This window comes from Mytilus californianus, unplaced genomic scaffold (genome assembly GCF_021869535.1).
Source record: "Mytilus californianus isolate M0D057914Y unplaced genomic scaffold, xbMytCali1.0.p SCAF_9, whole genome shotgun sequence".
In the NCBI taxonomy this organism is placed as follows: domain Eukaryota; kingdom Metazoa; phylum Mollusca; class Bivalvia; order Mytilida; family Mytilidae; genus Mytilus; species Mytilus californianus.
In genome coordinates, this window is record NW_026262745.1 from 78117015 (window position 1) to 78189103 (window position 72089).

A 72089-nucleotide genomic window follows, 5' to 3' on the forward strand; every position below is an offset into this window, starting at 1 on the left:
ACAGCGCGACATGTGAAAAACCCCTCCCCCTTTTTTTACAAAATACTCAATAACTCAAAAATAAAATTTTGAATCATCACAAGAAAGTATACAGATCTTAAGGTTAATATAACTAAGAAGTATGTAAAGTTTTAAGCAATAATCATAAACTGTTTTTGAGATACGGCGCGACATGTGAAAAACCCCTCCCCCTTTTTTAACAAAATACTCAATATCTCTAAAATAAAATTTTGAATCATCACCAAAAAGTATACAGATCTTAAGATTAATATAACTAAGAAGTGTGTAAAGTTTTAAGCAATAATCATAAATTGTTTTTGAGATACGGCGCGACATGTGAAAAAAACACACACCTGTTTTAGTTACTAAGTCCCGTAACTCAAAAAGTTTTAATCTTATTTTCACCAAAAAGTATACAGATCGTTTGACCATCATAAGAAACAACTATGTTAAGTTTCATGAAATTTGGATAGGTCATTCTCAAGTTACGGTGCGACATGTTTACGCCGGACAGACAGACAGCCAGACGGACAGACAGACGGACGGACACCGGACATTTGTATACCATAATACGTCCCGTCAAAAATTGACGGGCGTATAAAAATTATAAAATATGATTTTTTTTGTTCAATCATTAATGAAAGTGGAATAGTGAAATAATAATTCCCTTTTAGCAGCCAGTATTGTCTAATTTTGTCAAAATCAGCAAATAAATATTGATGATGAATTATTCACTTGCAAGTGAATAATTCAACCTCATTGAATCCGTATTCATGTGAACTTCAATTTAACCCCTTAGATAGAGTTGGATAACGCATGAATTGTGTGCATGTTTGATTATTCAAAGGAAAAGAATGTCAACATTGAAAGTAAACAAAGGTAATTCATTTAATTGACTGATTCGATCCTCAAAAAAAATCATTCTTATACAGGTAAAAATGATGATTAACATATATTTTTAATCTATAAATGAAATTAATTAGACCTAGAAGAATCCAATTGCACGAGTTGTGCTATCTATTTATATCTTTATTTATGTTTATATCCCTTATATATGCATCGGTGGTTTTCGGGAGGTCAACTCGACAGTTAATTAGATGGCGTCTAGACTAAAATACACACAAAACGAAGCTACATATTATCGACCCTATGCCCTATAAATTGTTTATTTTAGATTTTTTTATAATTTGGATAAACGTTTTACATTGTTATATAACAAAAATGAGAATTTGAGTCAAATCGGTGAACATGAATTTGACAGCTAGTGCCCCTTTAAATGCTTTCATCCTGATGCAATCAACCATTTAATTTTTTTTCAAGCTTTGCTATACAATAAAAGGGTTATTGCACAAACATTGGTGAATATTATCTTTCATAAAATATATATTGCACTTGCAAGAAAATTCACAATATCCATGCATAAAAATTTCATGAAGTCTGATGTCACAGGATTTTAAGATCTGATAGCACTTTCTATAAATTTTATAGACAAATTAAAATTTCATTTTAAAAAATATAAAATATTACATTAATGACATCAATATTAAAATATATTACATACTCTTCATGAAAATGTAAAAATTCCTACGAAACTGTTAAGTTTCTCTCAGCTACAAATGTCAACATGTTACACCTACAGGGTTGAGATCGGACAAAAACTGATATTGAGGATTCATTTATTTTTTGTGGATACCAATTTTTTTGTGGATATTTGATATGGTGATATTGCCAAAGTGTGCATATCTTCCTATAGAAAATTTGTAATTGGTTAAACATCTGAATTTGTGGTTCCTCTGTAACCATGACCTCCACAATCACTACAAACCAGTAAAAGTCTGAAATGGCCTATATTTGTACTCGACTGTACTGATTTTTACACGACCAGTCTGAATTGGTCTGAAATTTACTTGATAATACTCGACTGTAGTCTGAACCATACTTAACAGTCTGAACTTGTACTCGACCAGTACTTAACCATTTTATTTTCGTCTGAACCATGCTCGACCTAGTCTGAACCATACTCGACCTAGTCTGAACCATACTCGACCTAGTCTGAACCATACTCGACTAAGTCTTAACCAACCTAGACCTAATTTTTGTATCAATCTATTGTATTTCATCAATTTAGGAACTGTTTTGAACAGCTATTTCCCCTGGCTAGAAATTTGAACAACAATTTGAAATTCAAAATGTATTCAATATGGCATATTGAAACCAAAATTTCACAATAAACATAATATAAATTCAACACCATATTTATCAACACTTACATATATATATCACCTTTAAAATAAAAATAAAACAAACTGATCAAATAATCTCAAACCGAATTGGGACTAACATTTTCAATGTTATTCAAATTTTTTTGAATGTTTCAGATATATTTTATGGTTACTGGACAATTTTCACCATTTACTTAAGCCTTGTATAGATTTATGGTGTCAGTTGAGTTTAGTTAATAATGCAGTGAACATTTTTTTTATTAAAATATATTTAAAATAGTATATAAAGCAACTTAATAAATTTTAAAAATAACACCTTTGTTTTGTAAAACCAAGAATTTAAGATAATCATGATAATAGAACTTCCATAGCAATCCTTGATAACCATTTAAAAAAGGAAATGTGTTCCAAAGCTGCAGAAAAAATTTATTTCAATTAAATTTAAATAACTTTTGTCAAAATTAAAGACATGGCATACATGAAGCACTTTAATAAGGTTTATTTATCTCAGTACATGTGTGTTTTACAGGTAAAAAGAAAGCCCTTTTTTTCTTAAACTCGTGTATTACTTATCTAGTGAATTCAAAAGGCCTTGCGATTTAAGTTTTACAGGATGTTGCAATTTTTAATGAATGTTAATTAGAAATTAATACTCTCTGACCAGGTGTGATCTTTTAATGAGTTTGCCCCAAGCAGGAGGTATTACTTTATAAATCAGAAGAAAAAATTTATCTATTTCTTTAATTTTTTTATCCCCTTTTGATATATATTATATATAATATATCCCAAATTATAACAAAAATGGATATATTTCTAATATAAGGTTAAACAATTTCAGTGATTTTTTGGCTGTTGTTACCTCATTAAAAAGATAATTATATAACTATTGTATATAAAACCATGAAACCTATATAGTTTTTCTTTAGGAATTTAGGAAAATTAAGTTTAAAAAAAAAAAAAAACACATGCCAAACAAGAAGCACCTTATTAAGGTTTTATTACTCTCAGTAAAGGTGTGGTTTTTAGTTAAAAGAAATTTTTTTTTTTAACAAAACTCTAAAACTTTAAAATTAATATAATTAAATTATTATATAAGATAATTTAATTTAACTATCTCTATTTGATAAATCTGAGAATCATGTAAGGATGTAAAAATATATTTTTATATATATCTTTATTTTATTGTGGCTGTTTTCATTGTCAGAAAAAAAGAAATTAATTTTAACAGCTAACATTTAAAAAAAATATAGGTTTTTTGGTCAAGTATGGTTCAGACTGGTCTAGTATTGTTCAGACCTTTGGTCGAGTATGGTTTAGACTGAAAAAATTGGTGGAGTACAGGTCGAGAATGGGTTAAGACTGTTTCAGACTGGTCGAGTAATAGTTCAGACTATTTTCAATGGCAAAGATAAGGGTCAAGTACAAATCAGTACGGTCGAGTATGGTTAAGACTGGGGTCGAGTAATGTCGAGTAAAATTCAGACCAATTCAGACTGGTCGAGTAAAAATCAGTACAGTCGAGTACAGATATAGGCCATTTCAGACTTTACTGGTTTGTAGTGAATAAAGAGCTGCGCCATGAGCACATGATATGCCTGTTGCTTTTTCAACCAATAAAGTTCCATAATCCTCAATGTCATAACAGAATTTTGTTTAAAACTAAAGGGAGCTTATCTAGATAGAAATATACCAGTCAACAAAGTTTCATGAAAACTGCTAAAAGGATTTTTGAGTTATCGTCCCAAACTTTAAAATCCCCCCTATTGTATGAAAATTATCCCATAACTCAGAAAGTTAAACAAAGCTAAACATTTATAAAAAAAAATAAAAAAGAGTTTACATCAACAGATATACACTGATATAAACAATTCACTAAAGTTGTATGAAAAATGGTTAAAGCTTTTTGTAGCTATTGTCCAACATGTTGACTAGGACTGACGAATGGACAACTGTTTACTATAATACATCTAGTAAACGGACTGATAAAAATTTGTATCCAATGAATACTAAAAAAATAACAGAACTGTAAATTCAGAAATTATTGTGAAAAGTAAAATCACAAAATACTGAATTCCAAGGAAAATTCAAAACTGAAAGTCCCTAATCAAATGGCAAAATCAAAAGCTCAAACACATCAAATGAATGGATAATGAATGTGATGTTCTTATTAATGCAAAATATGTGATAGTATCAGGTTTCGCAATAATAAATTAAAAATTCATAATTCAGAAGTGATTTTCCTTCATCATGTTCATAACATTTTTCAATTGCATTAAATAAATTTCACATTTTTTCCATTGGTCAAGAAATTGCAATAACAAATGAACACATTAATTTCTGAATTAACAGTACTACTACAATATTCAAACTAACAGTTATACTACTTCTTTTAAATATAATATGAATTTATATTTTTTCTGAGATTTCTACAAAACTTCTGTTTAAACATATTACAATGTATTAAATTAAAAGGTAATATATTTGTATTAGGAAAGTTTGAAAATTTATCAATGAAATATATGAAGATCTAACTATGTAATTGACTGGCACATGTTAAAAGAAACAACAAGGAGTGTTTATTACTGCTATTGAAAATATACTTGAATCATTTCTCTTTAAACTAAAATCCAGTTTAAATTAAACATGTTAAATGACAGTATAAATATAGCTGAATGATGACATTCTTACAAGTAACAACTAAAAATCATTAACTTCCTTCGTGGTGAGAAGCACTCACTTTTCTAACATCCTCCGTAGAATTTGAAATGTCCCTTCTGTGTGGGACTGTCAGGTATAATGCATTACACACAGAACAGTCTTTGTGATGTTTTTTGAAGTACTGTATTACATCCAGTCTTAAAGAAAGTGGCTGAACAAAATACTGGACAATGTCACTGAGATGTTTCTCTTCTGCAACATAATACTCTAAAGTAGCTAGAAAGTGGCCAATCTCTGGATTTCCTTTAGTATGGTGACTACAAAAAACAACATTTGAATATACTTTAAATACTGTATTTTTTGTAAATGTATTTTTTGACAATGTTTTCTGGATGTTAAGAAATATTTAATGATATTTTAAAGTCAATCATGTCAATCATGATAAAAACTGAACATTGAAATAAATTTTCCTTGTACATGTTGTACAATAGGTGTTGCATAATTTCATACTATCCAAAAACAGGAAGTGGCTGCATAGCAGATGTAAAACATTTTTACATCCCACAATTCATCATTATCAAGCTGCAGAGCAAATTTGTTCATTTTTATAGATATATTTACCTTATGCTTTTGACCTTTTCTTCTGGTAATCTTAAAACAGCCAATGTTAACCCATACCATGACCTTTCATTACCATAATTACTATGTGGGTCCAGAAAGTAACCAAGATTCTTGAAAAAATCTGGTCCTATAGCTAGATAGTCCATTGCTCGACTTACTGACATTGTGCATAAATTTAAAACTGAAATAAAAAGTATGTAGTATCAGTAGTGTGAGTAAACCTTTAAACCCTTAACATGCTTAAGCTTATTATATAAAAATATGAAGATGTGGTATGATTGCAAATGAGACAACTATCCTCCAGAGACCAAATGGAGTAGATGATTCAATTATGAATTATGGCATTGCAAAATGAAGATTTCAAACTTTCTTCTAGAATTATAAAATACCATGTCCAAGAAGAACTTCAAAAATTACTACAAATAAATTGAACATATGTTTCAATTTAAATGATTTTCTTTTTATAAATTTTCAGGAAAAAGTTTTAATAATTTTAACACATCTGATTCAATTATAGATTATTGATGGTTTTTAAAAACAAAAGGGTGTTTCTTAGTACTCATCTCTTTGAACAGCAACAAGCCCTAAGATGTAGCCAAGAAATATCCTTGAGTTTAAAAGACCATTAATAATCTGTCTATTGCTGTTTTCCTAGGCAGTTTCAATGAAATAGGCTCATGACGTCATACATTCACTTTTTACTTGACTGAGAAAAACCCATGTCACTTGAGTAGCATGATACGAAAAATTATCACGTAAAAAGATGAAAGGAAAATTTAAGAAAAATGCAAAAAATTACCTTTTTCTGCATTATTAGTTGTAATAGAACTTATTTGGCAGGTATAAAGCAATCCTGTAGGTAATGAATTAACTCTTTTTGACCTGTCAGTGAAAATGTCTTCATTGTCCCTATTTGAAGTACTTGAATGGCCAGTCTCATTTTCATCCACTATATGCTGAGTATTTGAAAGTGTAAATGTTGGTTCAAAAAGTCTATGATCAATGGTTTCATTATGAATTCTGTTCCTCACATGATCGTCTTCTGTGGTTTTGTATTGGGAATTTTCATGTCTGTTTATTTGTGCTGCTGGTATCAAAGGGGCAGAAGATACAACAGGGACTGTTGGTTCAAAAACCTGATTGTTCATTGCATCGATGTCACATGATGAAACTCCACTATTGGCAGAAGAAATTTTGTGGTTCAAATTAACATGACCTACAGTAGATATTTTATGTTCACTACTGCATGTCCTGTGAGGCTTTTTCAATGAATGTAATGTTTCATTTGGCTGTAATGATTCAGACTCGTTAAAATCATAAGAATCTGGTTTTGGTGTAAATGGAAAATTTTCATTTACTGCAGGGGGCTGAAATCGTGTATCAGCATATGGGTGTGCAGATCGTGGTTCCAATGGTGGGTCCAATGCATGCAAATGATATTCATCAGAGTCATCCATATTCAGATCTTTGTGGTGGCTTATTTTGTGAGCATCATTTCTATTCATGTTAAAATTATAAGGTGACTCTGATGACAGAGCTGTTTTTTGGGTTGACATATTTGAAAAGTCATCTAGCGAAGGCGCATCAAATAGTTCAACACGTTTAAATAAAAAAGATGAACATCCTATTTTGTTGTCTGCACATTCCAAACTTTCATCCTTTAAAACTTGATCTGAAATGTTATTGTCTGTGTGACCCCCTTTCAACAAAGCTACTTTTTCTCCAGCTCCGTTAAATGAAACTTGCACTTCTTCCACAGTGTTAACGGTTGAATTTTCAGATGATCCCATACTCATATGCAGTTCACCAGCTGATGAATTACTGTGATTATCAAAGTCTGTATGAATTTCATTACTTTCACCACATTTCAACTCCTGTTCAAGTCTAATTTGTTCTGAAACTGCTTTCTGTTCATATATTTGATTGTCATTTTTTGTTACACTACTTTCTTTGGACTTCAAATTTTCTAGACAATTGTCTTGCCTTTTTTGAGGACTATTATTGTTATCTTGTTTCTCATCTTGTGCGATAAACTTTTCTTCAGACTCACCAATTTTGGTACTATCCTTTGGTTTACCTTTTTTTAAACCATCTGGACTGTCAGTTAAATTTGAAGAAACTGTGTCACTTGTTGATGAATAACTATTCTCAGAAAATGATGTTTCTGTACATTTCACAAATAAATTTACAGGGCTGAAATTATTCCCTTTTTCAGATGTAGAACTTTTCTTCGAGTTTTCTGTTAAAAAGGAATGTAAAACAAACAGTAAACTAAATATCACAACAGGGATTTAAATTACATAAAAGCATATATAACTAAGACGTAATTTATCAATTTAAATTAATGATATCATTACATCATAATATCTTTTTACAAATGAAAGTCAAATTAAATCGAATCATATTAAAGATGATATTCCTTTTTAAAATTGACCCCAAATGGCCTAATTGTATTTAGTCTTTGCATCCACTGTGCTAACTCTGTAATGGTACTTCTGATTAAAGTATGAAAAATTCGTAAGGGTTCCGCGGAACCCAGTGTCTCGCCTACTTTTTGCTGTTAATCACAGGCTCAGCAAAAATGAGGAAAAAAATTAATAAAAATATTCCTCTCTATACTATCTTTTGATTGTAAGTAGCTTCTGTCCAAGTTTGGTAAAAATCCAGGATAGTTTATGAATCTAATAAATGTTTTAAAAACTTAAACTGCAGACTGTATGTAATGTTAACTGGAAGAAAAACTAAGTCCATTTATAAGTAAAATACGGAAAAAATGGAACAAAATTTCCTTCTAGATACTAGCTTTTAATCATAAACAAGCTTCTGTCTAAGTTTGGTACAAATCCAGGATAGTTTAAGAAAGTTGTTAAAATTTTAAAATCTTTAACCACAGAGTGAATGTAATGTTAACTGGCAGAAAAACTAAGTCCATTTATAAGTAAAATACGGAAAAAATGGAATTTTTTTTTACAAAATTTACTTCTGGATACTATCTTATGATCATAAACAAGCTTCTTTCCAAGTTTGGTAGAAATCCAGGATAGTTTAAGAAAGTTATTAAAATTTCAAAAACTTTAACCACAGAGTGAATGTAATGTTTCCTGGCAGAAAAACTAAGTCCATTTATAAGTAAAATACGGAAAAAATGGAATTTTTTTTTTACAAAATTTACTTTTGAATATTATCTTATGATCATAAACAAGCTTCTGTCCAAGTTTGGTAGAAATCCAGGATAGTTTAAGAAAGTTATTAAAATTTCAAAAACTTTAACCACAGAGTGAATATTTGTGGACGCCGCCGACGACGACGACGACGCCGACGGAATGTAGGATCGCTATGTCTCGCTTTTTCGACAAAAGTCGAAGGCTCGACAAAAATCTGCCAATTACAGAAGATAATTATTGAAGCACAGTGATGAAAAGACTAAATACAATTAGGTCATTTGGGGTCAACATTGAAAAAGAATAATGCTTTGTTGGAAGATAGAATACTTTCCTTCCATAAATATGGGTTGTTTTTTGACAATGCAATGCACATGTATCAGGTAATAGCATCATTAGTTCATGCAAAATAAGTGAAATCTTCACAAATATAGCATTTGTGCTAATCTAACACCGTCTTGACTAAAATGGAAGTGGTTGCATTTGTGTTAAATCTTAATATTTGAATAAATCTTTTATTTGATGATATTACATAGCATATATAAAGGTTGAGCCAAGTTATGTAATTTTAGAACTTAATATTCAGATAGGAACAAATAGTGATAAGGAGTATTGCAATTTCTGCTATTTTCTTATAAAATGACCTACATGACCTAAATAAATAATAAAATATAATAACTTCTCTAAGTATTGCCCTTGATGGGTTTAGTGACTGCATAATACCAACACTGTTTTATTAATTCTGCATATAAAAATACCATGTACCTCGACCAACTAGTGAATACTGGTCACTGCTTGAACTGGAAGATGGTGAATATCTTTGCTTTTTACACATACAAATTATAATTACAGCAAAAAATACCAATAAAACTCCACATCCAGCAACAATCCCTACAAAAAAAATAAATCTTTAACACTAGAGAAACCTCATTACATGCTCTTATCATTATTTATTACAATAAATTAAAATACAGTGTGATATATTTAGGAGAAAAGGCTTTGAAGAGATGTAGAGAAGCTGTAATAACACCCTTTAGTTTTTACAGACATATTTTTTCTGTAATGACATGGGTGTGTTATGCATGATTGGCAAACTATGGGCTGTTATATCTTTCTAAAGTTTAATATACATAAAGACAATTATAATATCAATAGAACTAGTACACAATTTAACAAAATAAAGGATGTATAATGCCCCTTTGAAACATGTAACATACATATGTTATCACAGATTTTTGATTTTTTAGCCCTCAATAACAAATGTATGTTATTTTTCTCTAATAACTTATTTAAGTTAGACCCTTGACTGGTATATTAAACAGCTGAGAAAAAATGTTTGGAATGTAAACTTAAGGAATGATGACAAAAATGGAGATAACAAGTATTGTCATTAAGCTGAAGTGCACAATAATTCCATGCATATCAATAATGTCGAAGTAAAAGAAGAAAGTTAAACCAGGTCTAACTCAAGATCTGTAAATGACTCACTGCCCAAATTCAAACTCTGTCTACATTTTGTGGTTCTTAGCATTGCGAAAAAGTAAAATCACAAAAATACTAAACTCCCATTGGCAATCATACCACATCTTCTTTTTTATATCCGAGTAAAATTCAAAACAGAAAGTCCCTAAATCAAATGGCAAAATCAAATGACAAAACACATCAAACAAATGGACAACAACTGTCATATTCTTGACTTGGTACAGGCATTTTCTAAAGTAGAAAATGGTGGATTGAACCTGGTTTTATAGCACTAAACCTCTCACTTGTATGACAGTCTTATCAAATTCCATTATATTTACAACGATGCGTGAACAAAACAGACATAATAGGTAAAATTGTCAAAACAGGGGGTAAAGCAGTCATCACCGCATCACAATCTCAATTAGAACAAAAACGAACAAATATTTAACAAAGAAGCACAAAGAAGCATCTATCAAATTTAACAACCACATTCGTTGCTTACTTATATAGATATAAGAAGATGTGGTATGAGTGCCAATGAGACAACTCTCCATCCAAGTCAAAATTTATAAAAGTAAACCATTATAGGTCACAGTACGGTCTTCAACACGGAGCCTTGGCTCACACCGAAAAGTAAGCTATAAAGGGCCCCAAAAAATTACTAGTGTAAAACCATTCAAACGGGAAAACCAACGGCCTAATCTATATAAAAAACGAGAAACGAGAAACACTTATGAACCACATCAACAAACGACAACTACCGAACATCAGATTCCTGACTTAGGACAGGTGCAAACAAATGCAGCGGGTTTAAACGTTTTAATGGTACCAAACCTTCACCCTTTTTCTGAAACAATAGTGTAACATCACAACATAGAAAGACACACTATAAAATATCAACTGAAATAGCTTAACTCAATCAAAGGACATATTAACACCATTGAACATACACTGAACAAATAAATTTGACCTATGACACAACGTAAATACAAAATAAATAAACTAAGGGTAGAATAATAAAAGTAACATGTTATATCGGTAAGAAATGTTAAACAATTAAAGAAAAACAATATGCTCGAACAATAATATCAGCCATTTGTAATAACTTTAAACACAGGTAAATGAAAATAATTTTGTTGTTAGGTATACGTGTACAGTACCAATAGAGAAAGGAAATATTTTTACAAAATAAATAATTTTGATGTTCATAGTACGAAGTGAAAATTTATAGTTATACCAAACACTTATCAAAGATGGTATATAGACCAGATATAAACCTGAATAACATTACACCATAATATATAATTGACAATTAAGAACAAAGATATAAACATGTGAAAGCTCTCTCACAGGCAAACAACCCATAATCAAAAAATATAAGGGCATACACCACAAGCACGGGGACACATTCTACTGCATCCACACAGCACGAGCAACAAACCCTGTATATATATATATATGTACTTTAAATCAACCCATAAAAGATTGAAATGTTTGACGTCCTGTGACTGAATAGAAAGGTTCACATCAATTCTAGTGCAGAGTGGCGTTTTTGACGTCAGAATGTAAACGTCACACAGGAAGAGATATAAAATAATTTTGTCGTTCAAAGTTTTTTCAAAATCATAATAGAACAATAACAAAATGGCATTATAATAGAACAATAACATAATGGCAGGATGTTTAAAAGTACAGAGCCATGTCATATGTACCAAAGAAACACAAAAAGTCACACGTACAAAACACACCAGCAAAAATGAAAGATAATACAAACAACACATTGACTGGATGTATAAGTACCGAGCCACGTCAAATGGATTTCAACGAAAACAGACCAAACAGTAAAAGTAATATTAATAAAAGAACAAAGACAAATAAAAGAACAATATAACACGTTATTAAGATGATAAACAATGTCAGTACACAGAATCTATACACCAAGACCATCATGTATTATTTGTGAAGTTGATACAGAATATTTATCAACAAGGTCTTGGTACCTTCCGATGAACTTTTTTAGAAATAGGACGAGATGTTCTTTGACATCCCTCTGGTTCATCAACTTTCTGCTCAGACACTGGTGATGTTTAACAAAGTCTGAGTAGGAGCTGCAAGCTCTTGTATATCGAATAAGTTGGGAAATGTACATCCCATATGCAGGTGAAGTTGGTATATTGCTACTAAGGTGGGGGAAATTGATAATTTCAAAATTAAAATCGTCTCGTTTGTCATAGATTCTGGTACTGAGATGACTGTGTATGTCAAGCTTGAGGTATAAGTCTAAAAATGAAGTTGAGGAAGCCGTGTTTGTTGTTTCTTTAATTTCTAGTTCTGGGATATATATTATTAATGGAAGCCAATCAGAAAAGTTTGGATTGTTAATGGAAAGAACATCATCAATATATCTGAAAGTGAAATTAAATAGTCTGGCTTCTTTGATCTTCTTGTTTTTGACAAGTGTCTGAAGGAACTCCGATTCATATGAAAATAAGAAGAGATCGGCAAGGAGAGGCACACAGTTCGTTCCCATAGGAATGCCGACAATTTGTTGAAAAAGTCTACCTCAAATTCAACAAATATGTTGTCAATAAGAAACTCCAGCATACTGATCACTTGCTCCTCTGTGTAGCATGTTTTACCCGTTTGTTCACTATTAACAAAATATGCCTTATGATATCCCAAAGTAATAAATTTATAGCGTATGTTCCATTTTTATGTTGAAAGGCATTGTGGATTATTTCTTTCAGGCGATTTTTAAATTTCACATGGGGAATGGTGGTAATTACAGGGTTGAAAAATCAAAACTTTTGATAGAACTAATTTCAGAAAAAGACCGAGATTTAAAATTATCCAGGAGTTCTTTAGAATTTTTAAGAATCCACATATGGTTAATACCACTACGCGAGTAAACAGTTTCACAGTATTTCTGAAGACCCTCTTTCACTGCGGACCAAATTTTAGTCAATCTAATGGACGATTCTTTAGTGGAACATGCAGATGAGCCGGCAATAAACCGTTGTTTGTACAGAATTTTGTGAAGCTTAGGTATCCAATACAAACAAGATAAGTCCTCTGATTTGTTGTTCAATGTAATGTTCATTGAAGCCATGAACAATGATGAAGGACTTATGATTTGCCAAAATCTCATCCTTGTCAAATGATATGTCTTTGAACGAGTTTCACATGCAGTAAATTTGGATGAGGAAAACTTGACTTAGAGAGCGAAAAAGAAAATGGGAAAGATTGATAGATAGACAGATGGACAGATAGACAGACAGAATGACGAACGGTCAAGGGTAACACTTAATGCTCGGTAGACCATAAAAAAAAAATATACTGACAGACTTATCTATCTTAAACATAAACTAGAGGCTCTCAAGAGCCTGTGTCGCTCACCTGTATTTACTGATGCTTTGGAAATCATGTAAAATAAGGTTAAAATCATAATTAATAGTATTAGATATAATAATGATATCTAAGATAATAACAAAAAACTGCAAAATGTTTGTAAAATTACTAACGTAGGGGCAGCAACCCAACAACGGGTTGTCGGATTTGTCTGAAAATTTCAAGGCAGATAAATCTAAATCTGAGGAACAGTTGCCACCTGTCAGATTTGCTCTAAATGCTTTAGTTTCAGAGATATAAACCAAAAACTGCATTTTACCCCATTGTTCTATTTTTAACCAAGTCGGCCATGATGGTTGGAAGGCGGGGTCATCGGACAAATTTTTTAAACTAGATACCCTAATAATGATTATGACCAAGTATGGTTACATTTGTCTCAGTAGTTTCAGAGAAGAAGATTTTTGTAAAAGATTACAAAAATTTACAAAAAATTGTTAAAAATTGACTATTAAGGGCCATAACTCCTAAAGGGGTCGACTGACAATTTTGGTCATGACAACTTATTTGTAGATCTTACTTTGCTGAACATTATTGCTGTTTACAGATTATCTCTATCTATAATAATATTCAAGATAATAACCAAAAACTGCAAAATTTCCTTAAAATTACCAATTCAGGGGCAGCAACCCAACAACAGGTTGTCAGATTTGTCTGAAAATTTCAGGGCAGATAGATCTTGACCTGATAATCAGTTTTACCCTATGTCAGATTTACTCTAAATGCTTTGGTTTCAGAGATATAAGCCAAAATCTACATTTTACCCCTATGTTCTATTTTTAGCCATGGCGGCCATCTTGGTTGGTTGGCGGGGTCATCGGACACATTTTTTAAACTAGATACCCTAATGATGATTGTGGCCAAGTTTGGTTAAATTTGGCCCAGTGGTTTCAGAGGAGAAGATTTTTGTAAAAAGCTAACGACGATGGACGATGACGCCGACGACGACGGACGCCAAGTGATGAGAAAAGCTCACTTGGCCCTTTGGGCCAGGTGAGCTAAAAATTCATAAACCAAAAAGTTAACAAATTAAAAAACCATGGACTAAGTATTATTTATTACCTTGATTGCATTAAATATACTAGAATTTGGTTGAATCTTGTTTTTTTTCTTGGAACCTTTTTTGGTGGAATTTGGAAAAATGTATTTTGTGTGAATCTAAAGGGGCATTAGCTAGGAGATACTATACAAATATATCTTGCTTACACTTGGGGTATTTTTGGCAAATACCCCTTGTACATGTTGTAAGCATGATATAATTGTTTAATTCCACCAAATGTTCTTTGTATCCATCTTGACCTCAGAAACTTTAGTGTAATCAGGTATCATATGGAGTTTCTACTTGAATGTATAATTCTTGTATATATACTGCAGCTGTGCTATTTGCGCAGTCAAATTGCATTGGCCGTATAATCATTTCCGATCATTTTTGATGTACAGTCACTGACCATATATATATCTCCCTGTTTATGATAAGCTTTGTTCATCAGTTTGAGTGAAGCGTAATACAAGCAGATTCCAGTTTATATTTATAACCGGTTGACAATGCGTTTCTGTTGAGTTTTATTTATGACGTCATTCAAAGTACAGGTTCACGGAATTTTTATGTCATTCACTCCAAATTCAATAATGATGTTTTTTATCCTAAACATTTTGTTCAATCATTAAAGAAAGTGATCATGAAATAGTGAAATTATAAGCAGCCAATTTGGTTCAAACTTGAATTGAATCTGTATTCATGTGATTTTCCATCTAACCCCTTAGCTGAAGATGGGTTATGCAGTATTCAGCTATGAAAAGGAAAAGAATGTCTACATTGAAAATGAACAAGGATTAACAATTTGGTTGACTGATTTGATCAACAAAAAAATCACTCTTACAGGTAAAAACAATGATAAACATACTTTTTTACATACTTTATGAAATCAAACAGACCTAGATTAATCTGATTGCATGTGGTCGCTATCTATTTAAATTTTCATAAATGTTTATATTGGGTTACATGAACGTCACCAGTTTTTTGTGCTCATCTCGAAATGCTGATACATATTGATAATTTTTTATTTCAGACTTATTGAAATTAAGTAATACGTTTGAGTATGTTGTAAATCAAATATGAGAATTTGATTCAAATCGGTGAGCATAAATTTGACAGCTAATGCCCCTTTAAATTGGTGGTGTTAACTCATTCTGCAAGCAAGACATGTATACAAATAATGAGACGTGGTATGATTGCCAATGAGACAACTATCCATCAATTTTCAAATGAAGTGGATGAAAGCAATTAAAGGCAACTGTCCGGCTTCAACAATTAGAAAAAAACATACTGTATAGTAGGCTACAAGCCAAAATGTAATTTGTATTTCACTGAATACTTTAATTCCTTGTTCACAATGAAAAAAACAAAAACTAGGACCCCAAGAATAATTATTAATTTACACATGTTTTTCTAGCCCTGATATATATATATATGATACTAGAACACACCCTCGAAGTCTCAGGCATTTAGAGCATGGTTGAAATTAGGTAAACTGTTGTAGGATGAATTTTTGTAAAAGATTTTATGACAGGAAAATTTCAGGAAAGGTATCAAAAGTAATAGGTACTTGGTGACAGGACAATTTAGGCCTCCCCTTTTTTTCCAAAATGAATTATTTTTGTTTACTATCCGCGACTGTCACTGATATATTCTAAAGAAAGTCTCTATAATGACTATATCGCCTAGGATAGTAAACTTCGAATTGATAGTAAATAGCAAATATACTTTATTTATAGTATATGTATGATCATAGTATACAGAAAAACGCCAAAATAATTGTCCTGTCCCCAAGTACTTGTGTATTTTTAAAAACAGTCCAAATGGAAGTCTTGTCTATGACTTAAAAGTTTGTCCGATGACGGAAACAATTTTCAAAACGCCTTCATTTTCGTTTTTCTCTCCAAATAACCCAAACTGAATTATCATAAGCGAGGATGACAAATGCGACTATGCATGGTACCTATAGGGCACAGAGTCATGATGATTAATTTATTGTGGAAGGGAGAGAAGCGACACACAAAATTTTGTCTTCTCATTTAATAGTATAGATTTATGATTTCTGAAGTTGATTTAGTACAATTAACCAATGTTAAAATTTTTGTAAATAGGAAATAGCCAAATAAGAAATTAACATTGCTGTCATTCATTGTTTTCATGATTCCAGTTAACATCTATCATATCTATCCTTTAAAAAAAAGGGAAATAAACTCACCAATTAAAATCACAGTATTATCATCCCCTGGTGATTGTTTTCCAACTAATACCTCTGTAATGATACATTTCATATAAACAGATTAGCTTCTAAATTGGTTGATTGATTGAGTGGTTTTTGCTGGCTTGCCTTCGTGCATTTACAGCAAGCTTTAATGTTTCAGATAATTTATTTTTAAATTTTTTTAAATAGCTTATTTTTTCACAGGTGTAAGATTAAGCAGTTTTTCTTCAAAACGTAACACATATGAAAAACTATTGGTCTTTGAAGTATATATTTTGGCAGAATCTAATTTTCAAAATAAATATTTTAGAGGATGCTGAACTGTTTGAAGACCAAAAATGTGTTTTTCCTAATTGTTTGTCTTTGTGTTTATGGTTATTTTCTCCCCTATTTCTTACTTCATGCAAAGTTAATTTTCTGACGTATCAAATATCTTCACATATATATCCCTAAGGCCAGCAGCTCTTTTCACAAAATTTTTTGAAAATACTTGTAATTTATACGTACTCTATTCTTAAAACTTAGTAAACGATCAATTTTAATCGTAAGATTTTTTGAGAAAAGAGTTGCAGATGATCAATAAATATTCTAACCTTTAGCTTTAGTTTGTACTGTTGTGTTTGCACAAATCTCATCTCGTTCATTAGTTCCTTTAGCACACAATTTAAAGAAGTACTTTGTATCTGGCTCCAACTCTGATATCGTAGTGTTCAGCAGATAACCTTTCAAGGTTATATGATGAGTTTGCTCCCCTTGTTTGTTGTAAGATATGTTGTATCCATTGGGATAATGATGACTTCCTGCAGGTGATATGGATACCTGGATAAAGGGAAGAAACAATTATTGAAATTGCATACATACATACTTTTGACTGTCTCAAAAAGAAGACATGCAATAATGATTTCCTAGACACTAAATATAAATGTAAATTACTAAATAGGTTGTATTTTGAAGAATATGACAGATAAATGAGATGTATATTGTCCATAAAATGATACATTTATAAATGGTAAAAACAACTATTAAAGACAGACAAATAGACACTCTAATAGAGCATTGGGGTTTTAACTTATATAAGTAAAACATTTTTGTAGGTATAAGGGACATAACTCTTACTCTAAAAATACAAAAGAACAGTGATTAAAATTCATGCTGAACAGAGTTTAAACTCAACTTGCACTAAGCATTATACATTTTGCACATGACCTTTCATGGCCTTAAGTAGCCATGGCAATCACTTTGATGTGAAAAAAGCTGATCACATGTAATTGGACATGGAATAGATAGATAATAAATATGTCTATATAACCATCCAATCTAGTCTTATAAACCAAAATATTGATTATTGGATTAATTTATAGGTATATTGTTAATTATTTAAAAAGGGTGAAGACATTTTATTTTTGACAAGAGTGATACATTTTAACATTTCAAACAAAATTAACTTGGTGTATATTATAGAACCACAGATTTAGTTTTTAATTATGACATATTTGGGTTCAAAAGGAGCAACTTTATATAAACAACTTTAAAGGAGATTTGTATATTTTCTAGGGATGTCAACGAGTACTTGAATATGGCTCAGTAGTACCGAGTATCGAATACCAAAATGATACTCAACTATCAGGTTTCTGTTATAATGTTGTTGCCTTCTTAAAGAAAACTGTTTTTTTTTTTTTATTAAGCATGACTCCCGGAAAATTAAATATTAATAAAAATTAATGACACTTGGATGTTTGCGTTTAATTTTAAAACTCCCTCATGAACAAGAGCACATTTCCAAGCTTCAAGGTATACACTTCAGTTTATCCTCTTTTAGTCATTCAAACACCTCAGTACGTCCAAGCAAATATTTTCATAAGCAGGACTATAAGTTAGGTAAAAAAGTCAACTCATCCCAGAAAAAGTTTGTAAGATACTATTACTTAAAAAGACGAAATTTGTTGCACCCTGTGTAGACTCTCAGAGAAAGGTTAAAGGCATCAGTAAGTTCTAATCATCAACCCTTTGTTGATCATTAAATGCAATTTTTCTAGGATTCACAAATACTGTTGTTTGAGTAATTTTTTTTCCATAGTTCATTAGTTAATTGATAAGATTATTGCCAGTTCACATAATTAGTACATGTAGTAAATGAGCTATTAATTATGATATAAAACCCCTGGGACTTTTATCTAGTCCTAGGTAATAGTGTTGAGGGTTTTACATACATAAGACAACGACCAATGATGAGCAAATTGGGTATAATTTAGTGTTTCCATTCTGTCTATATTTTTCTGAGCGAGTACTCGACTATTGCTCTGTAAATCAAAGGAGTACTCAATTAGTAAAATTTCACCGAGTTGACATCACTAATATTTTCCCTTCTATCTTACAGCCTAGTAATTTTTCTAGATCAAGAGCAGGACCTGATACTTGAAAAATATAAGTCAATGTCCTCTTGTTTGAGTTCAGCAATCTCATTTATATATGTTCATGTCCATCTGCATCAATTTATCAATGAAATGCATGAGACTTCATTCCTACAACCAAAAGAGTGCAAGGTTTTCTATCTCACAAAAACTTTTACTCACTATTTCATTATTATTTCATAATTTAAAATTCTCAACCAAAAAGAAAAAAAAAAGGAAATTAAATTACAGGTAAAAAATTAAAATGGTGTTTTATATTATTATGCTGACTTTATCAAATCGAATATGAGCTCACCCTGCAACTGATGGCTCTGCTTGATATGTTTGCTGATCATGTTTGTATCACAGATATCCAAAACAATACAAAAACATTATTCTGTAGTATCTTAGACGGAGAAATGTTTTGATTCATATGGTATTTTAATCAAGCTAGTCCCAGACCCAAGAAGTAACTGTATTGAACACCACTGCAAAATGTATAAACCCCATTTACCAACTTTTTAACCAAATTCAAAATCTGATATAACATAACTCTCACCTTCCATGTTAATTCCAAAGCTGTTTCATTTATATGACTGGCTGTTAAGCCTGATAAGGTCCAAACTATTTCATTAGACGACACTGATACTGTAGAAACTGTGTTTGAAGGTCCTTCTGAGATTGTAGTGCTTGGATATCTTTCCGAGACTGTGGAGCTTGGAAATTTTTCTGAGACTGTGGTTATTGGAAATCTATCTGAAGGAGGTTGTGTGAAATCTGAGAGTAAAGATGTTAAAAAATTTATAATATTTCAATTTTAAGTACCCAGAAAAAATAATTTTATAAGCTGAAATTTACTGATAAATCATCAATTGACATGTTGTAAATAATTATACTTTAAATTTGATGTAAAGCACTAAAAATAAAACATTTATACAAAATATACAAATAATTTGACAAGATATTTAAAATACAAATCATTTCCTACCTAACTTGTGTAAAAAAATCTTTTGACTGAATTATAAGGTCAGAACAACAATTAATTGCAGAACAAAATATGAAAAGTGGATCAAACACCAAGGCTAGTTCTGAAAGTCTTAAGAATGGAGACTGGTCAATTATCATATGTAAATATATGGTAAAAATATGGAAACAATTTAAAATAACTCTATTATAATGATTATGAGAGGTGCTCAACTTCTATAGATGTGCAAACTTTTTGTGAAGCTTTAATGACCTCAGACGTAAACAGTAGGAGCTGATTACCTAAAATATGTAGGAGGAATCAGTCAGTTAAAATTTGTTGGAAGAGTCAATTACCTAAAATATGTAGGAGGAGTCAATTACCTAAAATATGTAGGAGAAGTCATTTACCTAAAAAATGTAGGAGGAGTCAATTACCTAAAATATGTAGGAGGAGTCAATTACCTTTAATACGTAGGAGAAGTCTATTACCTTTAATATGTAGAAGGAGTCAATTACCCAAGATATATAGGAGGGGTTCATTACCTATAATATGTAGGAGTCAATTACCTAAAATATGTAAAAGGAGTCAATTACTGTAAATTCAAATATTATTGCGCGGTTTTTATTTATGCGAAAAAATGCAGCTGCGTGAGTATAGCAATAATAAGAACTTGCATTTTGATATCTGAAACATACATCTGTATGGAGATTTTCCTGAAATCGTAATAATTAATCTCGCATTTTTGTCCATTCTTGAAAAATTGAAAAATCGCAATAATAAATGCACGCAATAATTTCTGGATTTACAGTACCTCAAATATGTAGGTGGAGTCCATTACCTATAATATGTAGGAGGCAGGCATGGGGCGAACTACATTGCAATGTAATGCATTATATTACAATTACTTTGACAAAAGCATGCATTAAACATGTTAAATTACAATTACAATTACTTGCATTTATCAAAGTAATGCATTATATTACAATTACTTTTGCAATGTAGTGCATTGAATTACACATTACATTTGGAAATGATATAATTAAGTGAAAAAAAATCAAACATTTTGAAAAACAACACAAAAATTCTAGCATATGCAATAACTGTTCGGTATAACTATTAAATTTAAGTAACAAGTAAAAAGTCTTAGTATTCAATACAAAAGTTACATTTTAAAATCATAAGGGTTTCAAGGTAAACATCTCTGTGTTTTCTCTAAACAGAAATTACAGAGATAAAGTTTAATATTATTTTAACTAATGTAAACTTCATTTTTATAAATATACATTAAATTTTTGTTTTATAAATTCCAATCAAAAATATATATGAGAATTTCTTTCCTAATTATATAATAAACAAAGAGCTTAATTTATGACCAGTTGTGAAATGGTGAAAAGATTGATTGTCAAACAAACTAATTAGTGCTTATGACAATAGTCAAGTTTCTGTTGTTTAATCATAACAAACTACTCATTGATGTTTGAACAACAATAAAACACTTTAATAGTAATGTTTTTCAGATAAAAAAAAAAGCAATATCCAAATGATTATGTTCTTAATTAATCCAGAAATCCTAAATTCTGCTTAAGCTGAATCTCCAACAATTTGTGAACGATATATAGTATGTGAAAAAAGTAATGCCATGTAATGCTATGTAATGCATGAAATTACACAACTTTTTTCTCAAGTAATGCATTATATTACAATTACATGTAATGCAAAAATTGCTGCATTACACATTACATGCAATTACTTACAAAAATGAAATGCATTACCATGCATTACAATTACAAATTTGCATTACCCCATGTCTGGTAGGAGGAGTCAATTACCCAAGATATGTAGGAGGAGTCCATTACCTATAGTATGTAGGAGGAGTCCATTACCTAAAATGTGTAGGAGTCAATTACCTATAATATGTAGGAGAAGTCAATTACCTATAATATGTAGGAGGAGTCAATTACCCAAGATATGTAGGAGGAGTCAATCACCTAAAATGTGTAGCAGAAGTAAATTACCCAAGATATGTAGGAGGAGTCCATTACCTATAATGTGTAGAAGGAGTCAATTACCTATAATATGTGGGAGGAGTCAATTACCTCAAATATGTAGGAGGAGTCAATTACCTCAAATATGTAGGAGGAGTCCATTACCTATAATATGTAGGAGTCAATTAACATAACTATGTAGGAGGAGTCCGGACATTACCCAAAATATGTAAGAGAAGTCAATTACCAAAAATATGTAGGAGGAGTCAATTACCTGAAATATGTAGGAGGAGTAAATTACCCAAAATATATATGTATACACTATTCCACAAACTGTAAGACATTACCAACTTTGCAATGTATGAAACCTGGACAAAATTGATAAAAAGCAGCCTATTCTTCAAAAAGTAAAGTTTTACAATTATATTGACCTCAGTATGTCTTTTTTTTTTAGTTGTTCTGTCACTATATCATTGACATAACTCCCTCATCTATAATATTCCTACTGACATATATTTAGACAGATAATGTCTGAACTTTAATTACATCTCTTTTTTTTGGTCAAAAAATATATTTTTCACCTTTTTCTAAGCAATTGAAGTTGGGTCAAAATCTGATATTTTTGCCTTTGCAAGGAAATCAATAAAGTTACGATAATTGGCTACATCTTCTAACATCTTACCAGTATCAATGCAAATACCTTCTAAATGTGTCTTTTCACAAAACTGTTTATCCTTATCTCCAAACCAAGTCCATGTCAGGTGTACACTACATCTAGTTGTCACATTCTGTAGTAAGGTATATCCCTCATTACACACTGGTGTGCAGTTCCTGTATGGGGTAACTTCATTTGGAAGTAGGTCTTTCTCACAGTTCCAAATATAACTGTCTGCAGCTGACAAGGGATCACAGGCTGAAATATCATAATCATAGTAATCCAAATATGTAAATAAAATACTTACGATACAGATTTATAATTATAATTTTTTTTAATTAAGTCTTCATGTATACAAGCCTATAGAAAATACATACTTTGTTATACATTTAAATTCACATTTACCCTAAAAATTAAGGAAAATTGGTATCCTACAAATAACAATGCATCCACAATAAAATTTATATTCTAAACAAAAATTAATAATTCCATAAAAATGAGGCTTACTTGGAACTTCTGTGAAAGGTACACCAGCATAAAACCATGCAAATTTTAAACAAGGATGTTTGTTGTCCCAGTTTTTGTTGAAACAGTTTTCATTGATGTATCCTTTTCTGTCATATTCATTAGGACTTATAACACTGCTGTTCACCCTGCATAAACGCCATTCATACACAAATGTATTTTCATACAACCTGAAAATAAAAATAGAGGATAATAGTTAGTAATAACAAAAAATGATTGTAATAGGATGCTGTTACGAAGTCTCCCAAACGAAGCTCCCATAATTCGTAATTCCCAGGGTCGCCTGACATTGGGCAAAGTCCAGTGAAAATTGGTTTGGTCCAGTAAAGTTATATGCATTAGTGATGCCTGGGGACTAACCCTGTATATCATTCAAATCATCTTGGCATGACAAACCAGAATATATATGGTTTAGGGGTGGGGATCTTGACCACTTACAAGATATTAGAACTTTCTTAAATGGCATGGGGTGGGGGTGACCCCTGGGGACTAACCCTGTATTTCATTTCATGTGCTTTATCATGACAAACCAGAATATATATGGTTTAGGGGTGGGGATCTCGACCATTTACAAGATATTAGAACTTTCTCAAATGGCAGGGGGTCGGGATGACCCATGGGGACTAACCCTGTATTTCATTCAAACCATCTTAGCATGACAAACCAGAATATATATGGTTTAGGGGTGGGGATCTTGACCACTTACAAGATATTAGAACTTTCTTAAATGGCATAGGGTGGGGGTGACCCCTGGGGACTAACCCTGTATTTCTTTTTGATTTGCTTTATCATGACAAACCAGAATATATATGGTTTAGGGGTGGGGATCTCGACCATTTACAAGATATTAGAACTTTCTCAAATGGCAGGGGGTCGGGATGACCCCTTGGGACTAACCCTGTATATCATTCAAACCATCTTAGCATGACAAACCAGAATATATATGGTTTAGGGGTGGGGATCTCGACCATTTACAAGATATTAGAACTTTCTCAAATGGCAGGGGGTCGGGATGACCCCTGGGGACTAACCCTGTATATCATTCAAACCATCTTAGCATGACAAACCAGAATATATATGGTTTAGGGGTGGGGATCTTGACCACTTACAAGGTATTAGAACTTTCTTAAATGGCAGGGGGGTGGGGATGACCCCTGGGGACTAACCCTGTATTTCATTTAATGGGTTTTATCATTTAGAACATTTTCAATTAAAAAGATTGTGTCTATCACAAAGGGTTTTCAATTTATAATCATTTGAAAATTTTAAAAAATAAAATCCCATAGGGTTCTATAGTAAAACCCTTTTTTCTTTTTGCCCCTCAAAGTACCCCTTTATAAACCCCATTGCACAAACAAAACCCTGATTGCACCACTAGACATGTTAGTCTAACATATTGTGAAACCCTAAGTTAATCTGACAAGCGGTTTTGGAGAACGGGTGTGGACAAGTTCAAATTTAAAAGCGGCGGAAGAGGAAGAGGAAGAGGAAGAAGAAGAAGAATAATAATAATAATAAGAACTGAGCAAAAACAATAAGTCTTCCCAAACTTCGTTTGGGAGACTTAATAATGATTGGCTGCTTAACAACCATTTGCAAATTAAATGCATTTTCAAGACAAGAACATGTTAATGTAATTAAACTCATCATAGATACCAGAATAAAATAAATGGGGAATGTGTCCATGGGACACAGACGATGCCCCAGGGCCAGGATGCTTGCATATCATATAAAGTTATAAAGGGACATAACTGAAGAACGGTAAAAGTGATGCTACCCAAATTAGTACTTGATCCGATTTTTGTGGTAATAAATTACTGTCTTAGTATTGTGTATAAGTTTCATAACATTTGGTTGAGGCAAACTTAAGTTAGAGAACTGAAACGAAAAATTCAGCAATTTTTCCATTTGTAAAGGAGCATAACTCTAGCATGTCTAGAACAGTACAAGTGACATCACCAAAATTCAAACTTGATTTGTATTTTGTGGTAATAAGCATTGTGTATAAGTTTCATAACATGTAGTGGTTGTCTGTTCTTGGTTGCTGTCTGTAATATTTCTTTCTCGTTTTTTGTTTTGTCATAAATCATGTAAATCAGTCCCTTGGTTTTTTCGTTTGAATTACTTCACATTTTGTCTTTTATAGCTGACTATCAGTATGGGTTCTGCTCATTGATTGGCAATCATACCACATCCCCTCCATATTCTTTCTGCACTAGACTTTTGTATGACCTCAACCTTCATTCACAGAAATTCTGTGCTCATTGGTTAATATCAAAATTCAAAATATCATCAAATAAGAATTCACAAATTAAACACTAAACACTAGGGATCTTTCCATCAAGTTAGTTTAACATTGCATCAGTTGTTTCAGAGGTGAAATTTTATAAAGATATACATTTCTTGGTGTCATCTGTCCCTCTTCATGCTTACTGTTCAAAATTTATATCAATTCACAATTTACAATGCTACACTTACAAATTCTCAGGTTCATTGTCCAATAAGATGAAATCTCCACCTTTGAACTTTAAACATACAGCTCTATGCTAAAAACATAAATTGAAACAAACTTAATTGTAAAAAAACACTCAATATTGTTTTTAACTAAAATCACCTGCTGACAGTGTACATTTTAGTAATTTTGGTGATGAAATCAAATTTTTGTTTTTCAAGTTTACAGATGAATGTATAGCTAGAAGAATTTATGTTAGTTGAAGTGTGAAAGGCTGACTTAATACATCAGCAAAACCTTTATCAATGACAAGACTGGTATTTTTTATTCCTGTTAAATGCACTAAAAATATCCCTATAAAAATGTCAATAAGATCAAGAATGTGTGTCCTTTTTCTCAAAAGGCTTTATCACATTTCGGTTCTCAGTGAACCAAAGAAATCTAGGTCATTACATTTATTTGGCTTATATTTTAGGAATTACATATTATACATGTTATATATAATAAACATGATTAAATTGATTAACATGTGAACTAATTTTAAAGTTTATTTGACCATAACTTGATGGTAAATGTGTTATACCTTAAACAAATCCTTTAACCTGATATATTGGACAGACTTAGGTATTTAGCGCCAGTGTATTGTATCGATTGTTATATGTATTGATTTGTATTATCTCCCTTACTCCCTGTGTCATGTACATGTATGGTTATTGATGGGTTATTTCCCTTTATTATTTACCGCCTAACATTCATTATTAAATGTGCCTTCCTAACGATCACATGTGTTATAGTTTTCTCTGCTTACTGGTGTAGAATGTATGCATGTACCGGAAAAGATAATATGCCCTTACTTTATTAGAAAACAGGACATACAAACCCAAACAGAACAATATCTCATGTGTAGGACTTCATATACTTTTTCACTTTATGAAACTTGTTTATGTATGCATAAACTTTTTGGTTGTCATGACGCTCACCAATGAAAAAAGATTAAACATACAACATTGAATTATTGTATAATAAACTTACCACAAGTAAAGCAAAAAACAGACAGATAATGAAATCTGTCATACTACATACAATGTACTGCTACCATTTAACATTTCTGATACTAGAAGTTTTTGCAGATTTCCTTCCTTGTGTATACGTATTTACTGCCTCCAGATAGGAAACTCTGATTTTAAAGAAGCATCTTCAAATAAATACAGTACTGGTGATTTCTTGACCAATCTGGAAAATATATTACCATGATTTCAGATCTTTATGTACACAATGTATACAAAAATAAGGAGATGTGATATCATTGCCAATTTGACAGCTACATGTATCCACCAAAGACCAATTGACTTAGATGTGCATGTACAGTCAGGGGTACTACTTGTACAAGTTATTTCTATTTACTTTAAGAAGTAAAAATCAATATACTTATAAAGGTAAATTTGTAAGATACTTATACAAATGTATTTTATGTACTTGTATAGGTAAATTATTTTAATGGCTTGGTTATGTCCTTTAGACATTCATATTTTTTTACTTATACAAGTAAAAAAGTCATACTCTTCTTTTCTTGAATTTCTCAGGACTTCTTTGCGCTAATAGAATTTTTAATTGTCTGTCCTTTGCAGATGTCTTTACTAATCATTTAAGTGTAATTTCATGGACAAAAACACTGCTTATTTACAAGCCTCAAAGGGGAAATTTTCGAAGGCCTTGTGCAACTACTTCAGATCTTTGCGCAATAAGTTTCTTTGTTGAATTAATGAGATGAAACACTGAACTCTAATAAAATATTATGAGATAACCAGAAAAAAATTAAGGCATGCTTTTACATCCCAAAACTTGAGAATTTTAGGGATTGTAAAAAAAATTAAGGGGAGATTATTCAAACCTTATAAGAAAAAAATGAATATAACAAATTTACTTATATAAGTATATTATTATTTACTTTTTCAAGTAAATAAAAATAACTTGTACAAAAAGTTCCCCTGACTGATTTAACACCTATAGACTACAGTGTGGCCTTGAACTATGAAGAAAACCCTAACCATAGTAAGCTCAAACAAAAGTGCTTGTAAGCACTGAAGGGTGAAGATTGCATTCATTTTGCAGTGGGAATGAACAATTAAATATTGCATTGTATTAAACTATGCATTAGTTAAACTACATTTATAGGGAAAAGGAAGATAACTCCAATTTTAATTTTTGCTTCAACAATAACATCATTGATCTTTTTAATGTTTTCAGAAAAGATACTAGATTCATGCACCAAGCATTCCTGACTAGTATGGTAATACACATGTATTCACACCAATTTGTAACTGGAAAAACTGAGTAATTATATTTCATTGATTGTCTTAAAATGTTCAATAATATATATCATGGATATGATATATATATAGAATGTTGTGCACAAATTGCACCAGCTATGTTTTGTTTATTTCAATAGCATGAATAGAAATGATAAAGTATGAAAAATTTACCTAACTATCAAGCCAGCCACACACATAAGAGTTTTGAATGCATGAGTGCAATCGTTATCCAAAAAATGCCTGGCATGACAAAATGATTAACACTGCAAATGAGGAATTACTAACTGCTTGATTTATACTTAAATAAATAATTGGATACATCAAAAACAAATATATGACAACCATTTGCTCATTGTTAAAGGTGGTTCATTAATAGAACTTCTTCCTTTCTTGGTGTTCTCTTGACTGCACTGGTCTAATAGAGTGTTTAATATATTGTTTGTCTTTAAAAGTTGTCTTCCTTATTCATAAAGTTTAATTTCATGGACAGTGAAAATATCTTTTGTGTGTGTGGTTTTTTTTTTAAGTTCTAGAATTTTGGAAAATCAAAACATGATAACATCTTTCAAATATTTTCTTATGGTTTCCTTAACCATATTGTGATAAGAGTGAAACCTTTTATCATCATATGATCATGTTTATCTCAATAACAATGAATGAAATCTACTGCACACAGATATTAAGTAACTGCAAAATGCCTTAAAAAATTGCTCCCCAGAATGACAGATGGAGTATTTTTTAATATAAGCATAAGTGTAGTCTAGATTAAATAACTGAAAACACTAAATCTTGTTCTTTTCAAAGGTTTAGAATAGACAGGGATGCAGATTGTCCTACCTAGGTGTTGTTAACCTTTGTAAAAAAGACCAAATAATTTGAAAAACAAAGTCTATAATTGGGAAATGGACTATTGCAATAGAAATGCACACTAATGTTCCTGATGGAGGTAAATAAAAAAAAAGGTTCCTCGGACGCCTAAAATTCAAATAGGGATGATCTAATTCTTTAAACATTTTATTAGCTTGCATCATGTAAATCAGGCCAATAGTTTTCTTTTTTTGTTTACATTTTGTTTGGCACAAAAATATGCCCATTTTCAAGCATTGCCAGAGTAGACTACCAATCACATTTCTGCTTATTTACCAAATTCTAGTGAATAAGTTGATATAACATTTGACATTGCAAAAGTGCCTTTGACCATGCAAAATTTACCAAATATGCAAATATGGCCTTTAAACACCTCAAAATTACAGAAAAAAATTGTTGAGATTAAATGTAACAAAGCATTGAATGAAAATTGAAAATCTTCAGTTTTCACTTGAAGTAAATAAAAATTGGCTTGAACAAGAAGTTACATATTAACTTGAAGAAGTAAATTAAAATGGGAACATTTACTCAATTAGGTAAAAATAATCTACTTATAGCAGTGAGATGAGACCCCCGACTTTGAGGGGGGTAAGAGGGGATGTCATCTTGAATTCCCAGAATAAACACTGAATCCGAAATCTCGAAAAAAAAATTAAGCATCCATGGATCAGAAAAAATTATTCATTAAATTCTGAGTACTGATATATAAGACGTGTAAATCCTGAATACTCCCAAAACAAAGACCCAATCCCAGTCATATTAAGTGTTTTCATCCTGTTTTATGATACAAAAATTGACCTAAATATGCTAAAATATTCTGTCATTTTCTGACTTGGACAAAAAACATTTTAATCATAATGCATACTTTGACTTCTGTGAGTCAGAAACCAAAAAAAATACTTATTTCTGAGCTCTGAGTGATACTGAGAAGCTGAATTTTCCACAATGAATACTTTTCATGCTTATATGTAATTGGATCCATCAGAATCATGTATATGTAAACAGACAAAGGATTTATACACTTATATACTGGTGTTATAAAACCAGCAAATAACATACCTAATAAAACTGAGACAAGGGATCGTATGAGTTATACAATCAAAAAGCAAAAGAATTTGACAAACTCTATATATATAAGACTATGAGAAATGTTTTTGGGTTGCTGTCTACTAGATAAAATTAAGAATGGAAACGGTGACTGTGTCAAAGAGACAACAACCCGACCAGAGAGCACAAAACAGCATCAAATGCAGCAGGGTTTAACATGTTTTGTGAGATGTTAATCCTCCCCTATACCTCTAGCCAATGAAGAATAAACAAACACACAGCAATATGGACAGTAAAACTCAGTTCAAAAGAAGTCTGAGTCAAATATATGTATAGAAAACTCTATTCAAGGTTCATTGATACAAATGTAGATGTAAATTTGTTTCAATACCCTCAGCAGACATCATGATTATCTGGATTGGGTCCAGCCATGCTTTACAACGTGCACAGGTATGTATGTCTTCTTCTTCCAAATACTGCCCACATTCAACATGATGAATATTCTGGCAAGTTTATGTATACATTAACTAAGAATAAAGGTTTAAAACGAATTGTCAGGTGTTAACTAACGTGCACATTTTTGTCTCAATGTCTGTACATTTACTAAGAATGAAGTTTGAAAACAAATTGTCAGGTGATAACTATCATATTTGTCAAAGGGTTATGATGAATCATAAGATGTTAACAGGTTGTGTGAATGTTTACCAGCAATGGACCTGTGAGAGAGTCTGCATGGGGATCTTTTTATAAATTATTTCTGCATCTTTATTTTGATGGTCCATTATCCTCTATTCTTTATATATAGCATTCTCTCTTCTTTATATTTTTTTCTATAATTCTCTATTCCTGATTTTCTTTTGCCTTTTATTCTGTACTGTTTGCCCATCATTCTCTATTTTGTAAACCTGGACCCTGAATCAGTGAATGTGGTTGAGCTTTGTATTTTGTAACGATTACATCCAAAGCTGAGATTTTTTTGGGTTTAAAGTGGAAATTACCTGACCCATATTCAGTAGAAGGGCAAATTACAATTTAATGTTATCTGGTAAAATCTTTGTAGTTCCTATTTTCTGTCTTTTTTTCTATATAAAATATTCTTCCGGTTACGGCAGTTCCGGGATACGGTTTTTAGACGAATCTGTCACCATGTAACAAAAATGTAAAACCAGGGGCGTGTTTTATTGGTCTCTTCTGCACATCTCCAGAATGTCTTCTGGTGAAGAGTTTAAAAAAATGAATCTGGACCTCTTCTGGAGATATTCTACGGACGATCAATAAAACAAAAATTCAATTTGCCGTCGAATATAGCTGATTTTTGTTATGTTGGATGACATAAATGAAGTTTACGATGATTTTATAGAAAATTAAGATACGTCCGGTAGACATGACTGCAAGTGTGCTCTGTTCGTGACATTTTTCTTTGTTCATTCCTCTAACTCAATTTTGCTAGACAAATCTGTCTTAAACCCCCACTATTTGATTTTTAAGAATAATCTTAGACTGCACAAAAATTCGTCAATGTTTTGTCTCGAATATGATCAAAAAGGACATCTTGTCTATCCAATTTTTTTAAAGTAACCAAACTGGATTATTTTTGTATAAAGCAAAGATATCGGAAAGGTCTCAAAATCATTTTCTCTGATGGTCCTTGAAGAAAATCTTCTGCTCCTAACTATCATTTCTATTGCAAAATGTCGATGGTCAAAACCTTCGGACCACCACTTTTCAAAAATATTCCTTGTATATGTATCAATATGCAAGTATACAATGTATACCAGACATTTCTCAGACTGTTTTTTTTTTCTTTTTTTTTAATAAATCCGTTGGTTGTGTACTGATTGATACTTCAGTCTGGGAGAACAAGATTTATTTCAGTACTAGTTGTTAATTATTAGCTTTGAACAAACTTCCAGTAATTGCAAATACTCTTATTTCGGTGCTTTGTGTCTATTGTCTTAATGTAAGTTTTTTTGTGTGTGTCTCGTACCGATCTTTGGAGTTAATCTAATTGCAATTGGTTTGTGCAGGTTGTTCTTATATCTTGTACTGTTACACCACAGTCCCAGCTTCGGCCGGGAAGGACTGAGCGCTCACAAACATGTTCTTGTACTGTTACACCACTGTCCCAGGTTACTTAGGGGGCGGGTTGGACCGGATCCTTCTAACATGTTTAACCCCGCCACATTCTGTATGTATGTGCCTGTCCCAAGTCAGGAGCCTGTAATTTAGTGGTTGTCGTTTGTTGCTGTGTTACATATTTGTTTTTCGTTCATTTTTTTGTACATTAATTAGGCCGTTAGTTTTCTCGTTTGAATTGTTTTACATTTGTGATTTCGGGGCCTTTTATAGCTGACTTTGCGGTATGGGCTTTGCTTATTGTTAAAGGCCGTACGGTGACCTATAGCTGTTAATTGCTGTGTCATTTGGTCTCTTGTGGAGGGTTGTCTCATTGGCAATCTTCATTTTTATATCAACCCTGCCATATTCTTTTGTGCCTGTCCCAAGTCAGGAGCCTATAGTTTAGTGGTTGTCGTTGGTTCATGCCTCGACTCATATTTGATATTTTGTAAATTATTTTGTTATGTAAAATTAGGCCGTTAGTTTTTTCGTTTGAATTGTTTCTCACACTTTTCACGTCGGGCCTTTTATAGACGACTTTTACAGTATCGGGTTTTGTCATTGTTGAAGGCCTTAATTACGGTTGTCTATAATTGCTTACACCCACTTCATATTTGAACTCCGGTGGATAGTTTCCTCATTAGAAATCATACATCTCTTCGTTTTTATATTATATACCTGACTTTTAAACTCGTGTTTTCCTGAACCGAGTACTGAACATGCATGACATATTTGTCACTGGGCGTTAAAAATTAGCAACAAACAATCAATCAATTTAAACTTGTGTTAAATAAGAAGAAAACCCATTTGATATTTATTCATTTATTGTGGTGGGGGACAGGAGGATTTCATATATGAATATAGTTGCCTGGTTAGAGCTGAAAAATAGGCATAAGTAGCGACAGATTAAAAAAGTTAATAATGCCCTCTTCCCTTCCCCATCCTTCATCTATAAATTTAAACTGACCACCACGGAATAGCCCAACTTAGTGTTGAAAGTAGCGTTAAACAATAATCAATCAAAATCCCTTCCCTAGAATATCAAATAGTCGTCCCTTAACTGTTATTGTCCGTGTAGTTCTTATATTTATCCAGCTTATCGTCCTACATGGATGTCCTACTAAGACTGTCATACCATAAAAACGTTTATAACACAGCTCACATTCTAATATATCTGCATTCATAAATTTATTAATGTCATTTAGACTAAACGACGCCATGTTTGTTATGTGCCTCTTCTGTCTAAACTACCCATCAAAAAAGAAGAGGTGGAAGAGAGCCAGAAGATCTTCTCTATTCAAAAAAACAGAAATGGACCTCTTCTGGCTCACTACCGAAGAACAAAAAAACACGCCCCAGTTGTTGGCATGACACGGGTTATGTTCTTCTCATATATTTTATGACGGTATAATACCAGAGACATATAATATTATATGTCTCTGATAATACTAAACCCCTCACAGGAGGGATTATGCCTGATATTCATATGATGAAGACATGATCTTTCGATCAGTTTAATTGAGGTCATCTTCGCTAGCGCCGGGGTCTCACTAATTAGCGACAACAAGCGTCAAGAAGCGTCAACAAGCGACAAGAAGCGACAACAAGAATTATTTTAGCGACAAGAAGACTATTTAGCGACAAGAAAACATTTTTTTTTATTAGATATAAAGAAATTTGTATTAAATGTTTTTTTTTTAAATATACGAGCAGATATGTCTAATTAAAATGTTTTATTATATAGATAGACGAAGAAATGAAACATTTGTGAGGAAGAAAGAGATTGTGAAGTTTATATTAGTATATTGGTAGATGAAGAAATTAAACATTTGTGAAGAAGAAAGAGATTGAGCTTCTTTTTTTTTATTTTTAAATATGAAGAATATGTATAAGATAATGTATGTATCTGTTTTCATCAAAGTCAAAGTATGAATAAACGAATGGAGATATATATGGAGCGGGCATAATGGAATATAATATTTTGATTCATTTGCTTAATACTATGCTGTAAGTGTACTCTTGTTATGTCAATTCGATGTTTTATTTGTAGAACTCTCAGCCACGCTTTGCCATCTTTATTATTTAAGCGTGTTTCCAGACCCCACGACGAGGACGTGGTTCTACCTTGGGGTCCATATAATTTTTTTTTTTTTTTTTTTAATTATTTTTAGTCATTATATAGTAATATGTACATTCCTATCTAACATAATATTTATACATTTTGTACATGGTGGACCCATTTTGATAAACCGTAGATTTTTACCACTAAGGTTCACTGTATTTTTGCCCTTTTTGAAGTTGTAGTTTTAGCATTTTTAATACGTTTCCGTTGGCAAGGTTTACGTGCACATGCACTTGTTTTGGGGATTGTCAGCCCACCATCTGTTGAAGTGGTGGACTCTGGGATTGCGTTTAACATTCTCCCATGAGTCAAGAATTTTTGCAATGCAAAAGCCTTTTCTTTCTCCGATTTAATCTGCCATAGAGCTTTTGTGCATTGAAAATAGCTTACTGAGGAGCTTAGCTCAAAGTCTCCATGTCCATAAAGTGCGCCATTGACAAGACTTTCTTGCAACTTTATTTCTTTGTGAATTTTATTAATTAACTCTGGAAGTTTCTCAGGCTTCCAATCTTGATTTAGTTTCAAGATGTGATTGATTGATTCACAATTATTGTTTTTCCATTGCAATGGAATTCTCGACTCTGTTTTTCGAGCATTGTACACGTAATCCCTTATAGTAGGAATAACTTTTTGCGTAAGATATGGCAAGCACCATCCCAATGCAAATAAATTGGTCCCATTATTATTGGGTTTGTGTTTTTCCCTTTGCGTTTAAGTTTGTTTTCCTGGAAAACAGTTGTTGTGACAAAGCAGGCGCCCAAATTGAATGTTCTGTCAACACCAATTATTGATGATTTACAAGCACTGGCAAAATGCTTCATTTGGAAATCTGTGTAGCAGATAACACTTGGTGGTTTGCCTGTGGTCTGAACAATTTCTTTCAAAAAAGGATGCTTGACAGAATTCATTTTAATAACAGTTTGCATATCATCAGCAATATTTTGTTTGTTGAAAGGATTTTTTTCATTATTAACATGATATTTAACGTTTTGGACATATTTTGAGTCACGTGGCTGATGTTCAGATTCAAAGTTATCAGTGAAAATTTGTTTAACTGATTTTCCAACTTCTATTTCTGATCTAACTTGCGATTTAGTATCAGGTGATGTTCTGATATATTCTTGATTTGTCAGTTTAGCGTTACCATGCTTGTTAACTACTTCAATAGGATAAGTTCCTATGTACTCTGCTATGGCTTTATTCATTGTTTCCAATGAATGGCCAGGCATTTTATCGAACCAACTAATTCTTTTTTTATAAGAATTCATTCTTTTCAGAGATGCATAATACCGTTTAAGGATGAACAAATTAGAATCATCAGGTTGTGGCTCTAAAGGAATAAATTCCTTTTTTTATTATTTTACAATACATATCATTCTTTTTAACACAAGACACCAAATTGTTATAATTTATACTACAAAATATGTTGTTTTAGTTGAGGTTGATTTGGAATCCCATGTTCCACAATCGTCCCAAAACTCCATTTTCTTAGACTTAGCTTTCCTAGTCATATTTGATTGATTGTCTAGCACAAAGTACTCATTCTCTTTAACCGAGCGTGGTATCTCAGTATGAGAAACATTTTCATTTACCAGCACATTTAAAATCTGATCAATTGATGGAAACTTGCCATCTAAAGTGTTTTTAATTATATTTTCATTTTGAATATTTGAATCAGTTGATACATTTGATTCATTTGCTTCGAGCTTGCAAGATATGCTGTCTACCTTTACATCAGTATAAGAGTTATCTAATTCTACATGACATGTGTCATTGCGTTTATTGCCTTGATCAACTGAATCGGAAGATTCATCTAGAGACTTAACAGTGGTATCGAAAATTGTTGGACACACATTTGATTCATTTCTTGTGCTATCTAAAATAGGAAAGTCATGCATACTGTCTATATCAATAACAGATATATTGTGGCTAGCTTTAACTAGCGGCACAAAGTGATCTGGAGTCCATATCGGACTGCGCCCATGACCAGAACTGGTCCATAGTATAACAATTGGATCATTTGACTGAACTTGCAATGGATCAAACATGGTGTTTAAGATACCGACTGTCTTGTCCATAAACCCATTTCGGGGTGGATATACTGACTGAATTGGACAACCTAATACCGACGCTGCGGCAAGAATGGTCCATGCGGACGAAAATGCTCTATTTTTGGCGGCAGCCTTACAAGCTTTATCATATGATGGTGAGACAAGTTCTAGTCTATTGTGCTTAGATGTATCATAAATTAGCTTATTTGACACCATCTCTATACAAGTCAAAACTCTCAGTCTTGTTGCAAGACTTTCATTGCCACACATGTCCACTGACAAAGAATTGAAGAGACAATTGCCATTTGTTGAGACTTGGACAGGGTTTCTTTCTTTAATAATCATGCTTTGTTCATTTAATATTTGTCTAGAAACCCTGTCTTCAACCAAAGAGCTCATTGCAGAATATGTATGGTTTGTCTCCCCAATAATTTGTGTTAGTGGTTCTTTTCTTAGCAATATTTTCTCTACATTTACGCCATCCGTCAACAAATTTTTACTTGCATAAGCTTCTAATCTACTAATAGAAAGATCATAGTCAAATTTATGATCTTTTGTATGACAACATTGTGTACATATGAAATCACAGCAATCCAAATTGGTAATGAAATAGTGATAAGCTTTAGTAAATATTTCCTTACGTTTTCATAAAATTGACTTTCAAGATTTTTTGGTATGTATGATAGATATGTACTATAGTCTGAAAAATTTGAGTACTACCATAAGCATATGAGTACTTGTGTGATAAGTGCGGTCTGAGCAGATAATTCTGCCAGCAAAATGCAAGAACATACATCAGTATCTGAAACATACAGTAGTAAAATATTACTGATCAATTCTATATGAATCACTGTGTTACTGATTTCTCCATTTTTTAAATGAATTGCAATAAGTACGAACCTTAAAAATTATGAGTACTTATTCAATAATGGGCACTTATCGAGTACACCTGATTCTACAAGCTCTGTATTAAACAGCAAGAATTAGACGTCATTGGCTGTAGCAGTAAAAATTATGTTTCTACCGATAATCTTTTACAACACATACTGACCTTGTCATATTTTCTTCTATAAACATTAACTTATGAGAACCATTCATAAACTTATGAGTATGAACCAAAAATATAAGTACTTACATACATGTGTAAAACTTAAATACATGAGATCTAACTTATAAAATGAGCATTAACTTGTATAAATGAGTAATTTTCTCTAAAGAAACAATTATGAATATTTTTTTAGCAGAATATGCATACATACATTTATAATAACTGAAACATGTTGATCATCAAACGATTGATATATTGTTGGTTTCTTAACGTCCAGTGGCAAATATTTCTATTTATACGACAATAATATTGAATTTACTGAATTAAAGTATAAATGTCAACGTAAATGAGTATGAATCTTTAACTTGAATTGTGTGGGTAACGAATTCTTCATGCTATCACCGCACGATAAATCTGTTTCTTGTCTTGCTTTGCTGTTTTCGGGGGGAATTGCGTGTATCTGTATTATAGTTATGTATTTTTCAACCGTTGTTTAACTTATCTTGAATTGAAACTTTCTTTCCTATGTACAGTGTCTCCGGAACTTCTATCTGTGTGTTGTTGATGGTTTTATTCATACGCCACGTCTTTGGTTTTCGCACGATGATTAACTTTTCTTTGTTTGACTTTGACTATGAACTTCATTCTTGAGTCTGCTACTCTGAACGTATTTGTTGTCTGGTTCGATACTGTGTAGATCATATTTCTCTTGTCTAGTTATCAGGTACCGTATTCTCGATCTTAAGGGTCTCCGCCAGTTATCAGAATGGAGTTTTTGAGGTTGAATGGTCTGTTGTTTGTCTGTTATGGTTGGACTTAATCACAGCACACCTTACGGACTTAGGGGGGTGAGTAAGGGCCTGAAAACAGTTATAACAAACACAGTGAAGTAGGTTTTAGAACTTGTATCTTCAAAAGCGCATGAGAAAGTGCCACTTTTTGAGACCGAAATTCACTTGTTCGATTTTGCGTTATTGTTTCAGGTTCGACCAATCAGATTCGTTAAACACCCGAGCCACTTAGTTACCCTGATAATTTGGGGTAAAAAGGGGAGTGGAAAGATCTTTGCTGGACAGGACAAAGAACCCTAATTGACCAGGTTACCTAGACATATGTTATTTACACAACAACTTGTTTGTGTTTAAAGGACAAAAGACTTAGTAAAAAACATGTCTAATTGTGTCCACTTAGCTTGTCGCTAAACATCTTAAATTGATAAAAAATAATGCCTAACAAAGAGAAAATATAAAGTGACAAATGCTAAAGTAAATATCTGTTAAATTTGAACTTTTTATCTTAAATATATCAAGAATATAAAAATGATTTCCTTCAACAATAATGAACGAATATAAAACAAAAATACTTTTAATCAATACTGCAGCTTCGAAATGGACTTTAAATAAATAAAATATCTTAAACTTATTCCTTTTTGCTGAAAACTAAATTTTCACAAAAATATAAAATGAGGTCTAAAATGACTCCATGACAATATCATGAACGGACGTGTCCACTATAGTATAATTATAATACTTCTAATATGCATTTATCGAAGTTCGAGTCGTAACCTTTTTTTCCCTTGCCCAAAAGGAAATTGAAACCCTGTACCAAAGGGTTCGTTTGATACCGCGCAGTATCAAAGACGTACAAAGTAACTGATTTATTAATCAAAGGTAAACCGAATTGCGTTTTAGATTCTAGCAATTGCACAGAGCACGTACTGTTGCGAGAATAATACTGAAATGCTGACAATTTACTTTATACTAAACATGAAAGTTGAATGGCTTCAGTCAGCTTGGTAGAGCAAAGGAAATGCACACTCTATAAAACTGAAACAAAAACAAAAAAAGGTCAACTTTCCTTTGAGGATTTATTGAAACAAAAACATGAAATATAATTTCCTTTCTAACAGTATAATTCATTGTTCTTGATAGGAACAACATTAGATGTGGCTTCACCCTAAGGTAATAACAGTACACACAATGTGGAACATCAAATGAGATTAACGAGGCGCGTGTCCCCTGTTTTATTGCTACAATAACATCCAATTAACACCTTCAACTTTGTACACGCGTCAGACTATACAATTACACGCGCCAGAATATACAATCATTGTAAATAGTGAACCCCTGTTGAAAACTCAAGATTGTCATTAATTCCCTTTCATCTTCAATCAATATGCATAAACATGATAAATATCGTTTAATGAGGCAATAAACAAATAAAAAGATGAAAACATTCACATTTCAATTTTCTTTTCCTCTTGTTTGATTTTAGTTCTTTGTATTTCACAATTTGTGTCAATATTTTCAGGACAATGATGCACAAATAATTCATTTTGCGAGCTTAATATATATTGCACGTAAAGAGTTTTAAAAAACAAATTATAAGATAAATAATATGTTCTAAAACACAAGGAAAAGTAATCTCATAATACAATAATTAAACGTAATACTGGCTGTTATACATAATAGATGATAAAATATTATGTAAATAATGTTTCATTTTTTTCTATCAATTTTAACTTTCTTGTCGCTAAAATTATTTTCTTTTGCATATTCTTTTAATATTTATTGCAATAATTAATTTTAATTAAAAAAAATATGTTTTCTTGTCGCTAAATAGTTTCTTGTCGCTTCTTGTCGCTAAAATAATTCTTGTTGTCGCTTCTTGTCGCTTGTTGACGCTTCTTGTCGCTAAAATTCTTGTTGTCGCTAATTAGTGAGACCGTCGCTAGCCAAGGCCAAGGGTTACGATCCACTCCCCTCCTCCTCACTCTGAAGAGGAGGGAAGTGGATCGTAACCCTTGGCTAGCGAAGATGAATTGAGGTCTGGAGCTGGCATGTCAGTAACTGCTAGTAGTCTGTTGTTATTTATGTAATATGAGGAAGGCGCTACCTTAAATGCCAGCATTATACCAAGACTATGTCCTATATATTGATTGATTGTTGGTTGCTTACAGTCCAGTGGCAAATATGTCATGCATGTTCAGGACGAATGTCCTACATATCTGTATAGTTTTTGTCTAAAATAAAATAATAAGTTCAGATGGAAAATGTTTAGGGAAAGATCATTGAAGTTCAAAAGGCAGGAGGGGGTATGGTATTTTTTTGCTTTGACGTGTCGCAGGAAGGCGTCAAAGCAAAAATTTAAAATAGCCTTCCTAGACGTCATAATTATTTGGACTAGTATTTTTCTTTAAAAAATGATGGAAAAAAAATACTCTGTTCAAGCAGAGGATAAAAAAAAAATATTCTGAATCCAGATTTTCCCCTTACCTTCTAGTGTTATATTTTGACTAAATAATTTTGATTGATAGCATTGAAGCGCTTCACGTGTAAAAAATCTGACTCAAACAAAAAACCATACCTCCCCTCTTTGAAGCTAAATGGTTGCTCCCTTATTGTTTTCTGCTGAAAATGAATTTATTGGTGATTTATATAAATGACAATGCTTACATTCATTATCTTGTGCATTTTCATATCCATTTTTCTTTCTTTGCAAATTTTACAAAATTTAAAACAATAAGACATTTGTTTAATTTCAAAACTATGAATACTGTTATACAATCCATAACTTTATTAAATTAATTTTTTGTTGATTTTCATGAAAAGGTGGGAGGATTTGGAATATCTTTTTCATCAATATCTAAATGTTGTAGTTGTTTTTTTTATATAGTATTGCAAACAACACTTTCTGTTTGTTGAATTATTTTTACTTTCTAAATTAGCTGGTTGTTCATATCGTATTCCCAGTTTCCTGCATCTCATATATATGTGATCAGCAAGAGGATCATTCTGATTGTTAAAAAAGAAGAGTTTGAATTTACAGTGAGCCTGTTTAGAAGAATGTTTTGATAAGGTTTTTCATTTTGATCTAAGCATAAGGAACCATAAATAGGATTGTTAAGTTGATAATCTAAAGATTTTGCTATTTTCTGGGATGCTATTTAAAATTTGAGGGGAGAACACTGCTCAGCAGTATAAATGTGTTCCTTATCATCTTCTGTTTGTGGGTTTCTACATCAATTTCATGTACTAATTCAGAGTCAGTTTTATGTCATTTTTGCATTTTGTTTTATTAGCTTACTTTTCAAGTTTTTATACGACGGCAAAATAAAATTAAGAATGGAAATGGGGAATATGTCAAAAATTTGCTTTCGAGTAATGCAATCATGTCACTGTTGTTGTCCGAAGACACATTTGGTTTCCTGACAATAACTTTAGTTTAAGTAAATGGATCCCTATGACAATGTATGAAATTGTACCAGAAGGTTCAACTTCAATACACAAAAGGAAGGTTAGAATTGATTTTGGAGGTTATCATAATTATTGTACCAACAGTTTAGGAGTCAGTGGTCAAAAACAACATTTTTGGGTTGTTTTTTCCATAATTTTTGTTTTTTTTCTCCAAAAATTTACCATATTTACATTGATTATTTCTCATTTATATATAAATGCAACAAATACTGATATGACAGGTGATACATACGAAACAGGGTGTGTAAATTATTTTATCGGTAATTTGTGCATTTCTCCTTTGATGTGTACTTCTTGATAATGTCAACGTCAGTATCAGTGAACTGGTCATGATAAAGAAAATATATTGGGTCAGTTCGCAATTGACATGCATGAGTGCACCGCAAAAGGATCTTCTTTCCCTTTAATTCACTAAATTGCACATGATTTTTTTCGCAGAAACGCACAAGTTATTTCATGAATGAAACACTTGTCATTATTTGAAACTTTCAGTAATCAGCTGGTAATAAAAAGTTAGTTTAGTCTTTTTGAACGATTCACTGATTGTGTGAAAATTTGAACAGAAAATGTACAATAAACCTCAGTGATAAAATTGCGTTATCTGCAGAATTATTGATAGCTCTCCTTACTATTCACTAGGACATATAACTAACATATTGTCCATGCTATTCCGATCTGAGTTTTTATTCATACATAGTCTGGCATGGCTGGTGCTGTTCCAAGTTGTCTTCTTTCTCTGCATGTTTCTTGAGAAGTATTTGTTTGACCTGATCAGTCACTATAAAGTGTTACAATTCATATTTAGACGCAACACATAAATAGTGACCAAAAAGGTACCGCTTTCACATGTATGACATGAGAGAATCTAGAAAAAAAATTAAATGTTCACATAATTTTCAACATTTTTGTGGGACTATCATATAAAATTAAGGAGATATGTAGTTGGAGACTGCTGTTGAATAGAAATGTTTGGGCTCACCTGATACCTGTTTTCAAATTAGTCCATATTAAAGTTTGAAGGGTCCAAAATTAAAATATGTTTGATTTCAACTGACATAAAATTTTTGGTGTTTTTTATATGCTAAATCTACATCTGCGGTTGTATTAGGCTGTGCTTGGCAAAGCATTTTATTGCTTTTTTGTTTGTACTTTATTTTATTTTGGTCATGAAAATTAATTTGTAGTTGTGAAGTTGCTTACATTTTTAAAAGACAATAATTAGATAACTTCGCATGGTGACTACACTGACGTTTTCGTAGATTTACTTTTTCCCGGGAATGCTTCATCTGTTGATATATTCTCATTATGAACGATTTGTGTATATCTAAATATATTAACCGATGTTGAAAGACATGTATAATGTCATATCATAACAATATTGATGATTGATTGTTGGTTGCTTAACGTCCAGTGGCAAATATAATGATACAAATTGTTTAGTCTCAAAGAAAACTTGTAAGATTCTCGCAGTTATTTTTGTTGAATAGGTGCAAATTGGGTACTCGGTTCAATTTGGGAACTTCTTCTTCTTCTTCTTCCAGTAAGCGACCACCGTCAACTGGTTGACTATCCTGCCACATTTTTGGAGTGCGCGCATGAAAACAACTTTAAATTTAATAACAAAAACAAAAACTGGGTGAAATTTATACAGGTGCAAATAAAAACATGTCGTTTAATTTACTGATGGAGCTGAGCCTTGAAAGATTCAGGACTCGGGGCAGAGACCTTACAGTTGGGCAAGGTGTTCTGTGACGTTATAGCCATAAGTGTTTATTGCTTTAATAGGTTGAAATGTGCACCTGATAAAAGTATTCAGTAGGGGGAAAATGTTTTGATCAGGTTTAAACTGACGCATAAAATATACAGGCGACTGCAGGAGGCAATTATTTATATTGCATCCAAATAATGTGTCGGCAGCTTGAATTTCAAAGGATGTAGCCCACATACTTCCAAGTAACATGCTCTATACCTATCAAAAGTGATGATATTATCATGGTTTAGCATTACTCCATCTTCCCATAAAATCCTATTTTGGACAATATGGGTGCATACAATATATATGTACCTATAAATCGGAGCGTCTTTTTACCACAGAACACCACAGAATACCACAGAACACCACAGAATACCACAGAACACTCAAAATATACCACAGAACACTCAAAATATACCCTAGAACTGCACACATTACAATAAAACTACTGAAATATACCACAGAACATTAGAATTACTTTATAAAATGCAAATCTAATAATTCAGAATTACATTTTTTCTTTCATTCGGGTTACACCAATGACATGACGATTAACTGGATGAGATAAAAAATGATCATATAACTTTTTTGTTATTTGGCATATATTTACATTTGGAGAGCTTTGAGACACTAAACTAATGCATTATAATAATGAAAATCTAAAATAAACATTAAAAAAAATGGTTTGAGCAAAAAAAAAATTACCGCACGATCAATATGATCCAAGATACGCTTTGAATATATTGAACTGATCGATAAAAAGTGTTAAAATCTCTTTTGTTTTACAATATTTTTTCGTGAAATAAAGAAATCTGCGATTTTATTAAATATGTTGTTTAACAATAAAAACTTTATATAAATAAAACATGTTTTTTTCTACAATAAAGTTGATCTGACGGATTTTACCAGCGAATATTACGCTACGAATAATATTGATCTGATCGACAGAAAGTGCTAATATGCTAATATCGCTTTTTCTTTTAACATTTTTTCATTAAATTAAGAAATCTGCGAGAATAATGAATATTTTATATGAAAACATAACCTTTATAGTAAAAAAAAAAATTCTACAAAAAAAGTTGACCTGACGGATTTTACCGTCGCGAATCACGCTATGAATAATATTGACTTGATTGGCAGGAAGAGTTAATATTTCTCATATAAATGTATCACTCAGACTCAAGTCTCCTTTTACAGCTGTTTTATGATAAACTTAGAGAGTGAAAAAAAAACCAGTCTCCATCTCCTTGGACTGTTTAAGGTAGATATGTGTCATAATTAATGACAAGATTTGTTGATAGTTTGTCAAAGTACAATCTACAGATAGTATATTTGAATATATTTTTTTTGTTTAAAACTTTTGTCAAGTTTTGAATTTCACCTGCATTTGTCTGTGAGCTACAGGAATAACCGTGATCACATTCAACAGTATAACCAACTTCATTATCACTGTAACTTGATATGGGAAATTCTGTAGCAGATAAATAATAGTAGTCATGGTCAACCAGAGGCAGAGCACCGGATTTTTACTTCCTCCGGTTACGTTTCTCCCGAAATTTATTGCTTGCAGAGGGTTTTTCTGTGTTCCCATGGCTGGACGGAACTTTTACACTACAAATGTTATCATAAATTATGATATTGTAACTTTTAAATGAAGTACCTGTGGATATTTAGGAAATTTGTCACTGATAATGGACTCATAATGGAAAGATGAAGCAGACGATGAAACATGACGTAAGATGTTGTTGTCCAAACTTCGGTTATTTCCGTGGTACAATAAAATTTAAATAAACTACACAAGTTACTAAAATTTTAAATTCTTGTTTTTGTAAACAAATAAAAATTCATGTCGTATTTAACATCGAATTTATTCCGTTTTGTCCCGTTTTTTTAAGATCGCGATTAAACGAGAATCTGGCAGCCATTAAAAATATAAGGGTTAAACTAATGTCCTGACAATGTCCTGACGGATATTCCAATGCTAATTTCGATTTCATTATTTGAAGAATTGACTTTATATTTGGAGCCAAGGAAGAATACAATATTTATTTAATAAATATAAGGAAAAAAAAAGAAAAAAAAATATTGTTAAGAGTTAGATAACTTGACTTGATCAACTTCGAAAATTAATAAAAAAAAAAATTGTACGAGATTTAACGAGAGTGACGAAACTTTTTAGATTGATCATGTAGATAGAGTTATCGTTCTTCACTCGATCCAATTCGATGCTTCTACCATAAGTGCCAGCTAAAGCGTATTATTGTCATTTTCTTTATTTTCTTTTGTTGCATTCTGACATCGGACTCGGACTTCTCATATACTGGCTGAGTTTTACTGTGCGTACTGTTGTGCGTTTGTTTTTTTCTACATTGGCTAGAGGTATAGGGGGAGGGTTGAGATCTCAAAAAACATGTTTAACCCCGCCGCATTTTTGCGCCTGTCCCAAGTCAGGAGCCTCTGGCCTATTATCACTGAACTAGTATACATATTTGTTTAGGGGCCAGCTGAAGGACGCCTCCGGGTGCGGGAGTATCTCGCTGCATTGAAGACCCGGCCATTGGTGGCCTTCGGCTGTTGTCTGCTCTATGGTCGGGTTGTTGCCATTGCCATTCTCAATTTTATCGTCACTTCCAACACATGTTGAGCAAACGGGTGAAAAGTTTGATTTTATACTGTACAAAATATTTGGGAAATTAAAATCTAATAAGATGGTCATCCTCCCTCAGTCGTACGGGAATCAAGATTACGTACTTACGGAACATAAATTATTTCTATACTACCCTACAGAATGACGATTATGAAAGTGCTGGAAACTTTTAATAGAGCAGGGATACAGGCGCGCCTTCTATCTGGTAAATGACGTTATAAAGGCGTGCGAAATTGACGATCTTTTTCGGTGAAAGACATGATTCCAGAAATGACGTATTCTCCACGTATGTTCTGTATGTAGCTCCTATTACTAGGAGCACCACCATGAGATACGAGGTGAACATTGCCTGGTCGTTAGACGGTCAACTACATGTATTGCGTTATTTTGGGCGATATTTAATCTCATCACTTTTTATTGGAGGAAGCCGGGTCGAGTGCCTTCGGTAGGAAAACTGACAATCCTAGTCAAGATTGGAGTCGAGTGCACCTGCACGTGCGGGATCGAACAGAGACATATAATACATTTTGTATTATATGTCTCTTGTTCAACTCGCAACTGACATGCTAGTGATACAGTAGTAAGTTCGACTACTTTAGATCCCCTATTAAGAACAAAAAGAAACTAAATAAATAAAAGAAGATATGACGTTTTTGCCCCCTTTCAATTAGACAGCAAGTCAATGCAGCAATAACAAACAAAAACTTAAAAGACAGCAGGGATCACCATATATGCATGAGGATCTGGGGGTTTATACAATCGGAGAATAATGACCAAAAATATAAAGAATAGAGAAAAATAAATTACTAAAAAAAATACTTAAAATAGAGGATTATGCGGGGATGTAAAAATACAAAAACAGAGGAAAATAAAAGAATTAAAAAAATAATACTATGAAAAAGAAACCATACTATTGCAGATAAAATTAAAGTAAAATCATCATGATCTTGTTCATGAAAATTTTTCAGAACAAGTGTTATTTTTAAAAATAATGAAAAATGCCTTATTTTTTTTTAAATACAGAAATTAAAGACCCCCCGATTCAGACCCTTAATAGATAAATAAAGAAGAAACAAGCACGCAGCTAGTAACACAAAATCCTCTATAATCATTCAGTGATATGACTTTTACAATTTTTGATACGGTTCCTGAAACATTGCATTTCTCAGGTACACAGAAAACACTTAATTTCCCAGTCATTCAATCGATCAAGACTGGTTACACACTGGCAAACCTGGGTTATGATGTTACAGGTCCATGTTTTCATGTATATGCATAGTCGTTACAACTGTATCCAATTTAATCATTGTATTGTTTTATTTATCTTTATTTAATGAATGAAAAAAGTTCATTGAGACGCAATAAAATACATGAAATTTGAAAAAAGGCAGGACAGGAGTTATGAGTAAAAAAAAGGCAGGATGATCAACTTGGCAACAAAAAAAGGCAGGATGACAATTTATGTAAATAAAGTCAGGATAAACTAATATAAAAAAGGCAGAACCGAATAGAGTGAAAAATAAAAAGGCAGGACAGAGATTACAACTAAAAAAAAATGCAGGACAAAATTTTTCTTCCCCCCCCCCATAAAAAATCAAATGGTAGCTCCCTTATTGGTGGCGGAAGCCGGAGTGCCCGGTGAAAACCACCGACCTTCGGTAGGAAATTAAGATTGGAGCCGAGAGCACCTACCACGTGCGGGATTCGAACTCACAACCTCTGTGTTGACAGGCTAGTGATACAGTACTTGTTCTTGGCGTTCCGTTTTTATTGTTCATTGTATTTTGGTTCTCTATTTTTCTCTATTCTTTATTGTTTGTTTTTGGTCCATTTTTCTGTAGTATTGGCCCGTTATTCTCTATTCCGTACACACCATCCAGACCCTCGTGTATTATATCTATATGTGTATGAAATATTTACCACTTGCACGTTAAACACAAATCTATCATCATTTATCTTTTCAACAACTAATTACAAAATATCATTATACAGTTTAACACATTGTAATTGCTTCGTCGGATCGTTTTTAGTGTCTTTTGATTTTTCACGCGGAATGTAAATAAGAAACGGTTTTAAAATAGTACGAAGTATTCAAGAAAATAACAAGTGTTTTCATCAGAAAAGTTTTTAAGATTCCACACATTACAAATTAAACTTAAGTTACAATCAAAATTAATCTAAGTAGATTGCATGTAAAACACATATTTTTAATTGAAATGTATTTTTAGATTTCAGTTCTGGAAAAGAAACTAGCATCCATGTAAATAAATGTTTTATTAGGTGTAAAGAATGAAACAATCCATTATATACAATATATATACTATAGTATAATAAAAATGTAAGGTAGAAGGTATAAGAAGGCTATTGTTGTGGTCCCTTGAATTCTAAAATCAAAAAGTATTGTAAATCTACCAAATAACATCCTTCAGATGGTCATAAGATATAAAATAAGTTTGTCGGACATCAGTATTTATATATAGCATGTATAGGACAAAAAGCAAAAACTGCAAAAATAGCCTCATTTTGAGATCTTTATATTTAGATACGAGCAACAGCTTTATTTAAAGAGATATTTTACTACAAATTATATTTTACAAAGATGTTAATGTGTGTAACATATTTTTTTGGTTAAAACACAGATAACAATTTTTTGTTCAAGTAATCGACCAAGGGGGCAAGCGATGCACTGTTTTTGGGCTAACGAGGACACTGCCAGGGATTGTCACGAAAAAAAAGAAAAAAGCTTCGAACTGTGTGTTGTGTTATAAACTCGATTCACGGTTACTAAATAATAATTGTAACTACTTAAAAATGTTTGCTCGAATAAGTTTGACATGAAAGTGTATAATGTATCGTTCATTTCGTTTGGTATATCATCAGAGACTTTTAAAACCAATCTGATATCGATCATGTCTAAATTTACCAGGTAGAGAAAAACCGAGAATATCCAACTTGTCTTTTTTTTTCTTATGTGAATTTTCAAATAATGAAAAAGATCGTATTTCTTTTATTTAGAAACTTGTTTATTTCGCCGTGAGTGATTATGCTGCTCTGATCATTTAACCAGAATTGGGGAAATCAAATGTGTCTATAATTATACAATATAATAAATAAAATGCTTGGCATCTTTTAGACATAATGGAAGCTGTTTAGATGGTTTAAGGATGTTCGCTACTCTTTTTCAAAATAACAAGCTTTTTGAAAGACTGTCATAAATTGATAGTATATAAATGAAGGAACTGAAAAAGCAGAAAAAAATGAAGGGTCCGTGTGCTTTTTTTTCGAGATATAAGCCATTGAAAATTTGGCTTGAAATGATTCTCTCTAGATTTTTCATACATTTAACATTGGCACCTTTTTTCTTTCAAAAACATTGAAAAAGTAACAAGGATTTTATAAGGTTTTCAAATATGGCTTTTTAAACTATATGTAATAAAATCATGAAAAGAAAAGTAGGGGTTAGTGGACAAAATTTCTTAATGGAAAAACATGGATAAAACCAGAGGATTCCGAATATCTGACAAAAAATAAAAAACATCCTTAACGTCACCACATGTTAATGTGTATACTAAGTAACGCTATCTGGTGCATCTGTTGTCGTTGTTGTTTATGTGTTTATGTCTGGTTTTTGAACGATTTGGGTGTTAGTGGTGATGTGGTCTGTTGTACTTAGTCTGAGATTACATTGCGGTATTTTTACGATTTCTATTGGCTCTTTTATGTATCATCAAAATAATACAAGGAACATATCAAGTCCAGATTTAACTTACGTTATATTAATTAATATGTTTTTGTTATCAAATATTCAACTTGATGATAGATTAATTGATTTATTATTGTCATTATTTACCATTCGATACATAGCTATTTTGTAACATTAATAAGATTCATGAGAGATACTACCAGAAGGGGGGGGGGGGGGGGTAGGAAAGGTCCTGATCCCGAAATCCCGGGCTTAAAAACATAGAATCCCGAGGTCCCGAATTTTATAAAAATTTAAATCCCGACATCCCGAAATTCGAAAAAAGAATTTCCGGATCCCGAAAGGATCAATCTCGAAATCCCGAGTGGCTTAAAAACATCCGATCCCGGAGTCCCGGAAATATTAAATTTATGGAAAATGGCCTCGTTAGCGCTCTAGCGGGTACAATTCTTGCCAGATTTAGAAAAAAACTTATACTATAGGTTAATATTAGCAATATCTCGGACAAGTTCTATAATGGTGGACGATCGACTTTTTTAAAAGAGTTATGCCCCTTGGAAATATAAGATATTTACGTGCAACGTGGGGGACATTGGAACTCTGTTCTTTTATTTAATTTATTTAACAATTGGAAATTTCATTTTTTTTTTAATTTATATACCACTGTTTTAAAATAATTAAATGTGCAATTGCAATTGAAGAGTTGCTTCAAAATTACAGTATACATGTAGTTCAAACGAAGTAATACTCTGTCCAACATACCATGATCATGATGCTTAATCATATTCCTGACAGGTTCATTTTCTTAGGGAGCAACCATTTAACTTCAAGGGTGGGGTTTGGTTTTTTGTCTGGGCCAGAAAATTGCGCGAACATTTTTATTTAGTTTTTCGACGCTATCAATCAAATTATTTTTTTCAAAATTTAACACTATAAGGTATGGGGGAAATTTGGATTCAGAATATTTTTTTTGTCATCTGCTTGACCAGAATATTTTTTTTCATCAAATTGGGGATCAGAATATTTTTTAGGAAAAAACCATAACTCCCCTTGAAATTAAATGGTCGCTCCCTTCATAAATCAATTAAAATAGCTCTGGTCTGGATTAATCTGTTGCGAACTTTCATTATATTTCGATTCATCAATTCTAATGTGTTAGGAGTTTCCATTTTTAACAAAAAAATTCTATCAATGTCATTCAGACTCTTTCTGGACTTTGACTTGCTCTATCTACTATTATCAAGTTATGGTAGAGTCCTATTTCAAAGCAATTTTCTCATAAAATGTGTTTTTGAGACTCAATCCACTCAAAATATTTCATTTTGTATTATTTCACTTAAATAGCACGAAACTCTCTCTGGACTTGAAATGTTAAATTGAAATAAATCCATAATAATACAAAGCGGGATATTTTAAAAGATCAAACATTTATTTTTAACAAGAAGATTGCCTAATCATATTCAATCATGTGAAAATGGCAATATTTTCCAATTAAATTACCACCCGTTATAACAGCTATTTCATTCGTTAAACACTAAACTAATATTATTTTGTGTCTTTGTATTGAATCCGTTAGTTATATATATAAACGTTATGTAATGACTCTAATTGTATGTCCGCCTTTTATTGTTATTTTCTACATGTATCATTTAGAATGTGTCCTGCTCTTCGAATGGATTTTAATGATAATTGAAATATTTACTGTCAACTATCACTTACGATGAATTACTTTGGAAATGGGAATCTTGTGATGATAATGTAACTGCAATATAGTAATAATGTTTATTCTTATTCTAAAGGCGTTGTATCAATATTATGATATAGACACGATTTATTCAGATAATAAATTATACGATCCATGTTTCCCGAGTAACATAATGATTCGATTATGTTGTTAAATCTTCGAAATGTCATTTTCTCATCATAGTTAATGTAAAAGACATTTCATTTGCTAACTGCAAAAACAATCGTTAATTGTTTCGTAATATCAGTGAACATTATGTCTTATATAACGAAAGCAGCAACTTTTGCATTTTTTAAACATTTTGTGGCAAGCTTTGCATTAAAATCACAAATATTTAACAAAGAAACAGACACACGAATAGTTTCAAGTGGAGCATCAATGATGACAACAAAAGTGAAATCTGGATTCGAATGTGCTATCATGTGTACAAATGATTATAACTGCGGGTCCTGTAGCTTTGACAAATACTTGGAACAATGCCAGTTTTCTTGTTCATGCAGTCCTACAATGGAACGCCATAACGGATCATATACATTTATTAAGACTCCTAAATCAGGTATTGATTTTACAAAATGTTTCAATTTTAGTCTATGGGCGTTTTTCAATAAAAGTGTGAATTTCAGACCCAAAGAAAATGGAAAATCAACTTGTCTAAAATTTTATTTCAAGAGTTATTTTTAATACCTCTATTATAGACCTGTGTGCAAGTAAAAAGTGCAATCTTAAATACTCTTTAAAATTTCATAATTTATGTACTGTTTCGTAGGGACATTTGTCCACTACGAAACTGCTTCTAAACGCACATCTTATTGCATTTTAATGCCTCCTATAGACATTCCAGTTTGTTTTACTTTAAATACTAGAACGATCTCATTTTTTTATGAATTGGAGAACCATTTTTTATCGATAAAGATTACACAGTACTTCACATATGAAGGTACAACTCATGTTACGTAGTGGACATTTTGCTGAGTTTCGTAGTTGACAAAACCGTTTCGTAGTGGACAAAAAGTTTCGTAGTTGACATCAACCCTATTCTATGTTGATAAAATCATACTGAAAATTACATGAAACTAACCCTTGTTATTTGTTTTGCACGAATATAATTGAAAAAAGAGTCAAAAACGACTGCATGGTAGTGGTAGTGTCCACTACGAAACGTTTTTCTCCCATACTTGTTTCGTAGGTGACCGTTTCGTAGTGGACATATTCACATGTTTTATTTTTTCTCTACAATCCTTATATTGCAATAGTAACAAAAATGATTCTATTCGTCAAAGCACGTACTAAGCTGTACACTGATATTTTTTTCATAATTTTAAAACCAGATACTGAAGGAGATTTGACCCGTTTCGTAGTGGACATTAACAAAAATACGGTATCACTCTGGTCCATTTGATGTGCTCAATTTTTTTTGCCAACAATTTAACTGCCGTTTTAAAAGCATCACTTCTTTTGTGAGACCCTAATGTTTATTTCTCTTGCAAACATTGATTTTATAGAACTGTTTATTAGCAAAATTTAATGACTTCGTTTCGTAGTGGACATTTTGTCAGGAATGTCAAGGACACACCTTCTATAATAAAAAATCCTTTGTCAAAAGCTGTTTATTAAAATATGTTGTCTCTAAACATACTTTTGAATAATTAAAGAACTTATAGTAAGTAAAATTAACATTTATTTATACCTTTCTTTACAATATTTTAAAGTATGAAGGTTGAACAGGAGGTCTAAGGACATGCCATTTGGGTTATTTTGAACGATTCAGGAATCAATATCTTATTAATCCCTCCAAAAAAATTATATTTCTTTGCTTAAAAATGACCACTGCCCTTTCCTCGATCTTGATATCTATATCATTAACGGAAAGCTTAATACAAAAATATATGATAAAAGAGATGATTTTTCATTTCCTATCGTTAATTATCCATTTTTAGATGGTGACGTTCCCTTGTCACCATCTTACGGTGTTTATATATCTCAACTTGTACGATTCGCTCGTGTATGTAACAATGTTTTAGATTTTAACGAGAGAAATTTATGTATTACTGAAAAATTATTACACCAGGGTTTTCGATATCACAAACTAGTCAAAACATTTACTAAATTTTATCATCGGTATAAGGACATCATTCGTAAATATAGCTCAACATGCAGACTTCTTATACGTTCAGGTATTTCACATCCAATTTTTTATGGAAATATTCTTTATAAAGCACAAAAATGTCAGTATTCACCTCTGAAGCTAACAAAACCTTTAAATAGACCTATTAAGAAGGGATATAGTTACGATACTGTTGTCAGGTCATTAAAGATTGCATATTTTGGCGTTAATATTGATTCACTTATAGGGTCTTTGCATCGGCACTAACCACATTTATTTAAAAACCAGTTGTTGGCATGACACGGTTTATGTTCTTCTCATATATGTTATGATGGTATGATACAAAACCCCTAACGGGATGGATTGTGCCTGATATTCATATGAAGAAGACATAATCTTTCAATCAGTTTAATTGAAGTCTGGAGCTGGCATGTCAGTTAACTGCTAGTAGTCTGTTGTTATTTATGTATAATGGTCATTTTGTTTATTTTCTTTGGTTACATCTTCTGACATCAGACTCGGACTTCTCTTGAACTGAATTTTAATGTGCGTATTGTTATGCGTTTACTTTTTTGCATTGGCTAGAGGTATAGGGGGAGGGTTGAGATCTCATAAACATGTTTAACCCCGCCGCATTTTTGCGCCTGTCCCAAGTCAGGAGCCTCTAGCCTTTGTCAGTCTTGTATTATTTTTAATTTTAGTTTCTTGTGTACAATTTGGAGTTTAGTATGGCGTTCATTATCACTGAACTAGTATATATATTTGTTTAGGGGCCAGCTGAAGGACGCCTCCGGGTGCGGGAATTTCTCGCTGCATTGAAGACCTGTTGGTGACCTTCTGCTGTTGTCTGTTCTATGGTCGGGTTGTTGTCTCTTTGACACATTCCCAATTTCCATTCTCAATTTTAAATCTAATTCAATGTACTGACTGCACAAAAAATTACTTGTAAAGACCAAACACATTTTTTCTAAAGTGTCTGGGACAAGAAATCACGTTTTTATTGAAAACGCTCCGATACGTTTATAACTGCACTATAATTTTGGCCAACTAAATTAGACTCAACTCAAATATGCATTTTGCCGTGCAAACAGACTAGAATAAACATTTCCACTGTACGATGTCTCAGTCTAGAATGACAACCTAGACAATTTTTTTTTCACGTACTCGCGAAAAATTATTACCATAACAAAACATTATGTCATTCGACCTAACAAATCATACATCATCGGCCCATACAAAATATGATTGAAATTTTCAAACAGTATTTTTCATTTATACTGCGAAACGCGGAAAACATTTTTTTTTCTTTATTTGCATTTTCTTTATTTTAATTGTTCTTAAGTTTTTGCTTCGTATGTTGATTAAAGGGGCACTAGATACGAGATATATAAAAAAATCAAAGAATGATTTTGTTTTTGTAAAATCATTAATAAAAGTGAAAAATTGAAATAATAATTCGCTTTAGCAGCCAGTATGGTTCAATTTTGTTAAAATAAGCTAAGAAACATCAATGATGAATTATTCACTTGCAAGTGAATAATTCGACCTTATTGAATCCGTATGCATGTGACCTTCAATTTAACCCCTTAGCTAGAGATGGATTACGCATGAATTATGGGTGTTCAGTTATTAAAAGGAAAAGAATGTCAACATTGAAAGTGAAACAAAGGTGAATCATTTGATTGACTGATTCGATCCACAAAAACTCATTCTTATACAGGTAAAAACGATGATTAACATACATTTTAACGTATAATATGAAATCAAACAGACCTAGAAAATTTCCAATTGCACGAGTTATCTTTCTATTTATATATATGTTTATGTTTATATCGCATATATGACCGTCGGCAGTCTTGGGAGGTCAAACCAATAGTTAATTTGATGGCATCTAGACTAAAAATCACACGAAACGATGATACATATTATCGAGCCCATGCTTTGTTAATTGTATATATTCAACTTTTTATAATTAGGATTTACGATTTTAATAATATTATGTTATAAACAAATATGAGAATTTGAGTCAAATCGTTGAACATTAATTTGACAGCCAATGCTCCTTTAACCAAACTAAACATTTAATCAATGGTTTCATCATTTTTGAACAATTCCAGGAAAATATTTTGTCATGACTTGTTAAAAAAGTTTTTAACTTATTGTCTTACAAAGCAAACTTACTTAAACACGATAAAGACCAAAGAAAAGACGTACACCAAGACCTTACGATATTTCTTTTTTGTCCTTTGTCTATTTGCCTGAGCAAATAAGCCTTTTTATACATAAATTGTTTTGGAATTCATCAGTGTAATTTTCGGTTACTAGTAATCGATACTGGCGTGATTACCAGCATATTTTTATAAAAGAAATTATTAAGGAACTAAGGTTTAAACTCTCCCAGGCAAAGTTTACCGTTGATTAATTTATCTTTTAGATAACTTTTGGTTGTATGGTTACTAACATTTCTTTGTATTTATTCATATATGATTTACAAATGTTCAGATTTAAGCGTTCATGATAAAGGTAAATCCAAGATGACGCTTCAGACATTTACAAAGCTCTATTTCCATTTCAGTGCAAAACCATGCATTTATTTAAACAATTTACAATACACAATGTTTATTCATATTTCAATAAGCTGTAAATTAAATTACGATTGTTTTTAATGCGAATTCAGATTGCCTCTTTCTTGTATAATTTTTACTTTTTAATTTTGGCTTCCAATACACAGTCTTATTTATATAAAAAAAAGTGAAATAAAAAAACCGAACTCCAAGTCATAAACATTAATGTTTGGTACATCTTACAGAAAATAGTAGACTAAACCTCCCACTTGTATGGCAGTTGTTCATAGTTCCGTTATATTGACAAAATTGATTGAGCAACCTGAAACCTGAATTCTGTATAGCAAACAAACTAAAGAAAATTTATTTTTATATAGGACGTTTTTCATTTTAAACGAAAATAATTCTAGCCAAAGAAAAGAGAGTTTCAAAGGATGTTATATTTTATTTCTCATATTCTGTAATATACCACAACGATTTATTTATTAATTGATTGATTGATTGATTGATTGATTATCTATTTGTTAATTAATTAATTTACTCGTAATTTACGTCTGGTTTTTGTAAAAGAAAAATCGGAAACATAATTCATTGTCAATCTTTGAACGACTTAAACGAAACAGAATTTTGTCAAAGTTAGTATTGTTTCAACTTTATTGGTGATGCACTATATCACATTGTCACATTTTCTAAGTTACCAGCAGTCTTTATTACAAATGACCTTTTATTTTATTACACATTTTCATACCTATCAAGAACTTTTCCACACCAAGCAACTTCAACATGTCATGCCATAAATGAAACTATAGTGACTCAATACTACATTCGTATACGCATTGTTTATAATTACAAAATGGAAATTGCGACACGACAGCTCTGATAACCCAATATCAACATAAACAACAAAAATATAATGTACTGTTCCTAGAAACTGTCTTTGAAATGGATGTAAAAAGAGAATACACAAACAAAACAAGCGTATCATAATGCTTTAATTCCAAGAAATGGGTTTCAGCTCCTGCAAGGGACTGCAGTGAACTGCCAGATGAAACAAATAGTGGAGTGTATTGTATTCAGCCTGAAATAGGATCTGAAATTGCTGTGTTCTGTGAAATGAACATTGATGATGGGGGATGGACAGTAAGTTATGCCTTTCTTTAAAAAAATAGAAGCAACATATCAAAAAATGGTCTGGGTTTAATTTAGCAGACATATTATGCTAGCAAATAAATAATTTCTTAGTCTTTTGAAATATCTTATTTTCTATTTTAGAATACTATATCTATCAAGAAAACCTTTTTGCAAGTTTTTCATGTTTTTTTTTATTGACAGTAGCGATTGATATTTGGTATTCTGCAATTCCCTGAAGAAATCAGTATTTTATTGGGTTTTTTTTTTTGTGTTTTGTTTATTTTCTCCTTGTTTCTTTTTTTTTTTTTTTTTTTGCATTTTCATACATGTTCTCATATTCAAACAGAATATAGCAAGATCACTACGTTAAAATATTGGGTAGATAATTAAGTTTCAGTTTGATTGAACAACATACCTTTGGGTTGACAAAATTTGTACGACGGTTTATCCATTATATACACAGACTGTAAATTAAAAAAAAAACAAAACAAAATGAATATATTAATGCCAAACATGATATGGGATGCAACTATTATTATGTCAGGGGTAAAATGTACTACAAAATGAATAAAGATCTCTTAAATTGATCTCTAAGTTTGGCATCTATTCAAAGACTAATGCTGAAATAAAATTCCGAATTAACAAAGAAATACCAGAAAAAGAAAAGGTAGAATAGGCTATTCCGAAATTTCCCTCTTGAAACGTATTATATTTCGTTAATTTTCAAAACAGTTTAGACTGGCATTTTCTGATTATTAATTGAACAGGTAATACTAATTTGGTCAATGAAATATAGTTTAATCATCTTACTTTATCAGACAATCCAGAGAAGATATGATGGTACTGTGGACTTCTATCGGTTTTGGGATGATTACAAATCTGGATTTGGGGACATAGCTGGTGAACATTGGCTTGGTATGTGCCTTAACGTAACATTATTATCACTTTAACCCGAATGGTCAAGGTTTGGCTATGTTGACGTTTTTTTGCACTCAACAGTCGCATATTTTGAGACATTTTAGATAAAACCCACGCAAACCATTGCTAACTTTAAGCGTACTGATAAGTATCTGATTAACAAAACTTTTCCCAACTTAGAAAACCAGCAATACAAAATCACAATCAAGTCTTCAGATACATTACGTCTTAAACTATATTTGAACTGAGGGTTGACATTATAAAAAAGGAAAGGACTTATATCGATTGTAATGTGTATAATAAGTGTGTTCAATTAAACCTTCGTCAGGTAACAACTGCCACCAAATGTGTGGGAAGCAACATTCACAAAAAAGACACGGTTTTGAAAAGAAATCAACAGAAAAACGAAAACAAAACGAAAATTAAATTCCGAACTTTTTTCCAGTGCACGCCAGTATTTGGATATACATATACGAAGTCGTATTTCTAATTGCAGATAGTTGCTATAATTATAACTGTAATAATATAAAAGCTATTTATATCTGTACAGTTCGAATGGTGATATCAAGAATTATCTATTAGAGGCGTCCGGACTTTCGAAATCAGTCATTCTTTTCTTACGTATCTACCTATTATTCATATATAGACGATAGAATATGATTCAAATTATCTCTTTTTTGCCAGTATATCGGAAATGAAAAATAACCCGAATGTTGATAAGCCCGATACGTAAGATACGTAAAACTACTATCGGGCGATTTCATTTAGTAACAAACGTAAACGCATTAATTAAAACTTACAATGATTTTATTTATCATAATAGTTGATTCAGCTGTATCTGCTATTTTGCTTCGTTATTTCAAAGACGCAAATAATACCTCTTTTACAAGCTGACGTAGTAGCAATAGCAAAATAAATCGTACATGTCGTATGTTTAGCTTCCTGTTATATCAATTCGTTTTCTTTAATTGAAAATGTCCAAACTAGAATTAAATCGGTAAAATTAAAAGCACATATGTCTAAACTGTATGTTAATTGTTTTCCAGTTCAAGGTACAGAGTATGTCCAGCAGCAACCATTTCGGAAATGATTTTTTTTTTCAGGAAATGATAATTTGCATGTCATTCTACGACAAGGATCCTACCAAGTCCGATTTGACCTTGAAGACTTTGCAGGGAATACATCGCATGCTATTTATGATACAATATATGTTGGGGATGAGAGTACAAACTACACACTCTTTCTGATGGATTACAGTGGAACAGCAGGTATTAATGATTGAAACCAATAATTTCTCCTTTACTTGACCTCCTCATTTACATTATTATCACGTATCTTCCATTACTTAATACATAATTATGACTGTTGAATTAAAAAAAAAATCGAAATGATCCTATTTTTATTTTACTTTAGTGTAATAATCTATTAAAACGGAAAGATGAACTATTTATCTCTATGTATAGAAAAAATATATCCATTTGTAATTGGAGATTTAATAATTCATGAAAAATGAAATTTAAGAACGTTTCTTTCCGATTCGATGTGCTTCCTATAGAAATGTACTTCTTTTTTGAAAGATTTCATTTTAAAATACTTCTGAAAATAATAAGAATAAATGCATTTTCAGCTAAGGTATGCACATTTTTCCTAAATCTGTGACATTGCCCATTTTTCGTAACTAGACCTGAAGCGAGGTTACAATCATTTTTTATTTCTATACTATATTAAAATATTTTTCGAATATCAAAAACTATCTTAGAGTATATATACATCGGTTTCTTCTATATGTTGATAATTAAATTTTGGATGTAACACGTCTTCTGATTGGCTGAAAGTTTTTTTTATCTATCAGCTCATAGACATAATTTTATCATGTGACCGTGACAAAAAGTTTTTTCATAATTTACTCCTTTAAAATTGAAGTTAGAACTTAATTATAAAAAGACTGATATTCGAAATTACCTCAAAAGATGGACACTTTTAAATAAACCGCTACGCAGGTATCCAATGTGCACCACATTTTTTATGTTACTTCTTCACAGACAGAAAAAAATATTACAGTCATTCTTTAATTCAAACAAAGGGTATATGGTTTTATTTTACTATAACAATTATGTATATAAAGGGACGAATACAGGCGATGCTCTTAATATACAGAGGTCAGAATTCATTAAACTGACTCTTTTGAACAGAGAGAATAACCAATTACCTTTAAAATAAATCTAAATACAGTAATGATTACTGTTTTTATATAAAGAAGGTATATACACAGTTTCAAATACATATTATACATTATTGTTAAATAACTACATTTTAGTTCACTATACTGGAATCCTTGGCTTTCAAATATTCGGCTTTGACTTCTGGCACATAAAATTCTTAAAGATTGATTTTCATATTTTTTTGTTTCGCTCATTCAAAATATTGCAGGTTAAGTAATGCAAATAGTATTGAATAATGTTGTGTCCTGTTAAACGTACTTTGACCTATAATGGTTTACTTTTACAAATTGTAACTTGGATGGAGAGTTGTCTCATTCGCACTTATACCACATCTTCTTATATCTATTTGCAGGTAATGCAATGGTGGATTTGGATCCAAAATTAAATCATATGTTTACCGCTCGTGACAGGGACAACGATTTAAGCCCAGACCTTAACTGTGGTATAAAAAAGGAAAGTGGATGGTGGCATACTGCATGTACGTCTGTCAATATCAATGGTGGATATGGAGAGATGTATAATGATACTTCGAACATGTATTGGAAAACATGGAAACCAAATGCGCTAAAACAAACAAGAATGATGATCAAACCAATGGAAACAACTGTTGGAATAATTGGTATTGGTTAATAGAAAGTAAACTTACAGAATCAGACTTTTTTTGAACTTTCATAAGATAATATGTTTTGCTTTCAATTTGATTGGTTAGTATTTGCGCTATTCATGGCAGATTTCCGGTCAAAATCAGTCATTTAGTAGTGCATATTCAATCAAATAGACCGAACCAAATATTTTAACTTTTCCCTGTGTGATATTTCTGTTTAGAATCAATCAATAAAACTCATTGACTTATGAAATCATGATATGATTTAAGATTTTATTCTTTGCACAATCAGGACAGTGATATGAAATCGTTGTTAAGACTTCCTTGGAATTCGAATTTTCTCCACAAGCGATCACTTACGGTATATTATTAGGTAGGATTTATACTTTTTGTATACTTATCTGACTTTTCATATTGAAGATATTCTTTGTATCAACAATATAACTGAAGGTTCCATAATCAGAACAGGTCAGTAGCTGTGGCTATCGTTGCCATTTTACTTTGGGAATGAACTGATTTTATCCTATGTTTCCAGATAGTTTCGGTACTTGTGATATATTTGTATCATTAAATCTGCGTATGCCCCTACCAACTCTCTCTCTCTCTCTCTCTCTCTCTCTCTCGGACCAGTTTGAATTTTTTTTTCTTTATAGTGGGCATTTTAAATATCCTGAAGGAGAATTTCACTACACGTTAATAAGACAGCAACATAACGAAACAAAACAGACGATAACCACCTTTTTGGTAGGCTAATTTATATAGAGTAAATTCAATAGATAAGTGTTGGTTCGTTAACAAGATACCATGAACCCAGTGAGTATCACATTAACAACACATCGCTCATCCATTGTGTCTATTATTTGAACTCTTGTTGAGACTTCTTTTCAAAATTACAGTTTTTTATTAACTAAGCTCCTTTGGTAGTGAGTTCAAATAACCACATTAATATCTTGACAGATTGACAAGAAAAGGTCAGTAATTGGAATCATACAGGTAGTGGATTTGAATGATGAAATTCTATCTTAAAACAAAATCGCCTGCACTTCAGGATAGTTTACTGTACTGAAATTTTCATTTGATTATTATAAATTTGACTGAATATTATCGGTTATTCAAAACATGAGGCACATTCGAACTAAAGTCTTAGTAAATAAAATATATATGTTACTGCATGTCTAGCTAGAAACCCATTTATATGCACATATTCATCCACTCTCATATAGATTTGCGAATGTATTTGTAATTATATGTACTAAACACCTGAAATCACCCTATTTTTATTACAAATTGAATGTAATCATTTGTTTTGAAATACATGGACTAGTCAATAATATACATACAACAAACCAAAACAAAAGGCAAAATCCGTACTGACTACAAAAATATCAACAATCATCAATTGGTATATTTTACTGACGCCATCACGAGTTGTTTGATCGTTATGGAACATCTGCTTCACAGATGACGACGGATATGTTCCAATTGTCGTACCCACAATCCCCTCCCCTTTTACAAAAATGTGACCAACCGACGTAGAATTATCACCGGGGTTGTATTTATATGAACAACAATATGGATGCTACATGTGGAGCTGGATCTGCCTACCCATCCAGAGCACCTGAGCTCACCTCTTTTTTTTTTTGCTCAGTCTTTAGTTTTCTATGTTGTGTTCTGTGTACTGTTATTTTCGACTTATGAGTTTTGAACATCACTTTGGTATCTTTCGCCTTTCTTTAATATACAAAATCAGAAAAAAGGGAAACAAATATTAAGAAAAGGTACAAAAGAGAAGGATTCGAACCTAAACTAACCCAACAAATCTGTATTTATAATTTTGACTCTACAACACATTCCTCTACATCACGCGACAACCAAATCATGTTATAAAAGTTTTAAACAATATATCTATATAAATGTGGAAGCCCTATGTGTCCATTGTATCATATTGTATCATGTCTTAACTTTAATATATAGAAATAAGAAGATGTGGTATGAGTGTTAATGAGACAACTCTCTATCCAAGTCACAATGTGTAAAAACTAAACCATTATGAGTCAAAGTATGACCTTCAGCACAGAGCCTTGACTCACTCCAAACAGCAAGCTATAAAAGGACACAAAATGACCAGTGTAAAACACAATTTATATTTCTAAATAATCGGTCGATAGATTATATCCAGCTGATGGCTATTTGAGATTTATTATGTATACATCGATAGATTTGATACAACAGAGTTAAACAATTCCGGTAAACTAAATTAAACACATCTGTTATTGTATCTCTCTATTAAGTTAGGGGACAATATTGTCATCGTAACACTGTACGACTGAGGCTAAATTGCTCTCAGGTAAAGTTAAAACGAATTGTATTACAAAATGTTCATCTATTCGAGAGAAAAAAAACAATGACTTTCCGAAATAAAAGACACATTCTATTCACACAGAATTAGCGTTGAAATAGATGTCAAAATTATTAAGGTAAATAAAAACGATAAATATTTTCCGTTCAGTATAGGTAAATAATTTGTGTTCATGAAAAATTTCGGTAAAATTTATTAATTTATTAAATTAAATCGAAAATATATACCGAAACAACAGGAAATTTTGTTTAATTAATACAAAACGTAAGATGTGTGTTCATTTTCCATCATAATAATTTAGTGTTTTAAGGTATTTAGACTTTAACTGAATTTAGGTCTCTACCCAGCATTCAAAATCTGACTAAAAAGTCACAACCCGATGACTTATGTTTACCAAAAAAGTACAAATATTCGATTTTCTCCGTTATAAGAGGGAACATAGAGTTATAACTTTGGAAATGTGTTTATTTTTTTATATTATGATGAACATATTTAGATGATTAGTAAAAACTGGCAAATGTTAAATCTTGTAAGGGCAACGAAATGAAAATATGTAAAACAAATCAAACAAAAAATTCAACTGCTCGATTAGTATACAAAACAACAGCTCGATTAGTATACAAAACAACTGCTCGATTAGTATACAAAGCAACTGATCGATTAGTATACAAAACTAAAAACAAATATGATATTCAGCAACAAACGACAAAGTAAACACATAATTACAGCGACAGACACATTCAGAATGTGGTGGGGAAAAACATGTTTGCGAACAGTCTACCTGGGAGGGTAGTGTTACGGCACAACATAAAACAAACTGTTAAAATCAGGTTGAAATGGCTTGATACAAATCACACATCAACAATTAAGAAAAAAACCTACCTATCTAGGGGTAACCCTAGCTACTGAAAGCTAGTTCAACGATAAGTACAACTAAACATAAACTAGACTTACATATCAAATTCATCTAGTACAAAGACGCCATAGTAGACAATCTGCAAACATGAACTTGTGTAATAAAAAAATACAACATAGATATAGTACCACAAGTGTTTATAAGTGGAATATATATTTTATGATATCAACACATTAAATGTCAGTGACGTTAAAAAACCAATATTCAGAGATCTTATTTCGACGTAACATTGATAACCTCTGAGAATAAGTTTATTTAACGGATCTATATTTTTTCATGGCTTATATCTAAATAAAAGGGGCTTTAACGACATCAGCATATAAGGATGCGATATCTCGTTTGTTAATACTGTTTAATTACAGATGCAGCCAAACTTCATGCCCAAATTTTTGTTAAAAATGAGAATAACTCTTTATAAATTGTATGCCTCCGTAGCGCATTTTCTGGATTTACCTTCTTAGAACCGAAGCAGTTGAATACAAACAACTACATACAGCAATCATTTCAGCAATATAACGTGCTTTGTCATAACAATGGGCGAAAAACTTCAGCCAATGTAGGCAAGACCATGCAAAAAACTGCAAACATCAGTGTAAGGGTTTCAAACTAAAGTGTGATGTCTTTGTTTGGATTCGTATTTAAATTTGGAAATCAAGGTTTTTTGATAATGAATATAAATAAATAATGATTGGTTATGAGGGAAAAAAACCGTCTACAATGCATGAAGTATAGTTCAGATTTCCAGATAAGTCAACGGTATCTGTAGAGTTGTAAAAACATACTATGTTGCTCTTTTACAACAGAGATTTGGATATGGACAACTAAGGTAAATTTACCTCTGACAATATGGTTACATAATTGAGAGAATTAACAAGGCGGGCGCACAAATTTTGTTTATTCACTCTTCCGTAAATAATCTGAAAACCAATCGCGATTTCCTAAATCCATGATAAAACACACAAAAAGACAGACAGTAACATCATCATCATCATGCAGCATGGTTGACACATGGAACCCCCATGGAACTTTCGTGCATATTTAAATGGTCAACCATAAGGCACTGAAACCACCTTATCTTTAGATGCGTGATTTGTTTTTATTAATTGTTATTGGTTTTGAACTAGCTGTCAGTAACTGCGAGTACTCTCAGATCTGTACTTAGTGTCTTTTTGTTGTTGGGATGTACAAGTATCCGGCCCGTACGGTGACCTATAGTTGTCAATTTCTGTGTAATTTGGTCTCTTGTGAAGAGTTGTCTCATTGGCAATCATACCACATCTTCATTTTATATTATACCGCAGCCGTTAAAAAAAATATTATCAAATTATGTAGCCAATTAGTTTTTTCTAACTCGTATACTTATGAAAGGATCTACAATTATAGTCATATGAAACGAGTGACTGGTGAAAAATAATGTAAGTCCAATTCTGAACCAATGCATTCAGATATCATAAACCTAGTCTTCTTGTCTTCTGGTGGAGATTTATTTCCCCGAGGGTATCACCAGCCCAGTAGTCAGCACTTCTGTGTTGACTTGAGTTATCATTGATATGTTCATAATTATAAATTAACTGTTTAACAAAACTTTGAATTTTTGAAATACTAAGGCTTTTCTACCTCAGGAATAGATTACCTTAGCTGTATTTGGCAAAACTTTTAGGAATTTTTGGTCCTCAATGCTCTTCAACTTCGTACTTTATTTGACCTTTTTAATATTTTTTGATTCGAGCGTCACTGATGAGTATTTTGTAGACGAAACGCGCGTCTGGCGTAAATATAAAATTTCAATCCTGGTATCTATGATGAGTTTATTCTGTGCAATACTTTATAATTAATTACGAATCCATTTCGTATAATCATCAAAAAATATTTCACAGGGTCAGTGTTGTTATGAAAATATTGCAGCTAATTAATGGTCGTGTTTTGAAGCCGAAGTTTACAGATTGTCACCTTTGTAAACTATCAACAAAGAAGCATGGATATTCAGGTCAGCACGTGTATAACATGTACAATAAGATATAGTTTATTTCGATGACGGATCAAAGTTTACGTTTGTTGACTCTCTCTGCAATTTGGTTTTCCCTTTTGCATTTGCGTATTGCGATAACCGGAATTTTACGAGAAAGGTCACGCTGAGGTAACTGCATACGAAAAAAGTAAATTTCTTCCAAGTTTGGACAAACTAAAGAATTTTCCTCAGAAAAAAGTATATGTACGTAAGTTTTTAGTTTTAAAAAACAAATGCATGAGTTTTTTTTTAATTTGAAGTTTCATATGACTTTAAAGAACAACTGGTGACGAAAACCATTATTTATCTACGTTTAGAAACAAAAGATTATGACTCAGCGTGAGGAGAACATACCTGTATATTGCACTGAAAACCTCCCTGAACAAAAGCTTTACGGACTACTGATGTATTGTAATATAATAATTGTTTAACTAAATAGTTATCAAAAGTATCAGGATTATAATTTAATACGCCAGACGCGCGTTTCGTCTAAAGTTAGAAGGTATTTTTTTTACCAAAAAATGTATTTTATACTTAACTTTCATATGTAAAAAATTTAAATTTCGCCGAGTCTAATAAATTTAAATATATATTAGTATAGTATTGTTATATGCCATGAAAATATGCTTTAACCTCTTAACGTTAATGTTGCAACAACGCAGTCTTGTCGTGGTCTTTAAAATTTGAATAAAATGCCATGTAGCTTTAGATAATAACGTTAAAGGCTGGTGTATCATTATTTAGAATTTAGATCACTCCCAATAGCATTTTTGACGTGTAATTTGGTAATTGATATCACATGGATAACACATTGACAGTTACACGACCGTATCTAAAACAAACTGATATAAAAATCGAAAACTTTGAGAAAGGAAAATATAAATCAAAAACCGTTACAGATATCAATTAAATCTAATAACTAAATATTAGTATTGCATCACCTCAAAATAGTCGCCAATGATTTAACTGGTTGTGAAAAGTTCATTCTGTGCAGTATACTTTTGAGTAGTTTACGTACCTTAAATTTATACTCTGAATCAGGAATTAAAATTCGAATATCTGTGTATTGAAAGACAAACGGAATGTTATTACCCTTATTAATTACAATATTTACAAACTACAATCCATTTCTTATCGTACAAAAACTGGTGGGAAATACTGATGCCAAACCAAAATATTCAAACTTTAATTGTCACGCCTGTCAACATGTTTACAATTGTAAACGAGTAGCCAATACATTAAAACGTTTTCTATACCAAAATATATTCAGATACACACACACACACACACACACATATATATAAAATTGAGAATGGAAATGGGGAATGTGTCAAAGAGACAACAACCCGACCACAGAACAGACAACAGCAGAAGGCCACCAACAGGTCTTCAATGCAGCGAGAAATTCCCGCACCCGGAGGCGTCCTTCAGCTGGCCCCTAAACAAATATATATACTAGTTCAGTGATAATGAACGCCATACTAAACTCCAAATTGTACACAAGAAACTAAAATTAAAAATAATACAAGACTAACAAAGGCTAGAGGCTCCTGACTTGGGACAGGCGCAAAAATGCGGCGGGGTTAAACATGTTTATGAGATCTCAACCCTCCCCCTATACCTCTAGCCAATGTAGAAAAGTAAACGCATAACAATACGCACATTAAAATTATATACAAGTCTAAATTGAAAACAACGTTCAAACCTATGATTGCGTTGGATAAAAACCGGAATTTTTATACGTGTGCATGCAAAAACAAATTTCTTGTTAGAGGGGTCTAAATACAGCACAAACAACATTTTCCAAAAGACCAAAAAAGTGAAAAAGTATATTTTAACAAAACGCATTTGACTAACAGGTCGAACAACAAATGTTCTTAAACCCTGCTGACTGCCATTGGCGATCGCCAAATAAACGGATCACAAGGTGTAATAAATGGATCTTAATTAAAAAGTTAATACCAAACAGAAAACAATAAACTTGCGGCAAAGATGGTATACCGCAAACAAAGATGCAAAGATTTTTGTACACCATATCCGGATTTCGACAATTAATGTCTCTTCAGTGATGTTAGGAATTGAAACAGTATTTAGAAGGCCATGTAATTTACCTCAATTTAGGATAGACTCTCGAATTTTGAGGAGTCAAATTAGGATGAACGGATCATATAAACCCGAAGGCAAATATAATACAAGCCCAAACGAAAAAATATAAACAAGTCTAAATTGAAAACAACGTTCAAACCTATTATTGCGTTGGATAAAAACCGGAATTTTTATACGTGTGCATGCAAAAACAAATTTCTTGTTAGAGGGGTCTAAATACAGCACAAACAACATTTTCCAAAAGACCAAAAAAGTGAAAAAGTATATTTTAACAAAACGCATTTGACTAACAGGTCGAACAACAAATGTTCTTAAACCCTGCTGACTGCCATTGGCGATTGCCAAATAAACGGATCACAAGGTGTAATAAATGGATCTTAATTAAAAAGTTAATACCAAACAGAAAACAATAAACTTGCGGCAAAGATGGTATACCGCAAACAAAGGTGCAAAGATTTTTGTACACCATATCCGGATTGCGACAATTAATATCTCTTCAATGATGTTAGGAATCGATACAGAATTTAGAAGGCCATGTAATTTACCTCAATTTAGGATAGACTCTCGAATTTTGAGGAGTCAAATTATATATATATATCTGTCCTTTACAGTTCATTCATCCGGTTTTCTCTTTCAAAATACATAAAGGTATTGATTATTATATGTTCTTTAGTCAAATGTTGTTCTTTAAAGATTATAATTAAAAAAGGATCTTATTCGGGTATTTTGAAAATATTATTTGATATAATATCGAACATATTTATGTTTAAGTAAGGATCATTAATGACATTTTCTATTAAGATGTTAATAATCATGTTAAACAAACACATTGATATCACGATTTCAGTTTTAAAAAAGTGATTGTCAATTACATCTTATCAATTTTGTTCAAATATGCAATTGCACATGTTAATCGTTACGGAGAAGTATAATGCATACAGTGTTTAATTAATAGTATTTTATTTTTGTCTCATCATAAGTAAGTAAAATATGGAGATGTGATATGATTGCTATTGAGACAAATATCCACAAGAATTTATATGACGTAGATGTGTACATGTGATGGTTTCCATACGGTCTTGGTTAGCAAAACACACACCGTAAGGTCACTACGTAAGGCCCTGATGAAATAAAATGTGAAACAATTCAACGAGAAAACTTCAACTTTGTTCTTGTTTGGTTTTATAACTATTTGATCTGAGCGTCACTGATGAGTCTTATGTAGACGAAACGCGCGTCTGGCGTATTAAATGATAATCCTGGTACCTTTGATAACTACTTACGACCAAATACATCACAATACGATAACATATGTCCAATATGAAAGACATGAACCGAAAATACGAGTGAATTACATACTCTTGACTTGAGAAAGGTACAGTACGAATGTAGACGGGTAAAACATGTTTGTGAGCTCTGAACTTTTCTTATCTAACCCAGTGGTCCAACAGACATTAGAACTAAGTTAATTTATTGGTAAGGAGCTCACACTAAAACGAACATTAACCCAGCAGCGATATAAGAGTACTCACAGCTACTGAATCTTGATCAAACATAATATAATAATAAATTTTATGAGTTCATAATATAAGTTCTATGATCGTCTTTATTTAATGGCTACTTTCAAAATTGCATAATATTTTCTTATGAATCTTCACAATTATTAATACATCAAATTACATGAATACTTTTATATCTTTGGGTTTGATGTTCTATAGTTAATGAAATCAATTGTTCATCCTTTTAGAAATAAATTTGTTGTTCTATCGAAAATCGATAGGGTCTAAGTATTTCTTTCATGCCATATTAATCATACGATAAATTGCCGTAAATTGTTATTCGTGCTAGTATTTTATTAAATGTCAATAACAGTGTTAATTAGTTATTATGAACATAACATTTTTGTATTAATGTATCTAAACTTGTCATTCATATTAATTTAAAAAAAAAACAATGTTTGGTCCATTTATTCTTTTCACTATTCTTCTTGATCATAATATTTTCCATAGCCGTTGCACTCAAGTCATTGTGATTCTGAGAAAAAAAACCAACACATTGGGGTATTTGTTTTTTAATGAGTAGATGTTTTTTTAAATTCGAAATCTAAATTTATATTTTATTTATAAACTACTGTGACAGTTTTAAAAGTAATACATTATGGTTACTTTCTCAAATGAACAATTAAAACAACCTTTTCTTGATTTTTATCATTGGAAACACTAAAACAAACGAATTTGAAAACATAGTTTGTTCTAGTATTTGACTTGAATTGTGTAGTTAGAATTCTTATAAGTAAACTTTGACTTAAATAGTATGAGCCTCTATTGCTCACTTAATTCACAATTAATCAACGTCGAATATAAGAATGGCATAATATAAAATAATGCTAGCACCAACATACTAACTACGGAGCTGATGTCAACCATCAATGGTATCTGCAAACTACAAAATGAATATAAAACTTTATAACTTGTGTAAATGTGCAAACAAAAAGTATACCTCTTCAGTGTGTTTTTAACCGCGGCTTTAGATGTTAGATTGATTGATTGTTGGTTGCTTAACGTCCAGTGGCAAATATTTCATGCATATTCAGGATGATTTAGATGTTAGAGTAACAACTATTCAGCTCGGAGTAAGAATAATTAGTCTAGGTATCCTATACACAGTTGTTACCGTGTGAACTAGTATCCTTTGAATCCGTTGACGGTCTAGTACACATCAGGGTTCCATTAAACAACCATCTAGCTTTTATTTCAATCGTTTAAACTCTAAAGATTTACATCTAACAAGAAAACCAATAGTATATCCTATGACGAAAGGTCCACAATAACAGAGTAGAAAATTCAGCATTAAAAAAGAGAAAACAGTCTTACCCTAAAATACTTCACAGGCAAAAGGGTAAATATGTCTTTTCGAAATGCGTGTTTTAAAATTTGATTTTGTTAAAAAAAAATTGCGAGGTAAAGTAACTATTAATTTACATGTGATGTTATGAAGAAGTTTATGAAATCATTATAGAAATGACAATAATTACCCATTTAATGACCACTCTTTATACATGTTATAATATCTATTTCATTTGTTTAACAATAAAACTAATTCCATTTTATATATAAAAAAAGTGTTTTACTTTCTGTTTGTGCTCTGAATCCAATAGGGTTATGCGTTACATACATAATCTTATTGTACGTCCGCCTTTAAATTGTTATTCTCTACATGTGTCATTTAGACTTAAGTTGTACTGCTCTTCAAATGGATTGTATTGATATTCAATATATAAACTTTTACCAACAATAGCGATTAAATAATTTGGAAATGGGCATCTTGTGATGCAATATAGTGATAATGTTTATTTTATTCTAAAGATGTTGTATCAATATTATAATATAGGCACCATTTATTCAGATAATAAATTATACGATCAATGTTTCCTGAGAAACGTAACGATTCGATTGTGTTGTTAAATCTTTGAAACGTCATATTTTTACATGTATCTCCGTTAATGTTTGATACGTTTCCATTGCAAACTCCAATAAAATTAGATTATCATATCGGAAAACTAGAGAAAAACCATGTTGTATATGACGACAGTAGTAGCAATTTTTGCACTTTTTATGCATTCTATAGCAAGTTTTGCTTTGCAATCACAAACATTTAACAAAGAAACAGACACACGTATAGTTTTAAGTGGAGCATCAATGGTGACAGCAAAAGTGGAATTTGGATTCGA

General features: G+C 31.8%; 3 protein-coding genes across 3 annotated transcripts; 1 reads left to right on the forward strand and 2 right to left on the reverse strand.

Annotated features, from left to right (window-relative positions):
- Positions 1 to 4732: 4732 nt before the first annotated feature.
- Positions 4733 to 7736, reverse strand: LOC127716297 (uncharacterized). The gene is made up of 3 exons (XM_052222458.1): positions 6301 to 7736; positions 5502 to 5682; positions 4733 to 5197 (listed from the first exon to the last, which is right to left on the reverse strand). Exons 1-3 carry the CDS (start codon positions 7295 to 7297, stop codon positions 4930 to 4932), a joined length of 1446 nt encoding a protein of 481 aa, XP_052078418.1. The 5' UTR covers positions 7298 to 7736; the 3' UTR covers positions 4733 to 4929.
- Positions 7737 to 9398: 1662 nt separating this feature from the next.
- LOC127714001 (uncharacterized) lies at positions 9399 to 31118 on the reverse strand. Its single transcript, XM_052219950.1, has 9 exons — positions 30984 to 31118; positions 26792 to 26992; positions 25786 to 25853; positions 23290 to 23477; positions 22828 to 23040; positions 19735 to 19952; positions 17379 to 17604; positions 16783 to 16836; positions 9399 to 9553 (listed from the first exon to the last, which is right to left on the reverse strand). Exons 2-9 carry the CDS (start codon positions 26831 to 26833, stop codon positions 9399 to 9401), a joined length of 1164 nt encoding a protein of 387 aa, XP_052075910.1. The 5' UTR covers positions 26834 to 26992; positions 30984 to 31118.
- Positions 31119 to 51591: 20473 nt separating this feature from the next.
- Positions 51592 to 61229, forward strand: LOC127716306 (fibrinogen-like protein A). The gene is made up of 5 exons (XM_052222477.1): positions 51592 to 51983; positions 57111 to 57235; positions 58045 to 58141; positions 59248 to 59412; positions 60719 to 61229. Exons 1-5 carry the CDS (start codon positions 51683 to 51685, stop codon positions 60994 to 60996), a joined length of 966 nt encoding a protein of 321 aa, XP_052078437.1. The 5' UTR covers positions 51592 to 51682; the 3' UTR covers positions 60997 to 61229.
- The last annotated feature ends 10860 nt before the right edge of the window (positions 61230 to 72089 follow it).

What these genes read in the sequence shown, in the direction of transcription:
- LOC127714001 (XM_052219950.1), bottom strand. Translation starts at nt 26,833, where the DNA reads ATGACAGATTTCATTATCTGTCTGTTTTTTGCTTTACTTGTG. An exon ending in ACCTTTCACAGAAGTTCCAA is followed by an intron (nt 23,041 to 23,289) that starts GTAAGCCTCATT and finishes ATGATATTTCAG; the next exon opens with CCTGTGATCCCTTGTCAGCT. An exon ending in CTTTGGAATTAACATGGAAG is followed by an intron (nt 17,605 to 19,734) that starts GTGAGAGTTATG and finishes CCCTTTATCCAG; the next exon opens with GTATCCATATCACCTGCAGG.
- LOC127716306 (XM_052222477.1), top strand. Translation starts at nt 51,683, where the DNA reads ATGTCTTATATAACGAAAGCAGCAACTTTTGCATTTTTTAAACATTTT. An exon ending in AGCTGGTGAACATTGGCTTG is followed by an intron (nt 58,142 to 59,247) that starts GTATGTGCCTTA and finishes TTTTTTTTTCAG; the next exon opens with GAAATGATAATTTGCATGTC. An exon ending in GGATTACAGTGGAACAGCAG is followed by an intron (nt 59,413 to 60,718) that starts GTATTAATGATT and finishes ATCTATTTGCAG; the next exon opens with GTAATGCAATGGTGGATTTG.
- LOC127716297 (XM_052222458.1), bottom strand. Translation starts at nt 7,297, where the DNA reads ATGAGTATGGGATCATCTGAAAATTCAACCGTTAACACTGTGGAAGAA. An exon ending in AACTAATAATGCAGAAAAAG is followed by an intron (nt 5,683 to 6,300) that starts GTAATTTTTTGC and finishes TTTTTATTTCAG; the next exon opens with TTTTAAATTTATGCACAATG. An exon ending in GAAAAGGTCAAAAGCATAAG is followed by an intron (nt 5,198 to 5,501) that starts GTAAATATATCT and finishes TGTTTTTTGTAG; the next exon opens with TCACCATACTAAAGGAAATC.